General features: G+C 34.8%; 10 protein-coding genes, 1 non-coding gene and 3 pseudogenes across 15 annotated transcripts; 3 read left to right on the plus strand and 11 right to left on the minus strand.

Annotated features, from left to right (window-relative positions):
- The first annotated feature begins 1260 nt into the window (after positions 1–1260).
- Positions 1261–3900, plus strand: LOC120214778. The gene is made up of 5 exons (XM_039212587.1): positions 1261–1375; positions 1838–1976; positions 2521–2807; positions 2927–3702; positions 3751–3900. Exons 2-4 carry the CDS (start codon positions 1847–1849, stop codon positions 3671–3673), a joined length of 1164 nt encoding a protein of 387 aa, XP_039068518.1. The 5' UTR covers positions 1261–1375; positions 1838–1846; the 3' UTR covers positions 3674–3702; positions 3751–3900.
- Positions 3901–5964: 2064 nt separating this feature from the next.
- LOC120214780 (probable aquaporin PIP2-8) lies at positions 5965–7031 on the minus strand. Its single transcript, XM_039212588.1, has 3 exons — positions 6695–7031; positions 6173–6609; positions 5965–6099 (listed from the first exon to the last, which is right to left on the minus strand). The coding sequence occupies exons 1-3, from the start codon at positions 6972–6974 to the stop codon at positions 5980–5982; spliced, it is 837 nt and encodes a 278-aa protein (XP_039068519.1). The 5' UTR covers positions 6975–7031; the 3' UTR covers positions 5965–5979.
- A 2182-nt stretch (positions 7032–9213) lies between these two features.
- On the minus strand, positions 9214–10099 carry LOC120214784 (probable BOI-related E3 ubiquitin-protein ligase 3). The gene is made up of 2 exons (XM_039212592.1): positions 9854–10099; positions 9214–9764 (listed from the first exon to the last, which is right to left on the minus strand). Exons 1-2 carry the CDS (start codon positions 10082–10084, stop codon positions 9240–9242), a joined length of 756 nt encoding a protein of 251 aa, XP_039068523.1. The 5' UTR covers positions 10085–10099; the 3' UTR covers positions 9214–9239.
- A 6467-nt stretch (positions 10100–16566) lies between these two features.
- LOC120214781 (basic leucine zipper 23-like) lies at positions 16567–19340 on the minus strand. Of its 3 annotated transcripts, XR_005524902.1 has the most exons (4): positions 19062–19340; positions 18134–18922; positions 17316–17438; positions 16567–16662 (listed from the first exon to the last, which is right to left on the minus strand). XR_005524902.1 is itself a non-coding variant. In XM_039212590.1 (3 exons), the coding sequence occupies exons 2-3, from the start codon at positions 18906–18908 to the stop codon at positions 17413–17415; spliced, it is 801 nt and encodes a 266-aa protein (XP_039068521.1). In that variant the 5' UTR covers positions 18909–18985; positions 19160–19340; the 3' UTR covers positions 16916–17412. The 3 variants fall into 3 exon arrangements, 2 of the variants coding, with proteins under 2 accessions (XP_039068521.1, XP_039068520.1); XM_039212590.1 differs by lacking the exon at positions 16567–16662 and having other exon boundaries at positions 16916–17438; positions 18134–18985; positions 19160–19340; XM_039212589.1 differs by lacking the exon at positions 16567–16662 and having other exon boundaries at positions 16916–17438; positions 18134–18985.
- Positions 19341–19943: 603 nt separating this feature from the next.
- LOC120214752 lies at positions 19944–22449 on the plus strand (annotated as a pseudogene).
- A 2214-nt stretch (positions 22450–24663) lies between these two features.
- LOC120214785 lies at positions 24664–25742 on the plus strand (annotated as a pseudogene).
- A 124-nt stretch (positions 25743–25866) lies between these two features.
- Positions 25867–27938, minus strand: LOC120214783 (proteasome subunit alpha type-7-like). The gene is made up of 3 exons (XM_039212591.1): positions 27541–27938; positions 26992–27406; positions 25867–26121 (listed from the first exon to the last, which is right to left on the minus strand). The coding sequence occupies exons 1-3, from the start codon at positions 27711–27713 to the stop codon at positions 25954–25956; spliced, it is 756 nt and encodes a 251-aa protein (XP_039068522.1). The 5' UTR covers positions 27714–27938; the 3' UTR covers positions 25867–25953.
- Positions 27939–30065: 2127 nt separating this feature from the next.
- Positions 30066–30139, minus strand: TRNAT-AGU. Its single transcript has one exon. It is a non-coding gene; the product is annotated as a tRNA-Thr (tRNA).
- Positions 30140–31458: 1319 nt separating this feature from the next.
- Positions 31459–33636, minus strand: LOC120214787 (actin-depolymerizing factor 5-like). Its single transcript, XM_039212594.1, has 3 exons — positions 33544–33636; positions 33175–33434; positions 31459–31814 (listed from the first exon to the last, which is right to left on the minus strand). Exons 1-3 carry the CDS (start codon positions 33562–33564, stop codon positions 31664–31666), a joined length of 432 nt encoding a protein of 143 aa, XP_039068525.1. The 5' UTR covers positions 33565–33636; the 3' UTR covers positions 31459–31663.
- Positions 33637–36237: 2601 nt separating this feature from the next.
- On the minus strand, positions 36238–37937 carry LOC120214770 (26S proteasome non-ATPase regulatory subunit 4 homolog). 2 transcript variants are annotated; one of them, XM_039212582.1, is made up of 4 exons: positions 37822–37937; positions 37576–37708; positions 36421–36524; positions 36238–36326 (listed from the first exon to the last, which is right to left on the minus strand). In XM_039212582.1, exons 2-4 carry the CDS (start codon positions 37706–37708, stop codon positions 36309–36311), a joined length of 255 nt encoding a protein of 84 aa, XP_039068513.1. In that variant the 5' UTR covers positions 37822–37937; the 3' UTR covers positions 36238–36308. The 2 variants fall into 2 exon arrangements, with proteins under 2 accessions (XP_039068513.1, XP_039068512.1); XM_039212581.1 differs by lacking the exon at positions 37822–37937 and having other exon boundaries at positions 37576–37811.
- Positions 37938–38771: 834 nt separating this feature from the next.
- LOC120214750 (exosome complex component RRP41 homolog) lies at positions 38772–40955 on the minus strand. Its single transcript, XM_039212572.1, has 11 exons — positions 40772–40955; positions 40651–40697; positions 40485–40545; positions 40313–40351; positions 40163–40230; positions 39788–39866; positions 39664–39700; positions 39320–39436; positions 39163–39248; positions 38985–39074; positions 38772–38864 (listed from the first exon to the last, which is right to left on the minus strand). Exons 1-11 carry the CDS (start codon positions 40832–40834, stop codon positions 38817–38819), a joined length of 735 nt encoding a protein of 244 aa, XP_039068503.1. The 5' UTR covers positions 40835–40955; the 3' UTR covers positions 38772–38816.
- Positions 40956–46852: 5897 nt separating this feature from the next.
- On the minus strand, positions 46853–49843 carry LOC120214788 (probable magnesium transporter NIPA6). The gene is made up of 9 exons (XM_039212595.1): positions 49663–49843; positions 49196–49252; positions 48992–49082; positions 48726–48886; positions 48526–48632; positions 48268–48432; positions 47815–47907; positions 47592–47715; positions 46853–47268 (listed from the first exon to the last, which is right to left on the minus strand). The coding sequence occupies exons 1-9, from the start codon at positions 49787–49789 to the stop codon at positions 47171–47173; spliced, it is 1023 nt and encodes a 340-aa protein (XP_039068526.1). The 5' UTR covers positions 49790–49843; the 3' UTR covers positions 46853–47170.
- A 1324-nt stretch (positions 49844–51167) lies between these two features.
- Positions 51168–55238, minus strand: LOC120214747 (annotated as a pseudogene).
- A 1080-nt stretch (positions 55239–56318) lies between these two features.
- LOC120214789 (protein XAP5 CIRCADIAN TIMEKEEPER-like) lies at positions 56319–59718 on the minus strand. 2 transcript variants are annotated; one of them, XM_039212597.1, is made up of 12 exons: positions 59441–59717; positions 59249–59314; positions 59026–59090; positions 58816–58928; positions 57751–57829; positions 57555–57631; positions 57402–57463; positions 57158–57289; positions 56996–57049; positions 56768–56833; positions 56603–56677; positions 56319–56425 (listed from the first exon to the last, which is right to left on the minus strand). In XM_039212597.1, exons 1-12 carry the CDS (start codon positions 59609–59611, stop codon positions 56375–56377), a joined length of 1011 nt encoding a protein of 336 aa, XP_039068528.1. In that variant the 5' UTR covers positions 59612–59717; the 3' UTR covers positions 56319–56374. The 2 variants fall into 2 exon arrangements, with proteins under 2 accessions (XP_039068528.1, XP_039068527.1); XM_039212596.1 differs by lacking the exon at positions 56319–56425 and having other exon boundaries at positions 56492–56677; positions 59441–59718.
- Positions 59719–69327: the final 9609 nt, after the last annotated feature.

Consider the following 69327-nt stretch of genomic DNA (forward strand, 5'->3'; position numbering starts at 1 on the left):
TCAAGTAATTGTTTAAAGATATTATATTTTTTAATTATATTACATTGATATGGACCAAACCTACCAGATTCGACGGGATTTACTTTCATTCTACTTTGTTAAGAAAAATAGCTTATTGGTAAAGAAATCCTTTAAACTTCTTTTTTTAAAAATAATTAAATTCTTTCGATATTTTATATTAAAACAACCATAACCAACAACCAGTTGGTCTAGTGGGATGAGGTACTAGGTCCTTTAAGCAAGGTCGGATTTCGAATCCTGGCGTTTGCGAACGGAGCAAACTGGGTTGGGAGGGTCGTCCTCGCCTCTACAGTACCCGATCTAGATTAGTCGTTCAATAGATCAGATACCAGTAATTAATTAAAAAAACCAACCCTTTAACTGTTAAATATCATTTAAAATATCATTTTTATCAACGTTGATTAGCAGTCGCTAATGAATAATATTAGCAGTTTTTGTACATTTAAGAATTCACGTGAATGATTTTACTAATATTATATTATTTTATCTTATATATTAAATCATCAAATAATTCAAAAAAATTATGAACAAAATTAGTTAATCTCTTTAATTAAGAATTTTACCCAAATGAATCTTTATCACCAATAAACTATCACATTAATAAAATAAATGATCAATGTGGATAAAATATTCTCTAGTTAAATTTTTATCATCCATCAAAGAATACCAAATCAATTAAAAACTATTAAATTACTCATATTTCATAATTAATATTCTATAGATACCAATTTTTTACGTAGTTTTTTATTTATAAATATTATGACAAAATATAACTTAAAATAATGAATGCAATAAAAGCAGCAATATTCCCTCCGGATTCCACGCCGTGTTTTGTCTTACGTATCAAGCAACAACGCCACCCTTTCTGACTATTCTCTAATTAAACAATTAAATATTTACTTATGAGGATATATTAATATATAAAGAATCAAAATAATAACATTAATACTCAAATAACGAATAAAAACTGTCTGGTTGAACTACAAAATTTTGGCTGCCATGCCAACACACCTAACAAATATTAAAAATTAAAGAATAAAATAGCACTTTAGTGTTTAATTATGCTCTCAATCCTTATAGTTTTCAGATTTGCAATATAGTTTAATTATGCTGTCATTTTCGTGCTTGTTTTGTGAAATTACAGAACCTGAAAGTTCTGAATGTGTAGGTGACGGTCAAACTACTACAAAAGAATTTTTTTTTCTTTTTTTAATTCGGTTTTCAGACATATCCCATTACTCAAGTCAAACTTTCAGACAGAAGTTTGAACAATAAAATTTTGTCCACGGGAGAAACAATTTCCTTTGGATTCTCTTTCTGTTTCTGTGTTTATCTCAAGCTAGCTTCCTTTCTGGTATTCTTCCCCCCTTCCTTTCTTTCTCAAATTGTTCTTCGCTTATTTACTACTGCATATACTCGTATCTGCCGTGGGTTTCTGCATGTGCTTATCCTTTTTTGTTTACAAAAGATTATATTTTGGAATTAATATGAACATCCTCTGTTTGGAAGGATGGAAAGTGTAGGAAAACATGAAAGAAAGTTGATATCTAACAACTTTAGTTTTCTGGGTTTTATTCTTCTAGTTTTTGGTTCTTTGTGCTCCCCTTGACATGAATTCTTGGGTCAGAATTTTCATGTTTTTTCTATTGAGACGTAACAGATCTATTTTCTCTCTTTGTAATTGATAGATTATTAATATAATTTGAAGAAATCATAATGATTGATTCTGATAATAGCAAGCGAGTATCTTTGTGCTTCACTATTTCAATTGCATGTGAATTTTGTGTTTTAACTTTAATTTATGTGTTCTACAAAGGTAAAGGCCATGGATGGGAATGGAAGAGTTCACCCAGAGTGTCCTAATGCTGCAAATCCATACCATGAATGTGGTGTCCTCTGCTTAGAGAAGGTTGCTGAAGGGAAAGGAACAAAGGCAAAGGAGAAAAAGACATTAAGTAATCAAATCCCTTCCTTAGTTGCTTTATTTCCGGCATTTAATGGTCATTGTTTGTTCAATTCTATGGCTAAATCTCTGTCGATTTCACATCCTTAAGCTTAGTGTGCTATCGTTTCATTCACTGCAATTGATTCAAGGTTGATGACTAGAATCTAGTCAATGGTTTAAGTAAACTAGTAGAAGTTTATTTGTGAAACTTGTTGGTCTGAAAACCGATGCATCATCTGTCTAAAGGAGGATTTGGTCTAGCTGTCATGTTGGTTGAGTACTCGTTAACGCATCTCAAGAACCAAAGTTCGAATTTCATTACTATTAGCCCTCTCTGAGGGCTTGGAGCATGCCTTGGACTGGGTTAGCTTCCCCTGACCTAAACTTTTATTTATTGAAAAAGGTCAATGATTTATGGTATGTTCGTATAAGAAAGATGTCTCCTGGAGAACGAGCATGTTCAGTAACATCGATGGAGTCTCCTCGAAATTGATGTTTCTTTTAAGGTGCAGACAATGTTTTCATGTTCCTGACTGCAGTTATTATTATTCTAGGTTCAAAATTTCTTGACGTCTCGAGAAGCTTTGGTAGGAAAAAGAAGTCCGAATCTCTGCCAAAGTCCCATCAAGCACTTGAAAGCCCCCATGCAGCAGGTGCAGTTTACCCCGGTGATCTTAGGTCTCCTCGGTCTCATTTTTCTAGGAAGAAGATGGAAGCGGAGAAGGGTGAGTCATTTTCTTCTTCTGAGCAACACTCCGAAGAGATATATTCCCAAGATCAATCATTTGAGAAGGCACCAATTCAATACTCTCAACCTTTGCAGATGTCCGGAAAACTCATGGTAGGTCATTTACTGTCTCACGGGAAAACTCGCACTATCACACACTTGCGTACGCAAGCATTGGTTATTCTCGGTTTCGTATCAGTGTAATCCTCTCTTATGCCGTTTTTCTCTTACAGTCCCCTGCTGATGCACCAACCAAAGTTAAACGAGAGAAGGTACAAGATTCCCCCAAGATAAGTTCAGATACAAATACGAAGGATGCAAGAGATGCCCTTAGCTCAGCCTTTAGTTTCTTAGGGATTGGCCAAGCTCAAGAAGAGAGCGACGAGGAGGAAGAGGTTGAATCTGTTATATCCGATTCCTGTGTATCGGTTGGAAAATACCATGTGAAAGCAAGCATCTCCATAATTCTGCAGTCGATTTTCAACAAGTACGGAGACATAGCAGCTAATTGTCATTTGGAATCAGCTTCGATGCGTGCTTATTATTTGGAATGCTTGTGTGCTGTAGTTCAAGAGCTAGATTCCACTCCGTTCAATCAACTGACCAAAGCAAAAATAAAAGAGATGTTTGCTGTTCTCAAGGACGTAGAATCTGCAGGCATCGATGTCAATTGGCTGCGTGGTCTACTCAATGAAATCTCGGAAGGCATGGAGCTCGTTAGTAAACGCCCAACTTTCGAAGTCAAAAAGGCCAAGCACAGCCAATCTTTAGAATCGGTAAAGAAAGAACTCGAACTGAAAATGGACGACCTGGCTCAAAAAGAAAAAGAGGCAGCCATTGCACGGGAACAAGTCACGGAAACCAAGGCTCGTTTAGATGAGATCGAGCATCAGTGTTCCGAATTGGACAAAACCATTTTGAACATAGCGTCCATCATGGATAAATTCGAGGGAAAATCTCTGGCAGATGAGCTCTTGTGATGGTGTTTGATAAGCAAGACTTGATATGTTTAATACCTTTTGGTTGATTGTTGAATATAGTGTCATGCAAGTAGCTGTGTGTAGAGCAAATTTGGTAATAGGCTGTGTGTGTGATAATAGGGGCTTTTCTTCAATAATTGAACTGCCAAGAAGTGTTGAGCCGCGCGTTTGTTTATTTACATCTTAGGTGTATTTATCTACATTATTAGCCCTGCACTCTTCCTACATATGGAAGTTAGTCCCTTATTTTAATTCCACTATTTTTTTGAATTTAAAAATTCAATTCAATTGTTAGTATCGTTTAATTCTTTTTTTGTTAAATTTAGGTTTATTATCTCGTCATTCTTTGTTACATGATTATGCATCAATTGATATGATATTTTCACTTTAAAATTTAGGATCAATTTAAAAATCTTGATTTGAATTCGAGGACGTCTTCTGTAATTTATACTCTCAAACAAAGTTTAAACTGCAAGACTTTGCATCCCTCGTGATCCAACCCTTGGGGGGGCGGTGGACCATCCCACGACGGTAGAACGCTCTAAGGCCATTGGTGCAGTCATCAGGCTGCGTTTAAGCCCAAATTTGGATAAATATATATTTTCGTACTTGAATTTGGTTTTAAGTTGTAATTTGATATTTATTTTTTATTCAATTAAATACTGAATTTGATTTTCAGGTTGAATTTGGATTTGAATTTTTTAAATTGGTATTTAAGGTGCAACAGATTTATTTCAACTAAATGAATTAATTGCATCATATGTTTTTTAATTATATTTCTCATTGTAAATTGGTCTTTAAATTTTTGAACGTTCAAATTTTATCCTTAAACTATGATTCACATTTTAAATTGATTTTAGACTTTTGGACATTCTAATATCATTTTCTAACTATGACACTCATTCCCAAATTATCAGTATATGTTAATCATGTCCCTTCTTAGTAAAATAATTATACACAATTTTAACTGCCATATAAACACTAATGTGTATTATGTAGTAATATGACGTGTCATAAACTATAACTAATGTTACATTTAAATAAAACAATAATTTAACTTTAAAAAGTAAAAGGAATTGTAAACAAATTGAGAGAACAAAATTATAAATAAAAAAACTTTTTGATTTTATTTTAAATAATAATTTCAGGAAATATGATACAACATTGATTATTACATAATACACGTTTGTATTTATATTTAACAATTTTTAACAGTTTATTGACATGGAATGTGATTAGCATATACAAATAGTATGAGATAAAATTTAAATTCAAAAGTTTAAAGACCAATTTCGCATGAGAGCCGTAATTTGAGGATAAATTTGAAATTTTCAAAATTCTGAGGACTGATATAATACGAAATCATAATTTGAGGACGTGTGATACATAATTTGAACTAATTTGAATCACAAAATTAAATTTAAATATCAAATTGAACTTAAAATGTATGTTTACACTTTATAATTTAAAACAAATGGACACCTACCTTTCGTTTAAAGACGACACTACGAACCCCTGCAAAATTGCTGGTTCTGAGGAAAACTAATTCTGTACATTCAAAGTCGTCTGTGTTTCGGCTTTTATCCTTCGTGGGGTAGGCCGATGTTGATAGGCTAAAAAGGGCAGAGACCCCTAATGGGTCTCCCCTTAGTCTTGTGGCTCTTACCCCACACCATGTGAAACCATGACATCTGACCCCCATAGGATAATGCCATGAACCCGTTGTAGGGTCCTCGAATTGCTTTGTTTTTTCTTTTCGGTTTTGGTTTAGTGCCCTCTGGATGAACCACTGGCCTAAAGTAAAGAGGGAACCATTGATAAGGGAGCCTTTCCAGAAAGGTTGGTTAAAAAAGAGTACAAACGAAGGGCAGTCCCAGTTTTCGATTTTGAAGCCCAGCTTTCCATATTGGGAGTGGGGCTTCTTTGATTGGATTGGTCCTTTTCTTCCCACCCTTAGAAGTGGGTACAATTATGTATTTAGTCCCTATACTATGTATACATTATTAACTTTTTACTATTAAATTATGTTAAATTAATTTTTAATTTTGATTAATCGAATCGAATTTCCAAATTCATTGTAGGCATTCACAATTACCTCATCAAGACAAAGGTTAAAAAAAGTTGTAAGCACAACACATTAAGAAAACCAACTCAAGAACAATGACACACACAAGACAAAATGCTAACAACAACAACATATTTGACATGAGAAAGAAAGGGATGATCATAAACATCCTCTGCGCTAACACTCAAAAGAAAGAAGGAAACAATGAAGGCAAAAGCCATCTTGGTTTTCCCTTTTTTCTTTAGTTGGTGGGATTGCTTCGAAAGGATCCCAAAGCCTTGATTGCAGCAGCTCGAAGAATGTACTGATGGTAAGCAACCGCTACCACAGCTCCAACAAATGGGCCGACCCAGAAAATCCACTGTCCATTCACCAGAAGATGAGTTCATATCATAAACTTAATTGGTAAAAAATGTTTTTAATAAAAAGCTTACATGGTCATCCCAGGCTTTATCGTTGTTATAAATAACAGCAGCACCGAAGCTCCTAGCCGGGTTTATGCCGGTGCCGGTGATGGGGATGGTAGCCAAGTGAACCATGAAAACTGCAAACCCAATAGGAAGCGGAGCCAACAACGGTACATGGGAGTCACGGGCGTTTCTCTTAGGATCAGTGGCGGAGAACACAGTGTAAACAAGCACGAAAGTGCCGATAATCTCGGCTCCCAAAGCGGTTCCCTTGTTGTAACCCGAAGCCACCGAGTTAGCTCCACCGCCGAGCGAGTTGTACTCGTGTTTCATGAAAGCTTTAACGAGTCCAACACCACAGATTGCTCCCAAGCATTGAGATACCATGTATGCAACAGCTCTCATTAAAGACACCTTCCGGGCCAGAAACAACCCGAAAGTCACTGCCGGGTTTATGTGACCACCTGGTAACCAAAACAAGCCAGAATATTAAAAACTGTGTTCTTGTTCTTTTTTCCTTTCGATTTAAAAAAAAGTTTTTTGATTTACCTGAGATACCGGCGGTGCAGTAAACGAGGATGAATATCATGCCACCGAAGGCCCATGCAATGCCCAATAGACCGACTCCGTTGCATGCATCATGTTGTTTCTTGTGACCGATTACGGTGGCTACTGTGATATAGAGGAAGAGGAGAGTGGCTATGAACTCGGCTATTAGGGCTCTGTAGAAAGACCAGAGCCTTAGCTCTTCCGTGTCGATAAGCGGTGCCGGTGGAGGGTCCACGTAGTCCTTTCGGCCCTGTCCTTCTTCACTCACTTCCTTTGACATTTTTTTTTTCTTTTTCTTGAGAAAACAGAGACAAAAATCCTCCCCTTGTGTCGTTTCTGTGTGTACCTGAATACACACTCTCAGCTCAGAGCCTTTTAAAATGGTCTGAGGGTAGGGGAAATGGTGCCTTTATAGGTTTAATGGTACTTTAAATCCTCGCACTATAATTTATATTCTAAATTAATCTCTAAACTTAAATCATTCTAAGCTATTCCTTTAAATATCGGTATTGTATAATCAAATTCTTCCATCAATTTTTTCGTTAATTTAAACGATAAATACAACATAAGATATATTTAAAATATGTAGATTGAATTTGAAATATATGATTCTATTATATGAATATTTTAGATTTGATTTATTAAAAAAATAATTCTTTTAAATTATATTAAAATTAATCTTTTTAATATGTCGAATTCAAATAATTTATATAATAAGTTAACATTTATATCTTATTCATATCTTTCAAATATGTTTATTTTTTTAATATTTTAGATTATTAAAAAATAATATTTATTTATAATATTTTTAATTATTAACAACATATACATATCGTTGTGGCTGGTGGGTGAGCTCAGAAGAGTAAGCTATGGCTTTTTCATGGAAGAGAAAGAAAGAAGGGTTTACAGCAAGACCATGTGAGAGCTAATCATCTCTGGGTAGGGCTCAATTCAGAGGCATTAGCCTGGCATCCAACAAAGCCACTCCTACTAGATGATAAAATAATTTAGCCACGGTGTTAATAATTTGAGATTTTCAATTCTATCGATACATTTATTGTCGAATAGTTTGAGGATAAAATTATGAACGGGTGTCATTCACCGTGCACAACCCTATCATGTCATGCATTGTGTTGTTATGGATTATATCACATTCAACAAAATTTGCAGTTTATTTGGATTGAAAGTCAATGTGGAATGGAACAAAGTGTTGTTTATACACCTTGCAGTTGTTGTTGGAGGTCCGTGGGGTTGTGGCCATGATGCTTTGGCTCCGCTATCAATGGGGAAGTTATCGAGACTTGGGGTACAAGTGCGGTGGGCTTAACATTCCTTCTTATCGGAGCTATGGGTACAAGAGAAGCTCCCGAAGTTCCAGCTCTTTGTGTTTTAGGAAACTGTGAGCGTGATCTTAGTGTTTACGGAACACTCGAAAACCAAGCAATAGGGAAGAAAAATATCGATTTAGCTACTTTCGGCGCAGGATTCTTTCACGGATGACAGCCAGACGCCCTAATGATGGTTTTGCCAGCACTTACGTTGCCGTCTCGCTTGGCCAGTATTGCGTTCCTCCTTATGTTCTTGCTCGGAACCGTAGTGGCCTATACAATGTTTGTAGGCATAAGCAGCCAAGCATTCAAGGATAGGGTGCCCAGAACCAGTCACAAACTGACTTGGGCTTCCTCCTCTACACCAATTCCTCTTGGCACTGCCATCATCAATACCCAATTTTTTATTTTTGAATACAGTCTCTAATGAACATTAATTTCATATAGGAGTTATTTCCAGAAAAATGACAGTAGATAAAAGAAAATTTATTATGTTCATACTAAAATATAAAAGAGTTGGAAACAACAACAACAAAACCCTATTCCCATATGCAATGGGGGTAAGGGAAGGTAGGGTAGTAGGCTGCCCCCAACGCATGATTAAGAGCAACTTCCGTGGAAGATCTCCGGCAGTCAAAAAATTAAAATAAAGATAAAATGTAATGCATGTATAAGTTAATAAAGAAATACAGAGTTGAATAGTTTTTATATGCAGTCTTCATATGCGCGATTTTACTGTGAAGTACTCCCTGCAAGTAAAACCCTACGTAAAAATCTCTGCATATAGACAGAAACGTAAGATCCGACTAAACTTAAAAAGAGAAACATGAAGATAATGATACATTGGCAGATGATAGATTCAACTGATATTATTATTATTAAAATAATTTAAAAATTATATATTCAATCATACTTGAATAAAATATTTATGGCTGCTTAACTTGTTTGATGCAAGTTGATAGAACACAGTTTGCAGCGCATATCAATATATTATAAATTCTTTAAGAGTCGATGATATGTACATTGGCAGGTGATAGAAATTTCCTTGTTATTTCCATAAATTAATATAAACTTAATAATTTAATTAAGATCAAATCAAGCTAATTATAATCTGATACTTCATACAGATCATAAACAAATTTTGGCTTGACTTTGATTCAAATTAAATTTAATTCAAATTCTTTAATTAGTCCCTATACTATGCATAAATCATAAAATTAAGAAATCAAAGCTTCTATACTAGCTTTCTTTGCAGTACTACAAAGAGGGCAACAATCAAGAAAAGCTGCACAATCTCTGCATGAACAAAGATGTCTGCAAGGAAGGAACAAAACACACAAGCTTCGAGAATTGCAACATTTACACACCATGAATGTGTTCTTCGTTTCGACAAATCCTCTGTTGTTCTCTTCCTCTGTTTCTCCACAACAAGACTCTGCATCATCGACTCCATTGTCGAAACAACACCCGGCTTGGTTTTGTTGTTGTTGTTGTAATTGTTCGAGCGTGTTGTTCAAAGAAACAACCATTGCTTCGTTCTCTTGCGCCACTCTTCGCCATGCTTGATTCTCCATCTCCAGTTTCTTCAAAAGATTTTGCAGTTCCATTGTTTTGTTTGCTGCTTTCGCGAGCTCTACGTCTTTTTGGCCGAGTAAAAGAGTTGCCTTTGACTCTAGCTTTTCCGCCATGAATGAAACTTTTTGCTTTCTTTGCTCTTGCAGTAACAATCTCAATCTCTCATCCTGGAAAAAAGAAATCAAAACTTCAATCATAAATATGATAAAATAGGACAATAGCTTCGTGCTATTAAAACATACGCTCAAATTCTAACCTGGGATTTGATGAACTGATCAATCGATTCATCATTGTTTTCAAAACAGAAACTTTGATTTCCCGGCTGCTGAATTTGAAACTGCTGTAAATGTTGCAGCTGCTGCTGCTGTAATTGTTGATGGCCGAAACAGAATAGATTAAACCCGCCATTACCATTACCAGCAGAATCAATGGAACCACACAATGGAAACCCAACATTATCAGAATATAACTCAGCTTGTATGGCCATTTTCTTCAACCTTCAATCAACAAAGAAAAACCCTATTGTTCCCCCAGAAATCTCTTTCCTTTCGACACAGAGAGAGAAAACAAGACGAAAGTGGAGGGTGATGGGTTATATTTATAAGGGTGAGATGAGAGTTATGAACATGTAAACATTATATAATATTAATTCCTGGCTTAATTTTCTGTCTAATTAAACAACTACGTACACATGCAGATTTTGTGACTAAACTATCGGGTCAGAGATTTCAGAGGGCATCTGTTTTGCTTGCCTTTGAATCAAAATTATACATAGAAAGGAATTTCTAAACTGGATCTCGTTTATCTAATTGGGTGAATTAAAAATAAACTATAACACTTGAATCGGTCAAATATTTTTATTTTTATTTATTTATTTATAGAATTTTGTAACAGTTTAATCTAATAATTATGAACATTTATTTTGAATTTTCTTAATTCAGTGTCATGGGGATTTCGTTTTCTATGTCATTCACATTGCACCATCATTAAGCACTCTTAATATACATAGTTTAATCTAATTAAGAAAATCAGTTGTGCTCAGTCATAGTTGTACATTTTATTAGTTTGGTCACAATCGATGGTAGTTTAGTCCGTTCGATTGATGACATAAAATTAAATATAAAATAATTCGTTTTGAATTAATAAAAATTGTCAAATAGGTTAAAAGAATATTATGTATTTTAAAATCATTTATATGCGTCAATTATTTTTATATCATTATTAGTATTTGATTTATTAGTTGTTTAATTTGATTAAATAATACATAATCCTATCGCATAGACACTCTACCCATTCAATTTGTTTCATCTATAGTCTCAAGATTTGAATCTCTATCTTATTTAAAATATTAAATCAAACGAGTAGAATGTCTAATTTTGAAAGTCCAAAGAGTTAAAGGAAGATGGCAGAGTTCAACATCTTGTAAATGGTGAAATTGTCAAACAAGGCAAGTGAAGGTAACTTTCACGTACAAGACAAATAGTCTGGAAGAATTATTTGTAAAAAAAGGAATTCAAATATCAAAGGCGTGTGAGTTGAACATTGTTCCAAACCCATAACTCTCTAGTACTCCACATGGACAAACTTAGCAGATTTAACACCGTCAACTAATCGATCAAAAGATTAAATCGTAGATATGGTGGTGGGGAAAGTTATGGCGACGTGAGAGAAAAAGGGCAGATATGGTGGTGGGGATTGGCACTAGGAACTTGTGAAATGGGGTAAAGTTGAGTCATAGATTAAAATGACATAAATCCAGTGGTTCCCATGTGCTAGCCACCAACCGTGAGAGACCCCATGAACCCAATTCCTATTCGAATCAATCCCCTCGCCTTGCTCATCCGTATGCTTTGGTGCATTACCATGTGAAGACCAAAAGGCAATTCAATCTGGTATTTGGTGCCAAGTGCAGCTTCCCAACTACACTTGTTGGCTTTAGGCAAAGTGATATTGACCCAATTCCCACAGTGCCCCAATTCAGAACTTGTGTTGGAGTGGTGCATGTCGAGAGCCTATGGCTGAAGCTATCAGCGTAAGCTTTTCAATTTGATAACGCCTTTTTCTTAGTTTCTTGTGTAGGAAGCACGGTTTTGCTTTGTTTTCTTTTTTTCAACTGAAATAACTTGGAAAGAGGGGAATACAAATCATGAAAACCCATGTTTTGTTCCGACCAAACTCTTTCTCAAACCTAAACATATCATAACTTATAGGGTCAACTATATAAGATATCATTGAATTTTAGGTGATGTTTCGTTTGTATCACGAAAATTTTAATTTCTTCAATTATAACATTCAGTTTAAATTTTAACTTCAATTATACGACTCGATCGGTAAAATTTAAACTGTGTGATGAAATGGACAAAACAAAATCATTTTTGTCGGCTATTGATGTCTAAAATGACATCCTTTTAGACACTAAACTTCATGGATATATTGATTTTGTCATTTAATTTTCAAATAGTTCAATTTTTGCCACTGCATTGTTCACACCACCGAGAGCCAATCACCATCCTTCACTAGTCGTCTTTCATAGCAATATCAATATCAAAACGTTCACACATCACTCCTGTTTCTTCTCTTAGGATTGATTTGTCACGAAACCCACTCAAAAATCAATCATACGAGAAGAAAGATAAGTGAAATGCGAACGTATTGATACCAAACTTGCCCCAAAAGACGACCGATGACTGGCAATGATTGTTTGCTGGCAGTGGTCGAAAAAGTGCAGTGACAAGAAGTGAACCGTTTAATAGTTCAGTGACGGGATCGACACATCCTAAAAGTTCAATGCCTAAAACGACATTGTTTTGAACACTAATAGTAGTCATCAAAACAATGTCGTTTTGTTCATATCATTATAGTGACAGAAAGATCTGTCAACGTCATCGTGCCGTTAAAATTTAATGGGTCAGTGACATAATTAAAGTCAAAATCAAAGTTCATTACTACAATTAAGAAAATTGAAAGTTTAATAACATAAATGGTATGCCGCTTAAAGTTAAGTAATATTTGGTGTAGCTTACCCTAATTTATATACAATTTATATACTAGTTACAAAGTTTGACGTATTTTTATTGCTAAAATTGCATTTAGCATTCATTGCTTGGAAACGCATGAATAGCGCCAAAACATTTTCAATAGGGCAGGTGGGCTTGTTTTTTCTACGTGCCTTAATTAGGCATGCATTGACAGAATCCCCCTGGATTAAGGGATTTTATTCACTTCCACATTAATTAAAACATTAATTAATTTTATTAATGATTACAAGTTTTAATTTCTTTGTTTAATTCAAATTCCATTTTATGTTCTCAACCTAATTCTTCAAATCCATTCTAACTGCTGACCAAACTCAAATCTCAACTAATAACTAAAATCCAATTCAAGATAACTCAACTAAGATTATATAATATATATTAAAGCTAATTATGTCAAATATCTCTAAATTATATTTAAATTTTAAAACATTTAAAATTTAATTATTTAAATATTAATATGAAATTACTTTATCATTAACTCATGCATGAAAGGGGTAAAGTTTGAAGGGAATTGTTTTGTTGGACCACGGAGGCTGTACCTGCACCGTAGCCGAGGGGGTGTAAGGTCCCATCCTCGTGTGACCCACCGTCACCCTTTGCATTTATTAAAGTCGTATCTTGTGAACCAGCTTTCCCATATTGCTCACAATTTCAGACTTCAATGGCATATTCAAAATCATGACCGCACCCATTGTTCAATTGTCACAAGCAATCACGATTTAGGCATGAAACCAAATGAAGGTCTACTCATGGTGGGACATAAATCTAGAATAGAGGCACAAATAAAATTTTACTTGTAGAATAAATTTATAAAAATTTAAGAGATAAAAATAGATTTTGAATAATAAATATAAATAAGATATTTAAAATAAATAAAAGTTTTAAATTTTCAAAGGAGAATCATTTTACGGATTTAAATCGCCGAATTACTGTATGCATCTCGGGATTATAAGCACACATGCAAGCAGTGTTAAATGTGACAAATATTATGAAATGAAAATTAGCAATATGAACGGCAGGGATGCTAAACTTGCGCCATGCATGCATTGCGAAAGTCGTGGTCAGTATGAAACATGCAGAGGTCTAATTTCTAGCGTAATTGAAAACCAGTACACGAAAGCAATAATTAACTTGTTGAAAACGAATTGGAAAAAAACCCTTGAATGAAGCATGATCACAAACCACTATTCTTATATCCTTTCACACTTATTTTCCATTTTTGTGAGTTTTCACCTCAAAGATAAAAGCTAATTCCACCCAGATATACGATAATGTCTCTTTTCTTAGGGTTCTGAGTCATGCATTCTGCAACTCATGAATACAATAAATAACACTACTCGTAACAATTAAAAACTAGGGTTCCCACTTCCCATTGCTCGATCTCTTGAAACATCGATCATCATCATCATCACGTTACAGAACTAAGAAACAAGGGAAAGAGTTGCAATATGTCAGGTTTCTCTCTACCGACACACGCAACTCATGTCTACTGTAGACTGTAGTGTTTTCTTTAATGGTTGTGTCTCGGTTTGGGCAGTCTGTCATCCTTTTCAACGCTCTTCACGAAAGCCATACATATACATGTATATATATATATATGTCTGTGCTTTGCTTCGCTTCGCATTGAGTTTCTCGTGCTGCTTTGACTGACTGTGCATATATATATATATATATATATATATATACACTTTCAGTCTGTCGGTTTATGACGCTTAATTCTAGGATATAAATAGCTGATATTTACACATGTTATCTTCATGGAGAAACTGTAGTTTTAGTCCATGACGTTAAAATTTGAGTTTGAATCTTTGTATTTTGATTTGATATAATTTAATCTTATTGTATTTGTAATAGTCAATCTAAATCTCACCAACGATCTCATGGATGACATGTACGTACCACTTTCACCCCTTATTCGTTGGTGTAGAAAAATTGAACCAAAGCCTCGTCATCTTTTGTTTGGATCTCCCCATCAATGGGTTCGTAACGTTTCTTTAAAGCAAGCAAGATCTGCTTTTTATTTTTCTAAGTCTGACTTCCACCATTATAACTTAGCCACCAACAAAGAATTGACCCTGACCCTTCTTTTATTTATTTTCTTTTCCTAGTCATGAGGGGTGCCATGTTTTTCTCCTTTCTGACGTTTGACTAGGCTGAGTTTGAACGAATACATATATATATTCATATTTGTTCGTTTATATTTTAAGGTGCTCATGTTCGGTTCACGCTCGTTTAAATTTTAAATATCGTTCTCATTCATTTGTTTTTAATAATGTTCGTATTCGTTTGTTTAACGTTTGTGAACATGCTCGTTTAATTGTTTGATAACATGTTTGTTTAGCGTTCGTGAACATGTTCATTTGACGTTCGTAAGCATATTCATTTAGCGTTCGTGTTCGTTTATATAACAACACAAGCATTAAATAAAAATAGTCAATATATAGTGAAAATTTTCATTGTACACGATGAAATCAAATTATCAAAGCTGTCAATAATTTCTAGTCAAATAGCAGCAAAACTTTAATATCCCAAATCTCCATTAGTCGTATAATAGTCTAGAGAAATCCTTTGAATCTAACCAACAAAATAAAATTAGAGACTAACAACAGAATCTCCATTACTCATAATAGTCTTCAAAGCAGCCAACAACAAGCCAAATCAAGGTTCATTTGGATCTATCTGCAAAATAAAACTCTTAAAATACTATCAACCAAGTCCCAGATCATAGATCCAGTAATCATGAAACTAAAACTAAATATTAATCCACAGAAAATTCCAACACAAAAATCAAGAGATGAAAGTAAAATAAAAACATGGATTTGTATTTGTAAAGCAAGTAAATGAAAACGACTGACATGTATAGAACTACCGTTATGATTGGGACGAGGCGAGGAGCACAAACACATCGATGGTGTAGAGCACGGTGTTAACAAGGTTTATGGTTGAAAAAGTTTATGAAAAAGGGGGAGGGGAAGAGAGACCGCGGCTGAAATTAGAAAAAGAGTGAAACTGTGAAAGCCTTTCCCTAGAAGGGAAAGGGTTTTTTCTGTTGTAATAGGGGGAAATTGTGAAATTACGCCACTGGTGCTTAAACTAATCAGGATTCATATTTTAAACTTCAAATTTTATTATATATTCAATTTAGTATATATATTCACCAATATTTAAAATGTAAAAAGATAAACGAGCTTATTCATGAACATAAACGAACCGAACATAATCATATTCATGTTCGTTTATTTACCTTAATAAACGAACATAAACGAGCTTTAATCGAACGATTTACCAACAGTTCACCGAACGTTAAATTCATTTACACCCTTACGAAAAGAGAGTTGATCGGTTTTGTTGAAAATTACTAATCCAGAGTAGACTCTAAATGACAAAACAGAAAGGGATAATGTTTTTACCAACAAGTGCCCAGCAACCGATACTCTTTCCTTGGACTTCGAGGAATAATGTTTTTACTAGTTTATCACCAAAGAAAATTGAGTCAAGTAGGCTTAAACCGGGACTCTCGTCACCCGCAATTGAAGCGTCTAAACGACTTGAGACACCGATGTTATTGCAGATTCTTAAACTATATACGTATCAAAGGCCAGTTTAACTATATCTGCTGTAAAGCTAGTATACGATGGCTGCTTGGGAACCAGCCTGACGCCGGTATTAACGCTACGCGACTCAAAGAACAAGAGTACCGAGTAAATCTACAGCATGAAGATGAACTGACTTCCTCAATAAAAAATAGTAATAAAGATCAGGGTCTTACCTGATAGCAATGAACAAGGATTTAGAACGAGATTCAGGATCTAATGGTTATTGACTCCACAAAACCAAGTTAACCAACTACAATTTGATATTTGTTAATCACATTTTCCTTTCCATTCTGTTTTAAATGTAGTCCATATGCGTACCTCGAGTATGCATCTTGCAGCCTTCCTAAACAGGATGCTTATGGCAAAAGCAAGCTTTCGATGCCATACAAAACCAGAATAGGAATGGCTGAAAGCGATGCAAGCCAACCTGCAGCCTCCCATGCGAATCACATGCTACATCTACAGTGACTGGAAGCTGAAAACACCCACTAGGGGATCACAGGACTGAAACATCAAAGATATTCCATCTTCCCTCGTTCTGTAATTCAGCAATAAAAGAACCCACTAGGGGGCAAAAACAAAAAACGCCACTCCACACAACAGAAAGCACCAATAAATTTAAGGAAATCAGCAAAGAATAGCGTCATTGACAGTAGTTACCAATGAATCTTCAAGCAAGGTGAGTAAGAAGATGAGATAAGGCCTTTTATTCAGCTGAATTTAGCTTGCTAAGAAATCAGATTGTCGGTCAATGCTTGAAAATGATACGAGGTATAAAAATCCATAGTTCGAGCTTTACAAGTCTGTCTGCTTCAAACCATAAACTAAGAAGACCATCAACCAACCTCTAACAGCCCATAAGTAGGTTTAAAAAACCAAAAAAATGAGCAGACAATGAAAAAGATAATAAAAAAGCAATGCAACCTGAGGGAAGAAGGTGATGCATCCCATGGAAACAGCTTTTTGGAAGACAAATATTTATCTTCCATGGACATAAAACTAAGACCACAGCACACCTCTAGTGACCCATTAGTAGGGTTAAAATGACAGCAGAAAATGATAAAAGGAAAACTAAAAAAAGCAATGCATCCTGAGGGAAGAAGGTGCTGCATCCCAAGAAAACTGCTCGTTGGAAGACAAATATAGTACTCCACAGACTTGATAATTCTCATCTCAACAGTTTTTCAACCCGCTGTAGCTGGGCGAACTCCTACCAAGGAAACAAATATCAGTATCATAGCCAAAATATACTCAAAAACAGAGTGCTACACATTGCATGTAACAAGAATCAGTTTGGAAACAGTCAATACAGCTCATAATATTTGGAATTTTGCAAGAACAAATTCTAACATCTTTTAAGGCTCGTGCACCACAAGGATCTGGGCGTTTCATACATTCAACAACAAATATGCTACTTTTCTTTAAAACATATAACAGTCACCATCATTTTCAGCTTCGAACAACTCCTGCAGCTATAAAACAACCCCTAAATATTCAAATAATGTTCCATAAGTTATTTTGGTCCTCATATCTCAAGCAAATATTCTTTCATTCCTTTATTAATCATTCTAAAATCTAATAATTGATGTCATTATCAACCAGAATTACCATATGGTTGACATGCTTAGAACAACAAACGAACTATATATTTACAGCAAATAATAACTTCAACATAGCAAGAAAAATACTCCTTATAGCAGCCATGAACCCCGGACCAGATACAAGAATAACAACTTGAGCAAAAAAATACCTAGAAGATTAAAATTTTGGATTGGAAGTTCCAAGCCACAACTATATAAGCAAATAACTACAACCAATATAATAGTTACAGAAGATAAAATAAATTAAGAGAAACTAACTTTCCAGTATTCATCATAAATTATATTAAGAAATTTTAAATTTTACCTTTCCTCCTTTTATTGCCAGAAGAATTGCCTTTGGACCGTGCACTTCCAACCCCATCTGTAGAAAGCTCCTCTGGTCCGGAGTTATGGTTAGCAAAACACTGATAGTTGTCAATGTCACACCCATTAAATCCTTGTCCATTCAGCGCTGCATCTTCTCCTGCTCTACCTTCAACTCCAGGATGAGGGCAATACATCTGATCGTTGCATTGTACATTGCAAGGATGTATCACATAAGCACCAGGAACGTTGATCGGGTTAACAGTAGTGGCTGACGTTTGATACGGAAACGATCCAATCTCCCCTTCAATTCTTCCTCGGATATCCACAAGCAAACACTTGAGCCTTGCAACCTCAGCCTCCAACGCAGCCTGACCTTGCAATCTCTTCAACAGCTGCTGGTTCACTGCCCTCAATCTCATAACCTCATCCTCCAACGAGGCGGCTCGTACCTTAACCTTTTCCCTATACTTCCTGACAGCTTCACGATTACCCAGAGGACGTTTCTTCGATTTCTCTTTAGACCCAGCAGTGTCATCACTAGTAGTCTTGTCTTCAGTTGAGGCAGGCACAATTTTGGTATGAACATGGAAACAAGTATGCGTATGGGAATTATCAGGACCAGATGGGTTGCACGTATGTGTGTGGGTACAAGCATGAGAATCATTGAGTAATTCATCGAAAAAACTATCCATTGAACAACTGCTTGGAATATCACCCATATTATTCCCGGAAAATACTTCCTGGTTCGAAAAATCAAGCTCCCCGTCGTTCATTACAGGCAGAAACCCTTGGGGAATCAAAGGTAAATACTTGAACGCAGATAAGGATAGATAAATGTTCGATTTTGAACCTGAACCAGATAATAATTTGTGTCCAATTACCAAATTGCAACAACAACAATAAAAATAAAGGGAAAAAAGTCTTACTCAGATTGAACAACCTAGGATGGCCCGAACAGTTCGATAAAATTTAAGGTTCAACGAGAAACCAAAGCAAATAATGGAAGAAAGAGCAGTAGTATTACCACAGATTCGACCATTCGAAACCCCAAAATATAAATGGCGGCTTAAAAGAAGGGCGGAAAGACTTGATAACGAATTAGAAGAAAAGTGAGAATTGGGTACCAAGAAAGTGAAATCTTTTACAGGAGAACAAAAATATGAACTTTTTCTCTTTAAATTTCGCAGAAAAGGTAATAAAATGGTGAATTTAATACCTGAAATGGACGGATCAAAAACAGAGTATTATATGAAACGTACTCAGTGATTAAATAAAATAAAAATATTTTTTTTAAAATTATAAATTTAAATAATTATATTTATAAGATATATATACTATCGTTAAGAAAATATTTATTAATCAAATTCTACTATTAATCCTTGCACGTGTAAAAGTTATGCGTTTAGTTTTTAATTAATATTTTGATTTTTTCTTATGAATGTAATTTAATCCATATTTAGTATAATGGTTAAATATATTGTACAAGGGATAATTTAGTCATATACAAAGCCAAAGATCTTCATAGTTAATCATCCGAAACAGAGAAGAAATGCCTTGAAATTCGCAGCAGATTAGTACCGAAAGGTTAAAAAATAGGGATCTGGCATAATAGAAATCCCAAGTTTCAAGCAACACCTGAGACTCTACTTGTGTCATCTATGATGTGTGTTTCACGTAGATTGTTAAAGGAGCTTCGCAACCGTAGAGCTCCCCCTTTTATACGGTTCAAATGACTAGTGTCTGCTAGATATACATTTCCGGTCCGACAAAAATCATTTTGGACTGGTAGCATAACGAACAACGACCAAGGCAATGTCGATATCAAAGCGCATCCTTTTCGTAACCTTCTTGTCAACCTTGTTGATTACTTCCACTTTTGCACAAGGCAATAATAAGAACGATGGCGGAGAGGAGGAGGAGGAGGAAGAAGATGATGATGGCAGCGCAACCGAAGAGGTAAAGGTTGTGAATGCGGAAACGGGCGTCACGTACGACGGACGGTCTTTGATCATTAACGGAAAAAGAGAGCTTGTCTTTTCGGGTTCCATTCATTACCCTCGCTGCCCCCCAGAGGTATGTTGTGCTATTATGTTTTTCATTTGACTGATGCTACTATGTTGTGCTGACCTATTTGGGGTGTAGAATTGGGAGGATCTCATTGTCAAGTCTAAACGTGGCGGTCTCAACTCGATTGAGACATACGTTTTCTGGAACGGTCATGAGCCAGAGAAGGGGAAGTACAATTTCGAAGGAGATTATAACTTGGTGAAGTTCATTAAGTTGATCGCCAAGCATAAAATGTTCGCCATCGTGAGACTTGGTCCGTTTGTCCAGGCTGAATGGAACCATGGGTAAAGGTTCAAAGACTTTCTTACATCCTTATTCAATCCACATAGCGTCAAACATTCCTAACACAGTAGCTGTTACCATGGTGACCTTTCAGAGGACTGCCTTACTGGCTAAGGGAGGTTCCCGGCATAATATTCCGTTCTGATAACGAACCGTTCAAGGTAATCTAACATAAGCAGAGATCAAACCGTGAGTCGAAAGTTTCCATAACAAACTCTTTTATGTTGTGCAGCATTACATGAAGAAGTTTGTTACAATGATCGTCGATAAATTGAAAGCGGAGAAGTTTGCTTCTCAAGGATGACCTATCATTGTAGCTCAGGTTTGATTGATAATACTATAATTCTCCCCTAAAACCTTTATACATCATTGATTCTGTTTTCGATTCATCACAGTTAAACATTCTCCATTTACTTGGTCAACTCCGGAACCCCTTTTTATATCATCTGATCTGATATCTCCATTTACATTCTCGTTAGACACAGTTAAACATCATTTGATTGTTTAACACAGATCACAGCACAACATAACTCAAGAAATATGGAAAGATCAAACGTTGCTAACAAGATTGAGTGGAAGATGTTCAAGGAAGCTCTTCCGAGCCAATTCCAAAATAAGGCCTACCGGCTGGTGGAGTTCTATCATTTGACCAAAGATACAACTGACTACGCTTGGTACTCGACCACGGTCGTTTGAGTGCACGTGACATGCCATATAAAAAGGAAGTCCGACCGATACTTCGGATCGCGAGTGAAGGCCATGGTGTTTATGTCTTCGTGAATGGAGAATACGTAGGTTTGGGACACGGTAGCAAAGTTGAGAAGAACTTTGTGTATCAGAAAGATGCAAATTTTAAGACTGGGAAAAATACCATTCATCTCGTGTTACACTGTGGGACTTCAGGTGAGTCTTTATTGCAACTTAAATGAAACTTAAAACAAGCATACCGATGATAATTTTTCTTCTTTTTGAATTATAGGATAGCGGTGCCTACTTGGAGCGCAGGTACGCCGGGCCCCGTTCGATCACCATTCTTGGGTTGAACACTGGTACAGTCGATATATCGAACATTGGTTGGGAGAACCTGGTGGGTATTGATGGAGAAAAGAAGCAAATATACACCGAGAAAGGCTCACAATCAGTACAGTGGGTAACTCCTACCGGCGATAAAACTCCTATAACATGGTACAAGGTAAAATATAAATAAACAAATCCTGGGAATTGAATTTCAACGTTAAAAACAATGTTCTAACCTGTTGTTTTTGTAGGGATATTTTGATGCACCTGAAGGAAACAACCCTGTAGCCATTAGAATGAATAATATGAGCAAAGGCATGGTGTGGATCAATGGAAGAAGCATTGGTCGATACTGGATGTCCTACTTGTCTGCTCTTAAAGTGCCAACTCAATCCTAGTACGTCTAGACTGCGATACATATACTGTTAGTCACATTAGGTCCCTATCCCCGGCTAAATCTGTTATTTATGCGTCGTGTTTTCAGTTACCATATCCCAAGGTCATACATAAAACCAACAAAGAACATGATTGTCATATTCGAGGAAGAGGGAGGCAATCCCAACGACATCGAGATCGTACTGGTCGACAGAGACACGGTCTGCAGTCTTGTAAGCGACAAAAAATACGCCATCACCGAGGTTATTCAAGAGCGTAAAAGGTATCCTACGGACAAAGTCGAATGACTTGAAGCCGAAGGCAAGACTAACATGCCCAAACTCGAAGAAGATCGTCGCGGTCCAATTCGCCAGCTTCGGAGATCCCTATGGGACATGTGGGAACTTCTTTTTGGGGAATTGCACGTCCCCCGTATCCAAACAAGTTGTGGAGAAGTTCTGCTTGGGAAAACCGGATTGCAAGATTCCAGTGGACAAGGGGCATTTCGGCAACCAAAACGATGCTTGTTCCAATATGAAGAAGAAACTGGCTGTCCAAGTCCAGTGTAGTTAGTTTGAATTCAGCTTGAGAACCATTTCTGGGCATTGGACAGCCGAAAGCTAGTTTCTGAACCATTAACATTTTGTAATAGGATCATATTTCACCTTCCAAACCTGGGAATTTATTTATTTTATATTAATTCAAAATTTTGTTTTGTATATATTTATCTCTCTCTCTTAACACAAACGCACTCGTGAATCTGTATATTCAATTTTCTTGTACACAAAAATAATTATATACTAATTTTCTTGTACACATGCTTCGTATCGACCGTAAAAAGGATGACGATGTTAAAGGTCTTGACACGTAGTTGATCATTTATCCGTTCATACACAACATTTTCTTGCTACCACTTCATCCATTATTGAACCACAATCCTATTATGAAGCTATTTCTAACCCGGTTTGGATTAAAACCATGCAAGAAGAAATTCAAGCATTAGTCAATGGTATTTGGTCTGTAGTGCCTTTGCCTCAAGGAGTGATTCCCATTGGTTGTAAATGGGTTTTCCGTGTCAAATATAAAGCTGATGGTACAGTTGAGCGTTTCAAATCACGTCTTGTGGCTAAAGGTTACAATCAAAAGGAGGGTGTTGATTTTGTTGAAACGTTTTCTCCTATAGCAAAATTAGTCACTGTTAGGACTGTACTTGCTCTTGTTGCCATGAATGACTGGCCTCTTTTTCAAATGGACGTGCATAACGCTTTTCTGCAAGGTGATCTCTTTGAGGAAATATACATGAAGCTGCCTAAGGGTTTTAGCAGCCAGGGGGAGAATATGGTATGTCGGCTGCAAAAATCTCTCTATGGTTTGAAGCAAGCTTCACGACAGTGGAATTTGAAGCTGACTGAAGCATTGGTAATGGCAGGATATCAGCAGAGTAAGTTTGATTACTCGATGTTCACAAAAAAAGAGGGTGAAAGATTGGTGGTAATACTCATTTATGTAGATGATCTTCTGTTAACTGGCAATGATTTAGTCTTGATCAATGAGTTTAAAGACATGTTAAATTGCAGTTTTAAGATGAAAGATTTGAGAGAATTGAAATACTTCTTAGGACTTGAGGTCTTAAGGTCAGAAGAAGGGATTGTGTTGAATCAGAGGAAATATGCTTTAGAATTGCTAAAGGAGATTGGTCTTGAAGGAGTCAAGCCAGCCTTAACCCTTTTAGAGCAAAATTTAAAGCTTACCTCCACAGAATATGATAACATTTGCAGCAAAAGGAAGATGAAGTACTGGTTGAAGAAAACTCAACTTTTCAAAGGTTAATTGGAAGATTAATATACTCAATACATACTCGGCCGAATATTACATTTGTTGTTCATCATCTTAGTCAGTTTATGCAACAACCGAAGAAAACACATTTAGAGGCAGCATTGAGAATTGTCAGGTATTTGAAGAAGGAACCAGGACATGGGATATTGTTGAAGAAAAATGTAATAGTCAGCTGTCAGCATACTGTGATTCAGACTGGGCTTCATGCCCTATGTCACGAAAATCAGTTACTGGATTTTACATAAAGTTAGGTGATTCTTTGATATCCTGAAAATCAAAGAAACAAAATATAGTGGCAAGATCATCGGCAGAAGCTGAATATCGAAGTATGACAATGGTTGCAGCTGAAATAGTGTGGTTAAATGGCATTTTGAAGGAACTGCAATATGATATTTTGAGGCCAGCAAAGCTGTATAGTGATAGCAAAGCAGCATTACAAATTTAAGCAAATCCAGTATTTCATGAACGGACAAAACACATTGACATAGATTGCCATTTTGTTAGAGAAAAGATAGAAGGACTAATCAAAGCTGAGTATGTAACATCTGCAGAACAACTTACTGATATTTTAACTAAAACACTTGGGATACAACAGCACAACTATTTGGTGGGCAAGTTGGGGATGAAAAATGTTTTAATCCCTCAAGGAGTGCACAATAATATATCAACCAATAATTGATTTCAACGAGTCAACTATAATTTCGATTCACAATTATATTTCATTACTTTGTATTAAATAGATGTCTAGGGGTTCAAATAAAAGTACAATATTTTAAAGATTTATTCATAAATAAATAAATAAATATATATATATATATATATTCGAATTTAAGAACGGCCTCTTCGATCCATCCCTGCATATATAAGAACAGCAGCATAGCAACAAGAGAGTTTCCGCTGCTTTAATGTGTATTTTTCGCTTTCTTTTTCTGTGGTGTATAGTACTGGGAATCAAATGGGAAGGTCTCCTTGCTGTGAGAAAGCTCACACCAACAAAGGTGCATGGACCAAGGAAGAAGACGATCGTCTCATAGCTTACATCCGAGCCCACGGCGAAGGTTGCTTGCGCTCCCTCCCTAAAGCCGCCGGCCTCCTCCGCTGCGGAAAAAATGCAGACTTCGGTGGATCAACTACTTAAGACCTGACCTTAAACGTGGCAACTTCACTGAAGAAGAAGAAGGACTCATTATCAAGCTCCATAGTCTTCTTGGTAAAAAGTAACCTCTTTTTTCCATTTAATTGCCTCGACTTTCACTGGATACAGTAATGTAAATATTGGATTAATTACATTAAACGTCCCCAAACTGTTGTTTAAATAGAATGCTCAAACCATCGATTAAACCAATAAAAAGATTAGATAAACACGATATTGATATTATGAAGACTCAAAATAGAATGCTTCAAAGTTTGAAAACTTCTTTAAAATCTAGAACTTAGTTTAAGGACATATGATGTAATTAACATATAAATATTTAAAAATACTGCTTGATTTTTTACCCTTTTTATTTTTATTTACATAGGTGGTCTCTTATAGCTGCAAGATTACCGGGAAGAACAGACAATGAGATAAAGAATTACTGGAACAAGCATGTAAGAAGGAAGCTACTGGGTCGAGGGATCGACCCCTCGACTCACAGGCCGCTCAATGAGACTGCAGCAGCCCACGATATTCACACAATCTCATTCACCGGTGCTAAAGATGCTGAGAAAGATAAACCTAATGAATTATTCCTCAACAAAGACGAGAATATGAAGAAAATCTCAGTGGAAGAAAGGTGCCCAGTCTTGAATTTGGACCTCAAAATTAGTCCCCCGACAGAGCCATCGATGCAAACTGGAGGGAAGACTACTCTTTGTTTTGTTTACAATCGGGGAGTGAATAACAGCAAAGACTGCACTTGCTGCAACTTTGCTGCAACTTTGCTGCTACCGCTCATGGTAGCTCTAGAAGCAATGGCAACAGTAAATGTTATGAGTTCTTAGGGTTGAAATCTGGGTTTTTGGATTTTAGAAGTTTGGAAATGAAATAAAGAGAAAATTTGTTGTTGCTTTTTTCCCTTTAAATTATAATATATGAAAATGTGCAAACATGAGTTGAACAATTACATCATATAACAAAATATAACTAAAAGGAAGAAAACATAAGTCTAGAAAGTAGCTGAAACTCAACATCTCCAACCAATCGACATAACCGAAACCATTTCAAGCAGAAGCCGGGGCATGGAGATACAAGACATCAAGCTAGGTTTCTTTAGGGGCGGCCGGGGCCTTCTTTGCAGCCTCTGCAGCTGCTTTCTCTGCTTCAATCTCGGCAACAATTGCATCAATTTCAGCTTCTTCCAGTTGCCGCAGTCCATGCACTTTGGTCATCACGGCTACTTCTATGTTCTTTCCACCACTCTCGACAACCTAATTGTTAGAGAAAGAAAAAAGGAAATCAAAGGTATGTGGAGAAATCGAACATAAGTAACCAACTAAACAGACAGAACTACATTTGACACCGAACTGCATCGTCGGGATGAGTCCTGATAGCAGTCTAGGCTCTAGATTGCAGCTCAACTTTAAAATATTTTGTTTTTAACTATCTTTCTTATAAATGTCTCCACATCAAGTTACAGTAACAGTAGTCTCATAAGTTCTAGCAAGAAACAAGTCGAGATAGTTTCAAATAGTTAAAAGTTGATGTACAACTAGTGAGATGGAGGTTGGTGGTGTTTGACAGCGGTTCACCCCTTCGAGTTTGGGTAGAGAACTGTTAGGGAATGACGGTGACTGGAAAGGGGGGATCTCCTCTCTAGAATTCTCCCTCTTCCTTCTCGAGGAGAGAAAGTTTATCGCATGCCCCTATTTCCGATTACCATCATCCCCCAGCAAAACTCCGCATCTCCGCCCAAATCAAATGGGGTGAGCCGCCCTCAACCGATGTCTCCAAGACCTTTCCCAGCGGCTCTCTGACCAAACGCGAAGGGATGAACCACAATTAAAAACCACCAACCTCCATCCCACTAATTGTACATCAACAGTAACGACCAATTCAATATCCCTCTATAAACCATAATAAACACACGAAACACTACACAAACACACAACACTGATGCCCTGCAAGCATCCTTGCATATAAAGAGCATTCCCTGTCAATATATACAACCAAAAAAACTGGAGCAAATAGAACACACAATCCATTCGAGACAAACAAATCCAACATAGATTGCATCTCTATCGTTAATGTAAAACTACTAAACCAAAGCCATCCATGTACAAGTGAAAAGGAAAACTTACTTCGAGCAAAGCGCGAATAGCTAACTTCACCGTTTCTTGTCCAGAAGTTTCTTTATAATTTTTCTCCAGATACTCCCTCATCGAATTAGAGTTTCTCCCAGTTGCATTAGCTTTCCAAGCCGAAAATGTTCCAGATGGATCAGTGTGGTACAGAGAAGGAACATCGGTATAGGGATCAAAACCGATGATCAAAGTAGAAAGGCCGAATGGCCTAACACCACCGCTCTGTGTATACTTCTGTTGCAGACCAGCAATGTATCGTGTTATATATTCAACAGTTACAGGATCCTCAACTGTAAGCCTATGGCTCTGGCATTCGATTCGAGCCCTATTAATCAAGACTCGTGCATCGGCTTTTAAACCCGCGCAAGCCAGAGCAACATGATCATCCAAAGACACAATCTTTCTAACACTCCTGTTAGTACAAACAATAAATAAATCATGGTAAGCATATAATTTGAAAAACTCATTAATACAAAAGTGGCGATTCGATAGATTAACCTATAAAAACCCTAATTTGACAAGATGGTGTGAAAGAGGAACTCGTACCTGGAGTCTTGGAGCTTGGCGGCAGATTTTTTCTCGACGCCGAGGACGACGATATCGGTGCCGCGGACACCGACGGCTGCGTTACCTTTACGTACGGCTTCGAGTGCGTACTCCACTTGGAATAAATGACCATCAGGGGAGAATACTGTAATTGCCCGATCATATCTCGCCATTTTTTGTTAGGATATTTTCTAAATAACAAAAAATTAGGTCTTTTCCCTTTAATTTTCCTTCTAAATTTCTTTGTTACCCTTTAAAGAACAAAAGACAGAGATTTTGTTTTAAGGATGGGATTATTGTTCTGGTCTGGTTATTGATTTGCGATCTGATGATATTGGAAAAGTTGAAGACAGGAGTGTTTTTAACTGTAAGAACTTGGGGGACAAGCCAAGATCCAAGAAGACGGTGTGTGCTATGAAAATACTTAAAACGACGGCGTTTCATTTACCTTCATTTTTCTCGTTTTAGTTTGGTCAACCTCTGTAAAAGGTCCCTATACTTTTCTTTTGGGATGGATTTAGTTCTCCATTATAATTAGGTAAAGCATACTAGAGATCACTGAACTATGTAAAAATGATTTTCTTAGTCATATATCTTAAATGATCATTAAACTTCCTAAAAAGTTACAAAATGGTCCCTACAAAATTAAAATAATAAATTTTGATACGTTTAAGGATCATTTTGTAATACTTCAATAAAATTGAATAACTTTTTGTAATATTTTGATAAATTTGAATAACCATCTTATAATTATTGTGAAAGTTCAATAATTATTTTACAATATTTAAAAATTACCGATAAAAAAATATCTTTTACATAATTCAGTGGTCTATAATTTACTTTACCTATTAGAATTTGATAATTTATAATCCTCTATCTTTTAGAGAATATATTTATATATATTATTCTTAATTAATAATAATTGTTTTTGAATAAAGAGGAAATATAATAAAATAATAAGAAAATTTTATAAAAATTAGAGTACACTACTCACATCAATCAACCATTTTTCTTAAAAGGATTAAAAACTCAACCAATGTATATATAACCAAACACAATTGTCAAAGGATAAAATATTATCAACATTGATATAAAAATACATATAATAATGAGAGCATGTTGATAAATTGACTTTATTATAATTCAACTGTGACATAACGTTGGTGATTGCAAACGTCTATCGATATAATATAATAGCTCAATATTTCAAAACAAGTATAGATTAACAAAAATAAATATCAATTGTAGAGATGGCATAAAATAGAGGGGATATAAAAGATTAAATTATAATAAAAAGATTTAATCAGCAAAAAACACATAACATATGGACCTTTTGTGGAATTTTTGCGTTCTTAGATTTCCATTTCTTGATTAATTTTGACCGAAAGAACTTGGGGGACAAGACAAAAGGCCAACAAGACAGTTTGGTAAAAGTCTTGTGGAGATGCCTTGGATTCAGGTGCCTCCACACACCTTTTCTAAGTGAAAAAGTCGGCGGCTATTGCACCATAAGCTTAGAGTTGGCAGCAACTCAATCGTCTCTCCTCATCCACACGAATCTAACGCTCTCATTAATGGCGACAACGTGTATAGATATATATATATATAATGTTGTAAACCACGTTGTTTTGCTTCTTCATGCAAACACATATACGTTTCTTAGCGAAAATTTTAGCAGTAATGAGGGTATCGGATTCAGTTGCAGCCAAGTGGAGTCATGGGTTGCTAGTATCTTGTTGGAGTTCACTAAACTTTTGTGTGTACAAGGGAGATTCCCTACCATTACTCTTCTTGTTTACTCCGCTTCTCTTGCTGTGCATTGTGTTTATCAGCTGCATTGGGCTGCTGGTTTTCAATCTATTCTTCATTCAAAACCAGGTCCAGTTAGCTCTAAAGCCTGCAAAGGAGGCATATGTTGGCACAATGTCAACTGAATTTACCCCACCTCACGCTCCTAATGAACTTCTTGCTTGTTGGACCACTTGGTTTGGTTGAAAACAATACAACAAATGATGAAGAGTAATTGAGATTTTCAGGCAATGGCTTCTTCTTCCTTGGACAAGCCGCTGGCGCTCGTCTAACGCCATACGCTGACTTCGGGTTATAACCGATAGCACATAAAATGTGTAATCGGGTTTAAGAATTTAGGGTTTGAACCATAGTGTCCTCTCCTCGGAAACGAAGCCACAACCTGCGCTGGCTTGCAACCAACGACGGTACCCTTAACATCAATGGTGGCCGTCGGATTAGCTTACGACAAAATATATGATTTTAAGGCATCCGCTGCAGTTGATCCAAGACCACAACCCGGCGAAAGATCAGCACCGGCTTTCTTCACCACCATCGGGTTCTCGGAGATGTACCAGTAATAATGACTGGGGAATTGAGAATATAACCGGAAAATGAAGGTTTTAAGCGTTTGATCAATGGAAAACGATTTTGGAAACGAAATGAAAGGAAGGAACAGCGAAGAAAACTGGAGAGACGTCCATTGACGTGAAGAAACAGGGTATAAAACAATTTTATGCTCTCGTTGAGAGTCGAACTCAAGACCTCCCGCTTACTAAACGGGTGCTCTAACCAACTGAGCTACGAGAGCTTACTGTTCGGTATGCAGCCGTTTCGTATTGGGATCTGTTTCTCAATATTAGAGCAATTTTGAACTAATAGTTAATTGATTTTTAATACATATAATTCAACTTAATTTAAAAAAAGGTTTGATAAAAGTGCCCCAATACGTTTCAGCTTGATAAATTTTGGCGATAAAAAAAAATAGGAAGGATTTATTTAAGTTTAAAGTCGATATTTGATGCATATAAAGATCTTAAATAATACAAGTTATTTATCATCACATCAATAGTCAGTTCTTAATCATATTATGTTGAAGGTAATTTTCTATAATTTAATTTGTTAAAACTTGAATAATTCCTTTATAGTTATTTAAACATCAAATCATTATTCATAATACAATTGTGTAAGTTTTGTTTGCTAATATAGTAGATTATACATGTTAATCTACATACATGTCTAGCATCTAAATTGTATGTTAGTTGTTTGCTTATATTCAATGTTGGATCAGACTTTAAGATATTGAGGAATATAAGATGAGTATGAATATGTTTGGATTTTTATAAGATCAACGTACGTGAGCTTGAATGGTATCGAAATTTAATGAGAAAGAATTAAGAGGTCACAATCCAGGCAAATATAAAACGAAAGATAAAGATTCTAATATCATAGAATTCACAAACTTTATCAATTATGAGGACCGGAATATAATTTTATCTATGAATTAATTTAAAATGTTATCGTTTAAAAATAAATTTATCATTTTAGAAGGGTCGAGGGCTTGTAATCTGACGTTGTTCATATTCTTAAAAATTATAAAATATCATTAAATTTATTGAATTATTATAAAATGGTCGATATGATATTATAATAAGTATAAAAGTTCAATAAATTTAATGTTGATTTTGTGATCTTTCGATAAAAAAATGTTGATTATTTTGTAATAGTTTGATATATTTTTATAACGTTTGAATATTTAATAACTAAAACCATTATTTACACATGTAAAAAATCTAGAAAATTGGTAACTACCATGTGGGTATGTATATCTGTTGGATAACGTAATTGAAATTCATCATCCGACAAGGACTAATCACCAATCCAAGCCATTATGCTTTGGGTGTCATGAGCTGGCAAATTAACGACTCTTTTAATTTATTTATATATATTCATAATATTAAATTTTAAATCAAAATTTTATTAAAAGATCAAACACTCCGATTTAACTAAATTTAATATATAATCAAAATTTAATTCCACCTCACTTAAAAGGACTCGATCCAAAACAATATACCATTCAATAGGTTTAAAAATAATTTATAAATTGTAAAAAAAAATCTAAAATAATAATTAAAGAAAAGAAAAGGTTGGATGTGATACCTACTTTATCCTCAAATTAGTACACATGGACCATGAAAGTGTTATTAGAATTTTGGAGATGAGATTACACAAGTGTTAAAGATGTATCATAAAAAGGGAAGAGAAGAGCACATGTTGGAGTGATTAAAATGAAAAGGTAAGCAAGTAAGATGATTATACAGCTATAACGAGTGTCCTAATAAGCTTTATGCTTGATCACATCCATCCCCATCTCGGTGGGATCCGTGGCTTGTACTTCATAGTGGATGCCATCAAGCTCTCTCCTCAGCCCATCTTTTGATGTTGCGTACAGCATTTTTGCCCTTATTCTTGATGCTGTTGGGGACCTGAATGGACAAATAAAACCATTTTCACCATCTTTATTTTTAAATGGCTTTTGGACCATCAATTCAGTGGGTGGGCATGCAAATTTCTCATTGGTTTTATAGAAGAAATTGAAATGAAAAAGGTGGGGTGTTGACTTGGTGAAAGCTCATCAATCACCATTCAAAATCATATTTAATCAATCCATCCAAATAGACCATTAAGGATGGGTAATGACCTGAATATGATGAGTTTTAATCCGATCGGATTAGATTTTTTTTAAAAAAATTCAGGTTTGAGTTAGGTCGGATTCAGGTTTAGGGTAAAAAATACATACCCGACCCAGGAAAAAAAATATAATTTTACCTTATATATTTAAAAATAATTACAATAATACCCATCTATATATTATTTTTTTCAATTAAGTCGCTATTTTTATTGAATAAAAATAATATTTTTTATTATTTAGGGTCGGGTCGATTTTAGATTTTCTCTCAAAAAATCAGATCGGGTGGATGATATATATTTTTTGGGAATGATATAAGATTTTCGGGTCAAGTAGGGTTGGCCAAAACCTGACCCATCCCTATCCCTATCCCCATAGACCATGTACAAACTGCCAAAATTGAAAATTTGGTTTACAAGGGTCACAAGTTTTTAAACTTTTGAAAAGAAAAAAATATATATAATCAACCTAATTTTTCATCCAATTAAATTTTTATACTATAGAATTTTATCAATTTATCTATTTGATTAACGTTGATAGTTAAATTCAATATTTTTTTGAATCAGTTGATGTTTTTTAACTTTTTAAAATTTTGACAATTTTAAATAATTAAAATTTATAAAAATGTATATTTATAAACTAATTGTCTAAAAGTTTAAACTATTTTTATTTTTATTAATAATAAATTTTAAATAATAAAAAAAATAAAATTAAAATAATTTGATTAAAATGATTAATAAGAGATAATTTGAATGGGACAGAGAATATTTTGTAATAATTATTCCCATTTACAATAAAAGAATTACTCTCTATTTAAAGATCTGATTCAATTTGATTATGAATTAATCAAGATTTATAAAACTTTTAAAAATTTATTTAAAAATAAAATATTTTCCTAAAGCATAGAGATGCTCTAATTCCCATTTTATCCCATTATTGATACCTGCCCCCAAATAATACTATTCAAAATCTCAACTATTTGATTCTTAAACTCAGGACAGGAAAATAATAAGCCAATTATTCTCTTTTGTATGCACCATCTCCATTTTACCCTTGTATAAATAATGAAATACTCATTTTAGAGAGGGTAAAATAGTCAACTCGTGTTCTACTAAAGAGAATAGCCAGTGACGAAGTGTATAAGAAAGGCAACGAACCATGCGATGAAGAAGATCTTGCTTTTCCGGCAATTATCAACGGTGACGAAATCGAAATCAAACACGGCATATCGGCAATCGTCGGTGGGCAATGATGCTGCGAAATCATCGTAGCTTTCACCGGGGCCGCCGACCTTATCCACGGTCACCAGCCGTGATTTTTCATCGATCTTGAACACTATGTATCGATGCACTTTCTTCCATTTCATCTCCATGAATGAGTTCTTGCACTCATCGGCCACCCACATCCCGGTCGTGGCCTAAAACACCGAACACCCAAATCAAGTCGAATCGAGATCGAGTCGATTACGTATAATTAAAATCAAAAGGAAACTAAGACAAAGGACAAAAGAACTAAATGAGATGTACCATCTTGAATGCCATAGCCATTGTTGAAGAGTCGTTTGAGTGAGCTCAACACTTCGCCTTTTTTTCCTCTCTTTTTTTGTCGCTGAAAATTGAAAAGCGTTGTTGATGAGAATCGAAAGCTGCAATGGGCCTTTCTATAAAGAAATACGTTTTGGAAATGCCACTAAAGTTCAGTACTATTTACAACTCAGTCTAATACCATAGCTATCTTATGTGGAGTAAATAGTCTTGTTTTGGAAAATTAAATTCTCATTTAAGGTTTATTGAGATTTTCTTAATATAATCATTAATATTTAATTTATTCATCGATCAATTGGATTGGGTGATTATAAAATTGATCCTCTCAATCTAACTTTATTTTATTCATAATATTAAGAGATTTAACATATTATCTAATTTATAGATATATTGTGCTTAAATTGATGAATCAATCAATGCCACCAGACCTGTCATGTAAATAGTTCACCATTATTTGAATCATTAAAAACAAAGTAAAATAACATATTAAACACCACCCATATTTGCTCTATACTGAAATCACCTACCATCATTATGCTTGTAAACAAACCAAACGAATACGAACGGGGTATGTTCATGCTCGTTCATTTAGGTTTAACTGAACAAATGAATGAACACGAACAAAAACGAACAAAATTTTTTTATTCGTGTTCATTCGTTAAGAAATGTAATTTGTTCGTGTTCGTTCATGTTCGTACATTTAAATGATAAACGAACATAGATGAACGAACATAAACGAACGGATGTAAAAGAACATAAACGAACAAAATAAAAGACGTAAAACGAACACAGTAAATAAACATAAACAAACGTAAATGAACATAAATGAAAATATATTTTTTCCTTTCCTAACAATTTAAGGATTATATTTTTATTTAATTGTTTTAAGATTTTTTATTTGTATTTAAAATTAATTGAATTTTAAAATATTTATGGGTATCAGATTAAAATTTATTGTGTTTTAATATTTTAAACGAGCCTAGTGAGATTGAGCTAAACATAAATGAATGCACATAAACGAGCATAAATGAACATATTACCGAGCATTCATGAACGCAAATGAACGAACGGACCATCTGTTCGTGTTCGTTCATTTAATTAAACGAACACAAAATCTTGTTCATGTTCGTTCGTTTAGTAAATAAACTAACATAAACGAACTTCTCACCGAACAATTCACGAACCGTTTGCTGAACATTCGGTTCGTTTACAGACCTAACCATCATTTATATATAATGGCTTAATATTACAATCCAATACATAATCAACTGTTAACACACAATTATTTTATAAGTCTGATAAATTTAAATTTCAAATTTTAATATTTACATTTCCAGAAACAGATTAACAATTCAAGGTATGAATGCAGGAAATGGAAGAAGAGATGCAAAAGTAGCTTATGTTTAAAACGAAAATGCAGATAACTTTTTTTCTTAATTTCTCGATGAATGTAAAGTGGGAAAAAGTTTTAGCTAAAGCATAGAACAAAGTAGGAAAAAACTACAGTGGTCCCATCTGGGATACTGTGCCTCTCTCTCTCTCTTGTCTCTGTATTCTTTACGTAAAAGCTAGTGTCCAAGAAATTTTCGATATTTATTGGATCGAACCATAGATATTTAACTTTAGAGTTATTGGATTTTTGAACATGGGGATTTTGGGATAAAAATTAGAAGAAAACACAGGCAATTAGATTAAGGGCTAAGGACTTTTAAATATGTTTTATGACTATAAGATATCAAAATATCGGGGGGGGGACCCCTAAAGCAAGTAGACAAAGGCTAAAATGGTCAAACAAACAACTAGTAAGAAAAGGAGTTTGGTTTACTATAAAAAAAAATGCCTTGCTTGGATTGCATGCATGCACCTCTCCAACCACCGGCAATCCATGCAGGCTCTTTGCCCGGCCGTCACCCAACTTTGTTTATTTTATTTCCTTCATAAACAGATTTCAAGGCAAAACATTAATCCCGATATTTCACATCTCTATGATGGCTCGACTTCTTCCATAAATTTGTCTGAAGGATATGTAGCTGACTGAGGTAGGGGAACAGCCTAACAATCATTCTTCGTAACTTGAAATTGTTAATTTTTGAGACACTAAATTGTAATTTATCCATTTTATCCCAAAGGGGACAATGTCTTGCCTGCCTCCTTTTTGGTCCGTCCTACATGTATTTCAACTCGACATGTCTTTGACATTTTGCCAACTTTAACATACTGCATGTTAGTAAGCCGAAAAGTAAAAGGATTAAAACTCAAACTTTGCTAAATTACAGGGACTGGTGGCATATTTTTAACCTTTCTCTATTTGTTAAGAGGTTAAAGAAACTGGCACCAGGTTGGATGTACCGCACTGGTACCATAACAAAAGCTAAAACCTAACTATTTAGATGAGGATGGGAAGAAAGACATACCCATGTCTAACACTTATACTCGTGCCTGAACTGAATTTAGGCTCAAATTAGTTTGATCGAGTTTTCGGGTTCGGGTTTCAAAATTCGGATCATAATTAACAGGTCTAGTCTTTGCAGTAAAACACCAACCAATAATTCCTTATTTGCTTTTTCCCTTTGAATCAGATGTAGAATTGGACATGAATGTTAAGATATTAAACCTATATTCCATCTTTCGAGGACTTCAAGGCTACAAAAAGGAAACATAACTCCTTACCGAGATAAAAACAGCCGACTCGAAGGTAGATTAGGATCAAACCTCAGACTGGGCTGGCAATGAAAATAGCAAATCTTTCACATTTGGGTCAACTCCTAGAAGCCGTAAGAGTCATAGCACATCAGTATACTGGCAACCAAAGAAAAAACCAATTGTGAATTTTGAAAAGGCTAATTCGACTGGACTTACTGATGAAATGATGGATGGCATAAAAGACTGATCTCCCAACACCTTGCTGACATCTGACTCTTCTGATTGATCTATTGAACCGTTCAGCATGAACATCTGAAGTGCTGCATGCAAGAAACAGACCATTTGCTATTTAGTTTAGAATTCGATCACATCAATGCATGCATTTGGCTGGCATTTATATCACTACAAGTAGGACTTTGGAGTAGGCATATAAACGAACCGAACGGAGCCATGTTCATGTTAGTTCGTTTAACTTTAGCCGAACGAACACAAACAATTAAACAAACGAAATTTCTTGTTTGCGTTCGTTCGTTAAGAAATGTATCTTGTTCGTGCAGGTGATCATTCATGTTCGTTCATTAAATTAATAAAGTAACACAAACGGACGAATGTAAATGGACATAAATGAACGAGCATAAAATTAATTGGGTTTGTATTTGAAAAAAGTTTTTTTCTTTCCAAATAATTTTAGGCTTTATATTTTCTTTAATTGATTTGGGTATTTTTTATTTGGGTTTTAAAATATTAACGAGTTTAAGGTTAAAATTTATTATGTCTTAATCTTATAAACGGATTTGGAGATTGGGTTGAATATAAACGAACGAACATAAGCGAACAAATTATCAAACATTCTCGAACATAAATGAACGAATGAGCCATTTGTTCGTATTCGTTCATTTAATTAAACAAACATAAAATCTTGTTCATATTCGTTCGTTTAATAAATAAACAAACATAGATGAACTTCCTGCCGAATGGTTCACTGAACGTTCGGTTCATTTACATGCCTACTTTGGAGTCGAGCATATCTTAAACCAGATAAAGATCCAATGCAGATTAACATAAGGCTTATATAACTACTACCCTTGCATTAAATCTAAAAGAATGTGAAAAACTTGTGCACTAAACCTAGCATGTTTAGTTCTTTGGTGATACTTGATTGGTAGGACTTAGCAAGATAATAAAATTTGAGACCGACGTGGCTGCCACAGTTGTGCAGACCATCCATATGACACAGAAACTATAAAAGCATTTTGTAAATCTTCAGAAAGAAAAGAATATGTGACCAGTTTCTCCTTTGAAAATCAGCTAAGTAGCTTGATAAGCATACCTCTAGATATGTTAAGACAACAAACAAATAACAGGACATACCCATGGCCAATTCCTGATCATTAGTAGCCTCAGACATCTCAGCATCACCAACAGAAGAATCAGATCCAGGGATATTCATTGACAATGCAAGGGCCTGCTTTAGCAAAGCATCATCCTCATCCTTCCACAACATCTATTAGACAAAGCCAATTTGAAACTTTAAGTTGCGTTAAAAGATTTAAAAATGGAGCTTTGTGAACGTGAAATATCTGGGTTTAAGGTTCAGAAAATGGATAAGGACGCAACAATGGCGGAACAGAGGACAATGAAGTGGTTAACTTCGAGTGAGAGTGAGTTGAATCTCCATTTTCCTACACGATTACAGGGAATTCAACCTTCCATTTTCCTATAGAAAGTCATGAAATAAGTCGTTAATCCCTGAAATCATCTTGTAATAAAATAAGTCAAAAAGGTCTATAAAGTGATATTTTCAAATAATATTTAAGAAAACAAGTAGATTTTGCATGGATCATTGTTATTCATACGGGTTCTCTGGACGAATGGGGTCGATTAGGCCGACACCCATGTGATTATACAATTTGAACACTTATGCTTGAATTGATCGAATGGACGTTGATGGCCAGAGAACTTTGACAAAATAAGTTGGTGACTGTTACATGGTTGAAAATTCAACACAAAAAAATTATCCAACCGTGTACCCTAATACCAAGAGTCTTGGACTATCTGAGGCAGCGTTTAGGGTGTAGATATGATTCCACTTTATGCCTTTTCAGACAGGTCCCTTTACTTTTGTCTCCTCTCCTTATCCCCCTTTTGTTTAAAGCCAATGGGTAAGCGTTTGAAGATATAATCTGAGAAAAATACAATTGCTACCCTAATTTCCCTTTTTCTTTTTCCTACTAGTTTATATGTTTGTTTGCTTCACTTTCTCATTGCCTGTCCTATTTGCAAGTATGTTATTTGCTAACTCCATCATCTAACCAACTTGTGGCTGTAGTTTAGCGTTGTGGCCGTAGAGCCCTGGGCTCGAATCCCAGCAGCCACACAATTTTGTTTTTTTTTTCCTTTTTTGTACAAGAAAGAACCACTCCATCACATGGCGGCCAAACAAATAACTGAAGAAAAAGGGGTCAACGGCTTTGACACAACAATGTCTTAAAAAGTTTAAAACAGCTCTGAAAATCATGTTTAATCTCAATGCCAATACAGCCTTGAAACACAACAGACACTTAACCAGCCATCTCTCGCTTACGTATTTTTCTTACACTGCTAATATAGATTTATAGACCTCGTCGATACTCCAGTTGCTTGGTATTCTCGAGTAATACCTGCCAAGCAAAGGAATCGACGTTTAATCTTATGTTTCTAGGCGTGGTTACCATACAAGTCATGTACAAGAAAATTTTAATAGAAATGGAGGAATCAACAGATAAAAAGAATGTCCTTACTTCTTTAATGTAGTTTGCTACAGCCTTGCAGCCTTCAACCGCAAGTCCCATGACATTTTCGAAGATATCCACTGGTAACTTAGCCTCCATCTATATTTTGGCTTAGTCAATAGTCTCATGTAAACCAAACCCGAATAAAAAAAGTGAATGAGGAAACTGAGACATAGCAAGCAAAAACCTGAAGTAGAGTCACTTTGTCCAACTTAGGCAAGATCCCTACGGTTACATCGGGGCCTCCAGCACTGTCTTCAATATAGTTCAAATCTGCATATACAACAAATATTAATTCAACTATTCGAATGGAAAAAAAGTAGAGGAAGAAGAAGTCAATTGACCTAGCAGGGGAGTGCTATTTAGATACCCAGCACTGCAAGAAGTGACAATATCACGCATTGGGATCCCAGCATCTGCGAGAGCTAAAGTTGCAGCATTGATACACGCGGATCTAGTTCCTGAAGATACATTTAATATGCTTATGCTTCTTTTTCCTTTTATACTGAGAGAACCAGGTAATAGAATAAACAAATAAGGGAAAAGCACAGAACTATGTGGTCGATTTATGCAATGGTGCCATTAAAACACAAGTTGGTTGGAGTGGAGAACAAAGTTGCAGTTGCATAATATGAAAATGTAAACTAAGCCAATGATCAACAAGAAGTTTGGATGCGTTTCATTTTACCTCCATCGGCTTGAAGAACTTGAACAAATATATCGATCCGGTAAAAGAAATATGAGTAATTAAGAACAATTCAGAACTGAAAAGCAATGCTAGTTGTGGTACATAATTAGGGTATAATTCAAACCTGAGAACGAGGCATTAGATGAGTCAAAATGCACGCCTCCATGGTCTGGCGGATGACAAGTGATATCTCCGTTGACCGCCTAAGTGTAGAAAGAAAGATCCGTGTCATCAAGTAATATAATTTATTCTCCACAAACCTAGTTTCAATCAATTATATCATGCATAAATACTCTGTAATTTTAACATCTCCGTATGAAAGATATCACTCTTGATACTACTAGAACGCCTTTAAAAACACGAAAACGGACATAATTTATGTGTCTTGATCTACTGTTCCACAAACAAATCAGATTCTATATTCCTTCTATCGGATTGAACACACTGTAGTCTTACTTTATCATCATTATAAGAAAAAGGAAATCGAAAAATAGTTCACCTGTCACCCTTTGGTTTCCTCATTCGGTCTCCGGTACTAAAATTAGCCATACTGTATTCACAGCGCACCTGATACCCCTCACATATATAAACCAGAGATTGTTTAAAGTCACAACAACAACAATTAGACATACAACTTGAAGAACATTACCAGTGCCTGGTCATTAAGTTGTTGGCTCCTATTTTGCACCTGGAAAACAGAGTTACATTCATCATCGACAACAAACCAACAACTAAACTAAAACAGATAATCAAATTCAGAAAAAAACAAAAGAAATCTCAATGTGAAGATTCCCATGGAAACCATTAAATCAAAAGGTTACCTCTCTAGGACCATACACTGCTGCAATGACTTTGGTGTTGCCCATCTCAAAAACAGCAGAACTGTGAATATTAAAATAAGAAAAAAAGAGAGGAAAAAAACAGCTGGGAATCATAGATATTGGAAATATGGAGCTAAGGAAAACAAGTTATGATTTCGGCGCCTACCCATTAGCTTTGGCTACGGTACCGATCTCTGCACGAAGTTGTCTCATCTGAGAAAGAGAAAACCAATGAAAAAAAGGGTAAAAAATTAGAAGAAAAATGAAGAGAGGAAAGGAAAGATTACTTCCATGGGACGGCGACCGTCCAATCGGAGACCTTCGGGGCTCACGTATTCTGTCTTCGACATTAGAGACTTCCTACAACAACCCAAGTGCTGATGTTTCAGGGAAAACGGACTAAAACCTTCAGAGTTTTTACTTGTCGGTGTGTTAGTGGCTCACTGGAACTAGCTTTGCGGGTTTGGCCTACGTCTATCCTTGATTCCAGTTAGACGAATAAACCAGGTGAGTTCGAGTTGGAAATATGAACGTTAATTTATGAGATTAATATAATATTTTATATTTATATACCCAAATAAAAAGAATCAATTAAGATTATCTTTTCAATAGAGAAAATCCCATGAAAGAACTGCAAAAGCATTGAAGAGGGAGGAGAGAAAGAGGTAAAAGCATGATGATTCTTCTTTCGTCTTTTTTTATTCATTTGTAAAATTGAAAAGATATCCTATTTATCATTATTTATGGGCCATTAAACAAAAAATGGTAATTCAAATGTCACTATCATGTGTTAATTAGATGTGAAATTGGTATAAAATCTTTTAAATCCTATATAAATGGAAGACAATATCTAATATAGAATTCAACTGTTCTTTTTCCTAAAAATATTAACTTTATATTTGCACATATGCAAATGTCATAACGGTACAAAATACAAAAAAAAATATAAAAAAATATTTCGAAAATACGCGCCTACTTTTCTTTCTTCTATCAAGTCTTCAATTAATGTTATAACGGTATAAAATCTTCCCTCGGAGTAGTATAAATTCGTCCCCATACAATTAGAATACCTCCAAAACATGAAAAGAAATCTTCCCTTATTTTCATATCTTTCCATTTACCTCTCAATTCCGTATCTATGGCTGTCAATACCCCTTCACCCATCGTTCTACTCGCTTTCTATCTTTCTCTCTTCTTTTCAGTTGTTTTCTTTTTAACTAATTTGATGCATTTAGAGTTTCTTTAAGGTTTCTTTCCTTTCTCTTCAATTCTGATTTCTCTATGGATTCGTTTCTGATTTAGTTATTCTTGAAATTTTCTTGATTACTCTTTTTTTCAACAAGAAGATAAGGGAAATGTTTGTGCCACTCTATGATATGACCGGCAACGACCAGCTCATAGAAGGTACTCTTTTCTAGTAAAATAATTATTTTGATAGGTTTACTTCTTTGAATACCTTAATTTATTTTGATACGTAGCAAAATGTTGTGTTTTGTAGTATCTGAATGACTTTCACAGTTTCTGTTGACCCAAACATTAATTTATTTTTTCTTTTTGTATTGTGTTGGACATCGTATCTGATTACATGTTACATCTTTTCCCATTTAAATGACTTCATTTTGATTTTGGATGATGTTATTTCAGGATGCTACGAAGGGTGTGTTGTTCATTGATTTCCCTCCAGTTCTTCAACTTCAGCTTAAACGATCTGAATATGATTTTATGCGAGACATAATGATCAAGGTTAGTAGTTATAACATCTTAGCTTTATGTGGTTCTATTTAATCTATAAGTCATTTGCAGTCCAAGAGCCTCCATTATTAGTGCTGAATGCACATTTCAAATACATTTAAATCATTTTCTTTTTATAGGTATAGAAGCCATTAGTTCATCTTCTTGTTTAACCCTAGGATACCCAAATGAATGTTATGAATGATAATCGTTATCTTGAGTTCTACAATCGTTTGGCATGTTCTGTTAAGAGTTCTAAAACCAGTGTAGTCAATATTATTCTGTTTTTATTATAAATCGAAATGGTATCAGTATCATGCCATTTTTACTTTTCTACTGGCCTTACTATTCATACCTGCCCTTCGGTTGGTATAGAAAACAATAATAAATGAATAGTTTCCTTTTTTTTTTAAATATGGATCAAGATAATCACTACCTTACTAAGGGCATACTGTTTTGAACTGAAACTTTCCACTAATTTTGTAGATTAATGACCGTTATGAGTTCTCTTTGCAACTTGATCTTGACCAAGATGATGGAAATACCTATCACCAGAAGCTGGTAGGAGTGGAATCTTTACACGCTTCACAGGTGCCTATAACAATAAGCATTCATCTTGTCTTCTCTGTTCTTTCCCTTCAATGTTCTGATAATCGCTAGGTAGACAAATTTCCGACGCACAATTTTATAGGCTACAAATATTACTCTTATCTTTTTTTTATTCTTAAGATTATGTCTGATACTCTGATCTTTAAGTTTGTTTACAATGTCCTCGTTCACAGTGGTGGTGTGCATGGTGGACATTATTATATGCATATCTGATTCTTTCTGATCAGTGGTATGGATCATCTTCTGAAGCATCTTAGGGCGTATTTGTATGCTTGTTCATTGAGAACTTTCAGATATAGCAGAAATTTCACATTTTGAAAATTTATAAATGGCCAAAATGTACAAATGGGCAGAGCCTATGTGTAGCCAATTTTGATGATGTTTTGAGGTATTTCTTGGTGGACCAACAATGGACAGATTTGATGGTAGTAGTCAAGTATTGTAGTATAAATCGCATTGAACTTTTACCAACTGCTTCAGTCAAATTTATGCATAATGTTCTACTAAGCAAAAAAATAAAATAAAAATTGTCAGATATGTTTTTAATAAGTTTTTGGAAAAATGAATAAAATGTTAAATTCTTAGGTTGCTGCATGATTATTAATTAGCCAATGCTGATTGTTTTGAAGGTACTGTCTTCACAGCTTACATATGCCTGGTTTGCCTAGGAGCTCAGAGTCGTGAAAATATTACTTCCTTTATAAGGTTAATGTATTCAATTTGTGTGTTTTTCAGGCATAAATTTGATGATGAAAAAGTAACCAACGAATATAGGCATTAGAGGAGCAATATGGTAGGGAAGAGGTACCTTTTGTTGAACAGTTTTTTTTTAAAAAAAAAAAGAATTTTCCGCATTCAGCCTTTCAGCTTTAAATTATATGTATCCTTGAGGTTTCAATTTTAATGGAATTTCCTTATGATTGGACAGTTACCCCATACAAATCCATGATTCAATAATACTCCTCCTAGATTTACCAAACATTCAAATGCATACATGTTGGTGTATATACGACAAAGTGACAAGAACAAGATAATATGTAATGTGGATGAGAAGGATATTGCAGAACATCTTAGGGTAATGTGCTCCCAACTACTTCTAGGGTTGAGCGTTAGTTTTATGATTCCAATGGTCCCAAAGGGTATTGAGTATATCAACGAACTGAATAGAAGGTTTTCAAGTTTGGTTTGAAGAAAACAATGTTCTTCAATATGATTGTCTCTTGGGTTGCTTTATCAAGAGCAATGACAAATGAGCTTCTTACCAAGCTCATATCAAGCGAGTTTGAGTACTCTATGTTGTCTTAAGAATTATTTGAGTTCCCTTCCTGAAAATCTAATATGAAATGTTCGATGAGATTGAGGAAAGAACAAGAAGAAAAAGAACAAAAAAAGAAAGAGAAGGAAGAGGCATACCTTTACACTATCATAAAGGTGGTTGCTTGAGACATTAATTTAGATAATGATTTTAGCTTGTGGAGTGTACTACTTATAGCTATATGACTGTTCTAGGTTGCCTGAGATGATGATCTTGCGGAGCAGATTGGCAAGGATATATATTTTTATCTTGTGGACCATGATAAAATCAAGAGCTTTCATATTCAGAAGCAGACGACTTTCAATGTGTTTAAGATACGACAAAAGAGAAAACTATTTTGTTTTCCTTTGTGTTAATTGATGCTTGTGGTTATATTTAAAAAAATGGTTGTCCCTTGTTCCCATATGTAATGGGGTAAGGGGAGGAAAGATAATAGGTTGCCCTCAACACTAGGTTGAGAGCAGTTTCCGTAGGAGACCTCCGAATTATGAAATGCTTGTGGTTATATTTGCCTTTTGGAAAATTGGTTTCTTCATCAAATTGGTACTCTCATTTTCCTGTTTTCCTCTTAGTTACTACATTTTTAATGATGTTTCATTTCAATCTTCTTTTTCGTTTTATGTATGATACATTGTGGTTCTGTTTGGATGTCAATGTTATGATTTTGTTCCTGATTTACCATGTTTCAATGTGCAGGAAAAGGTTGCTAGAGAATTTTGTGTTCCAGTGCAATTCCAACAATTCTGGTTGTAGGCCAAGCGTCAAAACCATGCCTACCCTCCGAACCGAACAGACAGGCCTAATTTGGTTCTAAAAACTTTCTAGTGCGAAAAGTTCTGTCGTTTTAGTAGGAAGAAATAGAAGTTAGAGATAGACGTTGAGGAGTTTCCATTTTGTAGTTTTTGATTCAATTCACTTCCATGTTTTAGATTAAATGTTTGTCACTCCATAGACGATGAGTTTCTCGCTTCCAGCCTTTTTGCTAGTACGAGTCCTTGTCTGACACTCCATAGCTCAACGAGGTCACTGCTAGTTATTTTGATTTTCATTGTGAAGCCACCTATTCAATCCCCATTCTCATTGCGGATCAACCCTTCAACTGTCCCAAGCCCGAATTTGTTTTGCATGCTCCGTCGGAGTTCAACAACCACGTTTCTTCCAGTGGTTTTCTCCACCTGACCTATTGAGGTTCTTTTAGAATCTGGTTGTGGGAAGCTATCTTTGTCGATTTTATGTCTTTTGCTAGTATGTTTCCGTATTGGATTGTCTGCCTTGGATCGATTCTCTTGTCAGTGATCGTTTCTACTTTTCCACAACCCCCAAATAGTGGTTGAGAACACAATACACCATTCGATTCCTTCATTGTTGGTTCTTCTCAACCGGCAGATCCTTTTCAGCCACTCTTCAAAGTCTCTCGCTTCAAATTGGTTATCCTGTATGCGTGCGTCTAACTCCTCCCAAACCAGTTTTGCATAGCTGCACTTTCTTAGAACGTGATCTAGGGATTCCAAACCTTCCATACATTCCTTGCAACTTGCATCTCGAGTCATGTTCTTTACTCGAACCTCGTTTGTATTTAGCTTGTTTGACATGCAAACCATATAAAGACTTTGCAATTGCCCCTCGTCTATCCAAACCCAAACTTAAACCCAGAAGTACAGTTAGGGATGGGCATGGTATCCGAATTCGACGGGTTGGTTTTTTTTTAAAAATCGGGTTTGGGTCGAGTTAGTTTTTTAAAGATGATGTTCGGGTTGGATCGGATCGGATTCGGGTGAAAATACCCGACTGGACCCAAAAAAATATACAATTTTACAAAATATATAATTTTAACAATCCGCTTTATAAATAGGCAAGAAGACAAGGATTCAAAGGCAGTTAAACTACAAGAGAAGAAGAGATAATTTTATATCGGCTCCAACTGTTTCTTTTTAGAGGCGGCAACAAATCCTGCTACCGACAGGTTTTGATCTGACCGAGTTCCTAGGGATTTTCTCTGATTAGTTCAACCAAATGAGCAATGTCATCTGATTCTGAGTAGTTGAGGAAAGTTGTCTGATTTTTTAAAATGAAATAATCACCAATCAATCTAATTTCAGCCACCTAATTCTTTGTTAATCATACTCGGCCTCCATGCTTTTATATTAAGTCAATAGCCCCAGCAAAACATCCAATACTTCAAATTTCAATAGTATGGTTGGCAATGCATACAATTGAGGACGGCAATGCATTCAATTGAGGACGGCAATGCATACAATTGAGGACTTTGAGAATAAACTTAACCGCCACCATTTCAAGTTTTTTACTGCACATTTAATATTTTTTACCCTCCAATTATATATATATACACATAAAATAGTAATTTTATACAACGAGTTGAATTGAATGGGAGAAGTAATTCTCAACTACACGAATACTCTTCATTCTTCATTTTCGTTAATTTAATGAATTTTAATCCTTGTATTTGAATTTTGAAATTTTAATTTACCAAACAATATATGAATAATATTACTAATAATCTAAAAAAATTGATTTGGATAAAAGAAACTAAATTTATAATTTATACAGTAAATTTTGGCTTAAATGATTTAGATCAGGATCAAAATTTAAAAATTATATAACTACCCAATTATAATGTATTTCTGTTTATGTTACCCATCTTTTTGACATTTTCATCACTAACATGATAATAGTAATATAATCAAATTATAACAAATTAAAGTTCATGGATTAAATTCAAAGTTGGATATAATTACAAGGACTAAAACTAGAATTGACCCAATTTTACTGTCATTGAAAACCAGTTGATTCCAATTCATAGCGTATTAACTGATACCGCTTGGGGTCTCATTGGCAAGTCGTCAGGGAAAAGAAAGGTATCTCCGAGACTACCTTCCCCAACAGCACAAACTATATCCTCAGAAAGCAACTTTCTTTGCTTCACTTCGCTTTCGACATGTATATATAGACCACCAAGGTTTAATGTTGATCTGAGTGGGGGAGATGAGAACAGTCATCTTAGAACGAAACTTCATGGCTCATAATACTCGTCCACACGGTGGTGAGTGATTAAAGGTTCAACCTCAGGATTCTTTATTGAATCGCCACTAATAAACCAAGTAACGGTTCCTGCGACGTAAATATATGCTTTGATATAAGCTCAACTGAAAGAGCTAGCATGCCTAAGCCCTAATACAATGTGAAGCATTTCCAAACAGGTTGATAGGGAAAGTTGAAGCAATTCCTAGTTTGCAGTCTTGTTTTACACTCTTACTATTAAATAAAGACTACTGTAGTAGTTATAATATCGTATAAAGTTTCAAAATGTGGTTGCAGGTGCATATATTGAACAGCCGAGGCAGTCCAATGATAAGAAAGATGTATTGCCTGCTAAAATTATGCATGGCCTTAGAAATCCTATATCCAAGGGAAAGGATTAGCACTGCACATACCTACTGGAGGAGGTGGTTCCTGTTCTCTTGTCACATGAAGTATGATTGTTCCCGACAATGACAATACGGTGATGAATCCACATATCTCAGAAGCAATGCTGCCCGCGTTTTGGCCTGACCAGTCCTGTAAAAAGAAAAGGATAACAGCATTCACTCGTGCTTGTCAAGCGTAATCAGGCAACAGCCCTGTAGTCTTGTAGTTCTGATGAATCAAATAACTTACCTTGAACATGATTACACTAGCAATAATGGTCAAAGTTGTGAACATCACATAATATACAGGAGAAACAAGTGCAGCATTGAATGTATCCAAGGCCTACAACATAAATACATACACATCAGTCAAGCATGAGCGAACCAGCCTTTCTATATGATAGAAGTATATGATATATCTTCAAAAATATCGTGCCTTAGCATTACAAAGAAAAAGAGAACGCTCATAGTTATACAGCAAGGATACTCTCAATGTTTGACATATCAACCGTACATTAAATTCACTGGGTAAATTGAATGGAATAAATGCAGAATTAGAACAACTTTAGAATTTTATTTGCACAATTCTTAAAATTGCAAACTACACTATTCTAGCTGCATAAGTAGAGCATACGTTTTCAAGTCATTCAGTCAAATGAAATTGAGAAAGAAGATTACAGAATCAATAGACAATAATACTGACCTTATTGAGGTAAATTAATTGTGTAACGACACAGATTGCAGCAACTGTAACAAAAAACCAAGTTTGAGGATACGCAATTTGACTTATCCCATTCAATGTAAGCTTTATAGCAATTCCAATGGCTTTGATGCTAACAACCTGTGACACCAAACAAGAAAGAAATGCCTTTACATTGTGCTTACAGCATAGTGACTACCATGGTGCTATTCAGATTTACCAAGAAAAGTTCATAATGAGATCTACATACCGTAAGAGAACCCATATTCCCAAATAAACCAGTATATTTGTGTGCCCATAACGAGGCTCAAAATGCAAAACCAAAGCTAAAACTGTTGAAAGTGAAGCTGCTACATAAACCAGAAAAGCTGACAACATAAACATGTGAAAAGGAACAATAATCAACGACTCACAATGAGTTTAACAACAAAGAATAAAACATATAAAGAGAAGGGCCAAACCTGGTTGTGTTGCTAGAGTCCAAATGTCCGGTACAGAACTTGGGGTTTCCTCTTGGGGTGCATGAATTACAATCACCACTGAACCGACAATGCAGGACACACAACCTACAATCCCCATTTTCTGAATCCGTTCCTTCAACAGAAAGTGTGCCAGGCAAGCACTGTTGAAATCCATAAAGCTTGTAAGCTATCGAGATTCGAGAACATAAAAATAGATGGAGATTCAATAATATCTAAAGAAGTTACAGCCAACAAAAGAATCTTACCTAACAATTATACTTAGAGCACCAAGTGGGGTAACTAGAACTGCAGGAGCATAGATATATGCTACAAAATTTGCAATCTCTCCGATGATCACTATTCATATGGAAATCAGAACGAAACTCGATAATCAATTCACCAAGGAATTTGAATTCATCATGCTTATATGTTTGGAGATATGAAAGATTGTAGAGAGTAAATCGACTTACTCGTTATCATCCCTGCCCACCATAGTGGCTCTAGTAAGTAGGTAAAACCTCCAACGCCTATGTTATAATACCATAGGAAATAGATGGTGAATTTTGTTATCCAAACAGAGAAGAATTCTGCTACTGAATCATACAATACAATACGACAAAGAAACAAAACTATCAGCTGAATCTATGGAATATCCACTACATCTGATATTTACAAATTCTTTTATGGAAGCAACTACGTCGATCTCAGATCTTATTGTGCATTTTTGTATTGCAAAATCTCAATAGTCATATGTATGATCGACATATCCCAACTTCTTTCTTGAATTTCCTTCTAAATCGAACGTTTTACATCTGAAAATGAATTTCAATAAACAAATAGCTCCACTCGAATAAAACGAAAACAAACCCAGCAGTAGTCACGCGTCAAATCATGGATTAAAGTTATTCATTAAAGAAAAAGCAAAGAGAAAACAGACCAGCGCGAATACCAGAAATACCACCACGCTTGAGTCCTTTCTTCTTCAAGATAAAACTCGAGCCGATGAAAGCGCTTGACGCCACTGCTAATATCACTCCCTTCGAATTTTCAGATAATCCGCACATTGCTCTTCGATCACATCAATAATCAATCAACGCTTAAATAATAATAGTAATTATTCCTAAAAAAACAGATGAATCGAATTCCCGCCAAAATGAATTAAAGATTAATGAATTAATAATAAAATGAGGAAAGAGAGAAAGAAGCTTAAACCCTCTTTCCCTCCGTAGAAGAATAATTCAATTGAACAAAATTTCTTTTTATTCTCTTTGATCCGTCGTGTTGTTGGAAACTTCCCCTTTATCAATTTTTGTACGGTACACTTAACAGTAGATTAACGGATCCCCTGCTTCGCGCGTTATTTTACTAACTTACGCTCATCCTTGCCTTCATCGTTGATAAGAACTGGATCAACTGAATCTAAGGAAGTTTCCTTTAATCTTTTCAATCAATCTCAAGGGAGTTTCCCCGTTTACAGGAGTTAAAGAAGAACGGTTTAATTGTTCTCTCAGTCCTCATACTCTTCACATGTTTAAAATTTCATATCTCTGTTTTTTTATTTACTAATTAAAATCTAATTGGTAATTTGACGACCTTTCAGTTTTTGTGGCACTTTTTAGAATAAAAGAACACTTTACTCATATGGTCAATTTAAATTAGTGTGAAAGTTATGTGAATAAACAATTAGTGTACAAAATAAGAATAAACTAATAACACGAGTTTGTTTTTGAGTTCTAATTATTTCTCTTTTTCAAATTAATAAATTGATTTAGTTTTATTAAATAAATAATATCTTAAAATTATCTACAAAATAAGAATAAACTAATAAATTAAAATTTTCTCTTAAAATTATCCAAGTGTATTAATTAATCAATTTAGAATAAAAAACGATCATACTAAGAAATAATTAAAAACTCAATCAAACAACTCGAATAAATGATAAATGCAAACATACACCATTGTCAACCGTGAAAGATAAAAATCTTACAACAATAGTGACTCGTTGATCAACTGACTCTCAATGATAAATAAATAAGCACCCTCTGAATCTGAAGACACAAATCTACCATTGAAGAGAAAAAAAACGTATTACAAGTGTTTACCACAAACACATTGTAAAAGCAGATAAAACCCTCCACAGTTTGAGGTTATTGTTATTTCATGTTCAATGATTCGATTTTAATTTAACGTATAAATTATTTTGAGTTAAATTATTAAATTTAATTTTAAACATGCAAAGAGTATAGGGACTGAAAGCATAATTACACCCGAAAAGGTTAAATTATAATTACTATGGTCATAATTCCTCGGGTTATTTGTGCATCATACACGCTTTGTTTGCTTCAAAAAGGCTCAATTTTAGAATCTCATTAAAATTAAATATGAAATTGAAAAAAAGAAAACAAATCTTTCGCATGCTACAACAGCAAGCGAGCAATGCCTTTTCCCTGGCCTAATTCTCAAACTATTTGTGCCCTCACTTTAAAACTCTCCAAATGCCTAGAAATGAGTTTACAATTAGCCTGACTCCACTCCACAAGCCCTACCCATCTACTTCTTCGATTTGGATGCTGATCGAGTGTAAGCAGTTCCCTGAAAGCCAAAACACGATATCATCAGGCATTCTTTTTTAGAACTAATGGATGATCATAGAATGAACAGAGGGTTCAAAGGAGTGATTACGAAAGCAAATCTATCACCGTAAGGAAATTATGGTAAGTGATAACGATGCGTAAGTGCTAACCTGAAGCCATTCGTCCAGTGAGGCATCTCTACTCCCGGTTCCGACTTCAACTTTTGGGGACCTCTTAGTTTTCTAGCAAAATAATAAAAACAAACATGTCATTCATGCTAAAAGAATAGTGATTTTTCTCCATGGATACATGGATGTCCTGTGCTCCGTCTATGAGGAAGTGGATCATATAATAACTAGTCTCAAATAGGGATGGCAAACGGGTCTAGTTTCGTGGATTCCGCACCGCATCCGCTCCAATTGGAGCGGGGATGGATATAATTTTAGCGGGTAGTGGGCAGGTGTGGATTTATAAAGTGGTACCCATCGTGGGTGGTGGGCGGGTAATGGGTTTGAGACATTACCCGCCCCGCATCTGCCCGCCCCGCATCCTCCTGCCCCACATCCGCCCGCCCAGCTAAATATCTATTAAATTTTGGACCATTATGAATTTAGGTGTAATTTTAGAGACTAATTTATAAATTTTAATATTGTATAAATATATAACATATAATTTAACCAAATATTAAGGATATTTAGTCTTTAATATGGTCTTTAATTAGGGAAATATTTGGCTTTTTGATTAAACCCATAATCTCACTAACCACGTCACTTTCCATGTTCTTTAGCCCATGCTGCCCATCCAAACACAAATTAGTCGTACTATATGCATTAACATCAAAAGCAGAAGTTTACATGTTCTTTAGCCCCCTCAAAACCCATATTAGGCGCACTATGAGCATTAACATCGAAAGCAACTCAACAATCCAGCTCTGCGACTACATGCTCCCTACAATTTGTCTCCATAACATTCGTAGAGCCACTCCTCTGACAAATTGAAGCATGCGTTGCTACCCCATCACGAACTGTCTGGGAACCAACTCCAACATCCCATTAGTTTTCTGTCAGGCGGGTCTAGATGGGTATGTCGCTAGTGGGGTGTAGGGATGGATTTGAAAATGTACCCGCGTGAGCGGGTGTGGATTTGAAAATTTGTACCATCATGGGTAGTGGGCGGGTGGTGGATTGAAAAATATTAGGTGGGTATGGGGATGGGGGAGGGGGTATCCGCACCTGACCCGCCCGTTTGCCATCCCTAGTCTCAAACATGTGTTAATTGCATCTTATTCGTAGTTACTGGAATAAATAAATATATCAGTAGTAAGGTGGCACAAGTAGAATACCTTGGAGAAATGCTGAAATTGACCTTGAAGCCGTAAACCGAGTAGAACGAGAAGTGCAACCCCAAGGGTAACAAGAAAAACGGACTCCACACTCAGGAAACCACCAGCCTCAACAGCTTCAATGGTACCATTATAGAATGTAGTTTGGTATGGGTGTTGGTCAATCTCATAGACAATTATACCCACAAGATCAAAAGTTCCAGGCTGCATCAAAGTTCTAAACGTGTAAGCTTAACAGCAATAGCAATCCTTCTCCAACGAATAAAGAAAAGAATGGAGGTTAAACCAGTGGGACCTCCAATCACTAGTTCAACCAGTATGCATTTAAGTTGACAGGACAGTCTTTTATATATCAAACATTTGACACAAAACCAGCTTACAGAATTTTTACAATTACCGAGTGTCAAATTCTATATAACACATCGAACCGAACAAACCATTGGTTCCTAATTGAATCATCATAAAGATCCTATACACACTTGTAGCCTTCTAGGGAATAAAACTCTCAGAGTAACCATTACCTGTAAGTACTTGCTAACCGCAAATGTGCAAGGGAAAGTAGCTTGCTTTGAAGGGGGTACAGTTGCATTGTTAAAGGCCTACATTAAAACAGAGTTTCAGTTATTGAATCTACAAGCAAATGTAACAGGCAGTTTCCATCCAACAATGTAGGCTGTGAAACACCAAGATAATTGAAGATCTTTTTCAGATAATGCAACAAACATTTGATAACAAAGTATGAAAGGGAAATAAATTCATAAAAAAAAAGCACAAAGTCAAAACCAGTGGCACAACATATTAATTGTACAATGAGCAATTTGAGTGTGAATGTCTAAACTGTGATTACAAGCTCAGCCTCCAACTAAACAGTAACAGCATTGTAAGATCTACAATAACAGTTAATGAAATAGGAAAATCCACACTAGTGCTAAACTCTCTGCCATTGTTATCTTAAACTGAGGTAAAGCATCTCTAAATAATTGCCAAACTCTCTTCTATTGTTTCTTAAACAGAGGTAAAGCATCTCAACGCAAGCTCAACATCCATCCATCCATCATAATATAATCAGCTACAATGTAGATGTTACAAGAGAACATGCATGATTTGATGCCTTTAACATTGTAGACATGGGGTAAGCAAGCACAATCATGAAAATGATCTAGAAGAACGAACTCAATGAGCATACCATTTTATTTAGGTAATAATAGAAATTTATCGAAATGGAAACTGATCTAGAAAACTTTAACCAGCAAAATCTTAAAAAAATTTATGATTACCAGTGTTGTTATATTTTGAACAAGCATACGATGGTCAAAAGGGAGATGAACACTGCCTGTGACGGCAATAACATTCACAGGTAACTCACCTGCAATTTAAAGAGGTACACTAAGCAAAGAGAGAAGACAGCCCCACATGGCTAATTGAAAAAAGGTAAGCATTTAAGCATAGACAATGAAAGACAAAAAAAAACGAGTTACCACTTCAACATATAACATCACATTTCGTTATAAAACAAGCCAGTAAAACTGTGAAGATAAAATAATTAGTAATTACCATCATTTTCCGTCCCAACAAGCATTTCAGTGTCTTCTCCGGCCTGAACCACTGCCCAAGGAAAGAAAAAGGTTAGCCCATTCATAAGAATGCACATCTCTCAAAATCATACAACAACAAAATCCCACAAGCAGCATGTAAAAGTCATTACATTTGGCGCTATTCTTTGGGGGGGAAACTGACGGTTTCAACTCCCGGAGATGAAACAAAATTCCCATAACCAAAATCTTGAACATCCTCGCCAACAACCCCGAGCTCACATCCTTCGGCAGCTTCTGTAACATCTGCCTCTGCTTCAGATTGACACCTAACAACTATTACACAAAAGAAAAATTACATCACAACATAATATAAAGCAATACAGGAAATTCATTTATTTATTAATTTACGGGGGAAAAAGGAAATCAACAAAAAAAAATACTGACTTCATGAATGCTACAGAAATATCAGAGTACTTTACAAGCTCTATTTCCGTTGCCTTTTGTTAGACAAAAAAGTTGAAATGCTAAACTGAACTTTTACGAGCCAGTAAAATACCAGTAAGAAAAATTCTAGAGGAATGATGCATCAACTTTTTCAGAAACCACGAAAAAGATAAATTAATGGAAATATCTCGACCATACAAATTACAATGCAACCGTGAGTCTGAACAAAAATGGTAAACCGAGAGTAGCAAATCATCTCTCGTATGGATGTAAAGCGGAAAGTAAAATAAATATACCAAAAGAAGACAATCGAGTAGCATCCCGATGGAACAGATCAATACAATCGCAGTAAAACATGCAAGCAGAAAATAATTGAATTGATAAGCATATATAGCTTAATTAATGTTAAAAACTAAAGCGAAGAGATCTAAATCTAGAAGATGATTTATAAACCTTGGAGGATAGGGGAGGCAAGGAGTCGAGCAAAGAAGAAAACCCCGAAGATTTTGATCGCCATTTTCGCCAGAGTAGAGTGAAATGGAAATAGTGAAACGATCGGCTTGTGAGTACCAGCTCCTACAAATATCGGACTCGAATAACAAAGTCGAACCCGGGACCAAACCAGGCCAAACATTAGATCTTCTGTCAATGTCGTGCTTAAATAATGCTAGGTAAACGACGCCTTTTCATCGCTGAATTTTAATAATATTTCTGTTTGGTTATTTAATTTAATCAATTATTTTAAAGAAAATTAAAGTTTTCTTCACTTTTTTGAAAAGAAATCCGTAAATCTTCCTTAAAAACTAAAAGACAAATACGAGTTGTCAAAAATATTAAAAATATATGATAGAACTCTTAATATCGAAGAAAATAAAAAAGAATTGGTAATCAATCACCATGTTATTTTTTAGGGTAAAGTATACTAATGGTCACTAAACTTTTCTAAATCTTTCATTTAGGTCTCCCAACTTTTAAAACTTGCAATACAATCCCCCAACATTTATTCTATTTGCAATATGATTCCCCAACATTTAGTTTGTTTGCAATATGATATTTTTATTTATTAAAATATTTTAAAATATTTTATTTCATGATATTTTTTATTAATCAAATAAATATAAAATAATATCTATTTAAATATAAGGGTAAAATATAATAATGGTCACTAAACTTTTCTAAAGCTTTCATTTAGGTCCCCCAACTTGTAAAACTTACAATACAATCTCCTAACATTTAGTCTATTTGTAATATGATCCCCCAACATTTAATCTATTTGTATATGATCCACGAAATAACTGTTAAAGACCATATTGCAAACGAACTAAATGTTAAGAGACTTTATTGCAAGTTTTAAAAGTTAAAGGACCTAAATGAAAGTTTTAAAAAAAATCAATGACCATTACTATACTTTACCCTATTTTTTATTTAACTTCCGCCGAGTGACATAACAAGCAGTTAAAAAAATTAGTAACCACATTAAAATAATTTAGAATTGAGTGATCAAAACAGAAATACAAACAAATTTGAGTACTGAAATTATTTACGCCAATTATTTGGCCATATTTTCTTTAAAATAATTCTGTTCCTCTAAGAAAATTATTTTTTTTTTGTGGTGAAATTTCACATTTGAGATGAAGCAGCCATGGAAATAATTTAACAAAACACATCTGTTTATAGACAATCTCTAGATCAATTAAATTGTTTAACGCATATGTAGAGGCAATCTCCTCTTATTCTGCGAGGCTTGACAGTTGATCAATCTCCATGGATGGTGTATCGCTCCCATTTCTTTGTCGGATCGTATATCTGCCATTCACAAAGATGAATAAGAACCAACTAAACTTAATCTTCACTCTTTCACAAATAAAAGTAATTTGGCTAAATAGTTTATGTTCTTTGTTGCATTATAAGCAAGCCAAGGGCAAGGAGGATACGCGGAAGCAAGCACATAGAGAGATATACAGAGATATAATGAGTACGTACCTCCCATCTTGAAGCAGGGAAGATGTGCTTGTTCTTCTCATACCAGTGCCTTTCGACTACTTTACCAGCATGAGACTGTTGAATAAAAAAAGAACAATCAATGCAATATATCATATTATCAACTTTAAAGCTCTTGAAGCAAATAATTAGAGGGAGGAAAAATACCTCATCCTTCTCAATTGTAGCATCAGCTATTGTTCGCACATCTTCATGCACGTCAAAATGAAAAAGCTGTTCGAGAACAACAACAAACAACATTCATAAGAAAAGGGTCATGATAAATCCCACCAATATTAAGATTTTTATATTGATTAGCAGAAGACTGAACCACTTGTGACAGGCAATTTATTGCAACTAATATAGGAGAGGAAATCATAGAGCAGCAACTGTTACCGGTCCACTTTTTCCCCTCGCCTTATTAACTATCAGATCGTAGAAGCTATGTTGCTGAAGATTCACAAGCATGGAAAGAAATGAAATCAAGTTAGCTAACATTCATTAAACATGGTAAAGATTGCAGTTGCTATTAAGAGCCTGGTTTCATGCTCAACTCACATGAGGAATGATTAGATCTTCTTTCACATAAAGCAGATTTTCCACCGAAGTTGTTCGAATCTCCCTAAATTCCGGAGCAAGCTGCAGTTGAACTGCTCGAAGGAATTCTCCTATGGTATCACCCTTGCGGACCTGAACAATGAAAACAGAAACCACTAAAATAAATGAATCAATGCAAAAAGTAAATTAATGCATAAGATAAAGCATTTGGATGGGCAAATTTTATTTAGGTAGTTTCACTTGCCTGGATCACTCGTCTATGGCCTGCTCCATCCCAGTAGCTGTAAGTAATTTGAAGGGGTTCATCTGAGAGACAAAAACACTCTCTCAAGAAATTATTTTTCATGCATCAATATCAAAAAGATTATCAAAAAGAAAATGCCATAAGTAAATGTACTCTTAATTTGCTCCTGTTCAATAATCCACTGTTTCCGTAACCTTTCACGCTCAGCTTGCTCCTCTGCCTCCCTCTCACTGAAAGATTATCCTCGTCCCTAAGCTCAAATGTTAGGTCCATTTCTGCTACAAACATAACTATACATGTACATGCACATGGAAATATGGCAAACCATTAGACACATAGAGAATGTCACCTGTCAGGGAGAAAGCTAGTTTCCACTGTGGGATCTTTGCCAAATTTTCCACGATTAAACCTCTTTGATTCTGAACTTTCAACATAAAGCACCATGGAAGCTGCTATTATTAGTCAACATAGTAAATAATCTATAATGAAGCTTAAGTCTCTAGAAACCGAATCAATATCAAAAACAATATATCAAACAAAAAATGTGACGATATCATCTCAGGTAAAACCATATATAACAAAGAGCAAGATTTTAAAAATCACCTGTATTCACAGAAGTGATAAAATATCAAGTAAAACAATATTGAAAAGTCTATACATAAATAAATCTAGAGGAAACCCTGCATGCTAGTAAAAGAATTTATTATCTATGGTTGCTAGAAATTCAATTACCAACAGATAGAAAACCATAATGCCACCTAGACAACATTCTTAGAAAGAATAACACCAACAAGTCAATAGCACATCAATGAAACCAAGCGGACAGCTCCACAACAGCAATCAAAGGACTCAATAGGTGTTAAATGTTTACAAAGGCAATTGGAAACAAAGCTTTGTGCTCCTATGCTAATCCTCCAAGTCCAATAGACCCAACTATCCATATAGACTAAATCTTCTATGATCGGATCCAGTATATAGCCTAGAAAAAGTAAATAGTTGCTATCCTGGAATATGAAAGAAACTAATCACCAGTTTAGGAAGGGAGAAAAACCATGAAGACAACAAGCAAAATCCGCTGTTTTCACTTCCAATTAGTAACCATCCGAGGTAAAATAACAACAGTCATTATACTGTTGGGATTATCCATGTACTACTCCCTTACAACTTTGCCAAAGAAATGTTGAAGACAAAACAAATCTAAATCTCCTTATACTATAAACAAGTTTAAACAGCAGAGCACGAGATGACAAATTTCAATGTCAGCAGTTGTGTATCTTATCTTTGAAGCATCTTTTGTTAATTGCATCCCCAAGCTACAATAGTTGTATATTGACACATACAAATCAGATAGCAATTTCCATAATCAATTCATTATAACATTTTTACGAGTTGAACAAAACAGATAAATTCTCACTGTTTTCTTCATCTTCCTCTTCACTTCCATTTTCCAAATCATCCGCAAAAGATAGGCGAGAATTCCCCTTAACTTTCCTCTTTTTACGCTTTTGCAATTGAAGTTCTTCCTCCCTACAAGATTACAATGATAAGTTGATAACGTATTACCTAAATAGTAATAAATAATAAATTCCACCAAAAAACATAAAAGACTATAAATGCAACTTACTCTTGTTGAAGTTTCTGGAGTTTCTCCTTCTCTTCCTCTTCGATTTTGTTTCGGATATTAACTCTCTATCAAAGATATCAATAACAGTTCCAGTAAGACACCTTATATATATATATATATATGAACAATCAAGAGACTAAGGTCTTGCTTGACAAAATATATAGAATAATACCAAAAAAAAGTATCATATTTTTTCAGCATGTCAACGACCACCCTAAATTACCTTCTCCACATACTGCTCTCTGGTAACCAAACCAACAGTTTCCTTCTTAAATGCAGTCTCGAGAATCTGAAAAGGAAAATATATAATGCACGATTAATAAAACGGAATTAATATATTTCGAATGGAAAAATAAAAGGGGGGAAATAAAAACCCTAGGGTTTCAAGATTAGGGGGAAAGGAAGAGTTGTGAACCTCGGAAGTACTTGAACCGAATTGGAGGAGACCTGGTTGACCTTTATCGGAGGCGGACTTGGTTTTAAGCTCTTGGATTTTGCGGCGTTCGGCTTCCCTCTGCTTCTCCAGACGTCGGATCCTCAAAGAATCTTGGGCCGTGCCCACGTACCCGTCTCCCATGCCCGACATCTTCCTATGAGTGCAAAAGAAGACGGAAGAAAAAGGTGATACGACGAAAGGTTGTGAAAAATGAATGCTATCAGAGATGGAAGCAAAGCAAACCGAATCACGATAATCGTTACGAAAAATATGAAAATACGAAGTAAACAATACAACATATGAAATAAAACACATTGAACGTCTCAGGGCAATGTTAGGGGGAGGCAGAGGGTTTAATATCGAATAATTGATAATTATATTTAAATATATATTATTTTAAAATACTTTAATAAATAAAACAAATAATTTAACTTATAATCTAAAAGACTTTTAATTGAAAACATATATTTTATCGAGAAATTAATTACTTAATGATACTAGTTTTAGTAGAAATAAAATAAAATTATGGTTATAATCTTATAAGCTTATATTTTATACTTTAAATTTTTTATATTTTTTCAATGAATCGAGTGAAATCAAAATTAATCATTTTAATAATATACATCAAAATAAATAAAAATGTAAATTTATATTTATAAAATTTAATACAACAATTTAGTGGGTGAGATGGTAAAATATTTATGATTAAAAAAATTATACATTCAAATGCCAAATAAAGAATTTTAATTGTTTTATTTAAATGTTTATATTCACATCTGAATTTTTCATCTAGATAATAATTAAAACAAAATATAATAAAGATTGTATATCTCTTTATTTTACTGAAATGATTTTAAATTTTATATCAAATTTAGGGTTACTTTCTTTTTCTCTAACCTAAGTTTTATCTCAATATTTTTGTGTTATATTTTTCTTTTTCTTTAATTTTTTTAACTGATAGCGACACCAATTTTAATATTGATTTATGATCATCGGTGATCATAATTGTGGTTATAATTTTATAAGTTTATATTTTATATTTTATATGTTGAGTTAATCGATTGACGGAATCGACCAAGAGGTGGGTGAATTGGCAATAAAAATTTTGGTGGAAGCTTTTGCAGAAAATTGAAAGAAATTGCACAGCGATTTAGAGTGGTTCGACTTTCTCAACCAAAGTCTACGTCCACTACCTTAGCTATCCACACTAAGAATTTTCTACAAAGTATTTCAAATGCCAAATAAAGAATTTTAATTGTTTTATTTAAATGTTTATATTCACAGCTGAATTTTTCATCTAGATAATAATTAAAACAAAATATAATAAAGATTGTATATCTCTTTATTTTACTGAAATGATTTTAAATTTTATATCAAATTTAGGGTTACTTTCTTTTTCTCTAACCTAAGTTTTATCTCAATATTTTTGTGTTATATTTTCTTTTTCTTTAATTTTTTTAACTGATAGCGACACCAATTTTAATATTGATTTATGATCATCGGTGATCATAATTGTGGTTATAATTTTATAAGTTTATATTTTATATTTTATATTTTATATGTTGAGTTAATCGATTGACGGAATCGGCCAAAAGGTGGGTGAATTGGCAATAAAATTTTTGGTGGAAGCTTTTGCAGAAAATTGAAAGAAATTGCACAGCGATTTAGAGTGGTTCGCCTTTCTCAACCAAAGTCTACGTCCACTACCTTAGCTATCCACACTAAGGATTTTCCACAAATTCACTAATTTGTCTTTCTTTTGAGGACAAAGAGTAACCTTACAAACCCTCAAGAATTATACCTCAAATTCTTGAGAACACTCTCTCCCAAAGAGAACAATACAAATTTGCAAACTTACAAGGAAATCCCACAACGTAGATTGTTTGCACAATTCTAGAACAAAGAAAAGAACACTCAAGAATGAATACAATTGAGCACAATAAGTGTTATTGAAAGCAAAATGAATATTGAATGAAAAATAGGCTTGAAATGCTCAAACTTGAGGTTTGATGCTTTCTCTTTGATTCTCTCTTGATTCTAGTTGCTTGATGTTTCTTGTTCTTGATCAATGGCTTCTAAGCTTGCTTAAATACACCTTGAATCATTTCTAAACGTTGGGGATCATTAATGAAGATAATATAGCCGTTTTAGTGTGAAATCAATTAATAAAACAGTTTGGAGCGTGGAGGGAATCGGTACCCCTCATAGGGAATCAGTTCCCTAAGTGTAAAATTCAAATATTTCGACTGTTGAACAGTGGGGGGAATCGGTACCCCCTAGGGGGAATCGGTTCCCTCCGAGCATACTGGAATTCTCGGAGCCAAACCATTCAGGGGGAATCGGTACCCCCTTGGGGGGAATCGGTTCCCTCTGAGCAATCTGGAATTTTTGACTTTGAAACGGTTCGAAATACTTTGAAAAATTATTTTGAAATTGTTTTAAGATTAAAAACTTAATTTTACACTTGAGTAAGGATTAAAAATGACTTTTGAAAGATTTAGAGTAATGTTTTGATATTCGAATAATTATATCGAATATACTTAGAAAATCTTTTTGGAAAATCTTAAAATTCATTTAACTTAATTTGTTATATCGAAATATCAAAATGTTTTCAACAATCTCCCCCTTTATGATATAACAAAACATTTTAGTAATTTTAAGATTTTGAAATCAAGTTTTGAAATTACTCCCCCTTACTTTAACACTTCTCCCATTTCTCCGATTTAAAACATTTAACACTTCTCCCCCTTTTTGTTAAATCAAAAAGACATTTTAAAAGAATTTAAACAAGGTTTTCAAATCACTTAGCCAATTTGATTATATATAGTTTAAGTTGCTAAGATCACAATCAAGAGAAACGTTAGCCATTAGTTTCATAATCAATATTCATAATTAATGTGATATGGCAAAATTGGTCATATATCTAACATGGTGTAAATGATGCAATAATGAATAAATTTAACCACACCAAATATATAAGTTCAAACATCCAAACAAATCCAAAGTCTAACAATCCACAAAATCAAACATTCCAAAATATTCAAAATGTTGAAACAATAATCTTTTAGTTCAAAGTTCTAAAACTAAACACAGAATCAAACATCCGGATCGAGAGGAGGAAAACGAGCTCGCATAGTGGCCATCTCATGTGAGAGTGCATCAATACGTTCATTCATCGAAGCGTTGTTTGTGCGCATCTCTCGAAGAATTTCTAATTGTTGAGCTCCCATTGTGGATAAATGAGACTCTATAGAAGTAAAGCGCGAATCTATGGTAGCATATCGGAAATCGAATGTCTCCATAAAAGATTGAAAATATGGAAGCATTTGATGCGTTTGTTGTGCTTGCTCCTCGGGCTGCTCATCGGGCTGTTCAGGCTCATCTTCGGCTTCATCGATATCTCGCATTAATTGTTCAAGCTCGGGATCATCGTCAGCTTCTGGTGGAGCTCGTGAAGAACTATCTCCCGGAGTATTTTCAGAAGATCGAACCCATTCACTGGTTTCCTTATCCTTTATCCATCCCGCTCTCGTTAAGGAAAGAAGATTAATTTGTTTCTTTAGAGGAAATGAGGCATCTAGACCAACTCTAAGCCCGACTTTAGAAAATAGATTACTCAAAATGTAACCGTAAACTAGAGATGAACAAAGTTTCTTGTTAGGAACAAGATTTACGGTTTCAACAATTTCAGCAAAAATTATATGAGGTAGGTTTATTTTAATATTGTTTTCGAAACAATGTAACCACCAAAGATCCAAGGCTCTAAGAGTATAATAATGACCTCCGGATGGTTGAAACCACCAAGAAATCATTAGATGAAGAAAACGTTTATGAAGGTCTAAGACACTCGCACTATCCCTTCTTTTATAACGATAACCTAAAATTTGTTTTTCATTTGAAATACCATCGTTATCTAATCCTAATGCCTTGGCTATGTAAGCTGAGTTAATATGTAAGAATTGTCCTAGGAGGTAGGAACGAACTTATATGGTCTCAGTTTGAGCTCGGTTTTTGACACAAACGGCATTAGAATAAAAGATGTGAATAATTTGATGGTAAACTATAAGTTCAAGGTCACAAAGTTTATCAAATTTTCACTATTGTAAAAGATGAAGATATTTAAAATTAATATCTAACATAGCTTGACGAGAAGGGATACGTTCTTCTCTAATTTTGTAAGAGTCGAAATATTGATAATACCAAAAACCATGATTTCTAGGACCAGGATGATTGAAGCATGAATTTTGGATAGTTATATTGGGATCAACTATATTAGGATTAGGAATTGGAATTTCAGGAATAGGAGGAGGATTTGGAGGTGGATTTGGTTGACAGTGTGCGCGACTAGATGATGACCTAGCACATTTAGGATTGGACATGGTTTAGGAAATCGGAATAGAATGGATAACCTGCAATTTAGAAAACACATGTATGCAATTCAATCAATCCCAAAACTCAATTGAGTCCTCAATATTTCAAGGTTCTCTAAATCAATCCTAATTGGCAAAGTTTTTGGAAACTATTGAAAAATAAGATTTTGAAAAACAATATATGTATAGTTTTCATAACAACAACATAATTCAATTAAAACACAATAATTTGAAAAATATTTTTTTATTTCGAAAATTTCAAAATTTTTGGAAAATTATTGTGTTTTTGATGAAATTAGTTGTAATATCTAGTTTCTAATCACTAAACAATCAATGCCCGATCATTATTTCTATCTAGAACTCATTAAAACTAGTCATATGTTCAAAATCAATGAAATGGAGAGTTTAGAAAAATTTACCTTGAAAGATGAGATTGAGTGGATTTTGATGTTGTTTGCATGATTTTAATGATGATAGCAGGTTTAGAAGATGATATTTGAAGAGAATTCCGATTAAAAACGTTGTTTTGAGGCAAAGTGGAGATATGGAGAGAGTAGAGAGGAGAAATGGTGGCAATGAGAGGAGAGTTTGAGCAAAATATGAGGTTCTGCCCGATAAAACCAGAACCCCAGGGGGGGTATCGATTCCCCTGTGGGGGGAATCGGTTCCCCTTCAAAGGGGGGTTCCCTCATGGGGGTATCGATTCCCTCTGCACCAAAATGCTAAAATCCGATTTTAAACACACAAAATGTTAAATTAATTTTCTCTAGTGGTATTAGCAACTCATATATTGAAAATTAATCATGTTTAAACAATCAAATTAATCTTTAAACGATATTTGAACATAAAATTAATTTTTCATCAAGAATCATAAACTCCCCCTAACTAATAACAATGAATGCAATAAAAAATTAGCATTTTTTATTTAGTCTTAAAAGTGCTAAAATTATTTTAAACACTAAGTGAAGATAGGTTGGTCAAACCTAATTCTCTCCTAAGTGTCCAAAATCTTTCCTTGTCTAAAGGTTTTGTAAAGATATCCGCTAATTGGTGCAAAGTATCAACAAATTCTAGAACTACATCTTCCTTAGTGACATGGTCTCTAATGAAGTGATGTATTATTTCAATGTGCTTAGTTCTAGAGTGTTGGATGGGATTTTTGGTGAGACAAATAGCACTAGTATTGTCACACTTGATAGGAATGGTACCAACTTTAATTCCATAATCAAAAAGTTGTTGTTTCATCCATAAAACTTGTGCACAACAACTACCAGCTGAAATGTATTCGGCTTCAGTGGTAGATAATACAACACAATTTTGTTTCTTTGAAAACCAAGAAATCAACATATTTCCAATGAATTGGCAAGTACCAGATGTGCTTTTCCTATCTAATTTGCATCCTCCATAATCCGCATCAGAAAAAGCATACAAGCTAAAGCTAGAGTCTCTAGGATACCAAAGTCCTAAACTAAGAGTGTCTTTAAGGTATCTAAAGATTCTCTTAACAGCTAGTAAATGTGATTCCTTATGACATGATTGAAATCTAGCACATAAGCAAACACTAAACATAATGTTCAGTCTACTTGCAGTTAGATAAAGCAAAGAGCCAATCATTGACCTATATAATTTAACATCTACATATTTACCTCCTTCATCTAAGTCAAGCTTTGTTGAAGAGCTCATTGGAGTGTCGTGAGGTTTGCCATTTTCCAGTCCAAACTTTTTGAGCATATCTTTGACGTACTTAGCTTGATTGATGAAGATGCCATCTTTTCTTTGCTTGATTTGGCCCATCATGATCATCTTAAACTCACTTTGCATTAGCTTAGAAAATTCTTGGCAAAGAACATCATTAGTAGAACCAAATATTATATCATCAACATAAATTTGAACTACTAATAAATTTTTACCTTTATGCTTTAAAAACAATGTAGTGTCAACCTTCCCTTTTGAAAAACCTTTTTCAATTAAAAAATTTGACAATCTTTCATACCAAGCTCTAGGAGCTTGTTTTAAACCATAAAGCGCTTTTGTCAATTTAAGAACATGATCCAGAAATTTTGAATCTTCAAAACCTGGAGGTTATTCCACATACACTTCTTCCTTTATAAAACCATTTAAAAATGCACTTTTAACATCCATTTGATATAATTTAAATTCATGAAAACATGCAAATGCTAATAACATTCTAATTGCTTCCATCCTAGCCACGGGACCGTATGTTTCATCATAGTCTATGCCCTATTCTTGAGTATACCCTTGAGCAACAAGTCTAGCCTTGTTTCTCACTATATTACCACTCTCATCAAGCTTATTCCTAAATACCCATATAGTACCTACAGTAGATTTATTACTAGGTCTTTCAACTAATGTTCATACTTTACTTCTCTCAAATTGATTTAATTTTTCTTGCATAACCATAATCCAATGCTCATCATTTAATGCTTCTTTAATATTCTTAGGCTCTATGCATGAAATAAATGCAACATAATTACAAATATTTCCACCCAAATGCATATTGTTTTCTACCCAAGCTAGTAGTCCTAGTTGGCCCAAAAAGATCTATATGGATCAATTGTAATATTCTACTAGTTGATACGTCATTAATGGATTTAAAAGAAAATCGCTTTTGTTTTCCTTTAGCACAAGCATCACAGATTTTATCATTATCAAATTTAAGCTTAGGCAACCCTCGAACTAAATCACTTTGAGTTAGCCGTTGCAAAACGCTCATACTAGCATGTCCTAGTCTCCTATGCCATAACCAACTATCATGTTCATCCTTAGCAACTAGGCACAAATTAGTCATATCAATAGAATCTAAATGCACCATGTATATGTTTCCTATTCTATGACCAACAAGCATAATCTGATTAGATACAATGTCAATGACTTTACAACCATTAATATCAAACACGATATTGAATCCCTTATCACAAAATTGACTAATACTCAATAGATTATGCTTTAATCCATTCACATATAAAACATTCTTAATTTGTATGGAAGAGGTATTACCAATAGTATCAATACCTTCAATGTGACCTTTTGAATCATCACCAAAAGTCACTTCTCCTCCATTTTTGGCGTTAAGCTCAATGAATCGGTTTTTGTCTCTGGTCATGTGCCTTGAGCATCCACTATCAAGGTACCATGAATTTGGATTTGTTTCCCGTGCCTTGTAGCAATGCTCCTTTTCCTACAAACATAGATTAATTTCTAATTTTTGGTACCCAAATTCTTTTGGGTCCATATTCATTAGTTTCCAAAATCATAGTCCCCTTAGGTATCCATTTGTGTAGGATATCCTTATCTTTAGTAGTAATGATCTCTTTAGGAACCCATATACTTCTAACGATTTTTTCATTAGAGGTTCTTTGGGGGACCTCTATGATTGTAGTTTTTAAAACTTTTTCTAACAAAGTTGGATTTTGAATTTTTTCCATTTTCAAAATGTTTTGTTCCAACTTTATCAAAAGAAGTTTTAAGATCATCAATTTTCTTTTGATGATCATTATTGACCTTTGAAAGTAAATTTTGCAAATCCAAAATTTTCTTTTCAAACTCTTCTAGTTTGAGTTGCAAATCTTTGATTTTACTTTCAAGATCGTTGTTGGTTTTGGATATGAGTTTATTTTCATTTTTTAATTTTGAAACATCATTTTTATATTTTAAAAATAATTTCTCATAATCCGAAGCCAACCCATTATATTCCTCTAATAACTCATCATAGGATAAATCATCAAAATCAGATGAGTTAGAGGTTACCTTAGAATCTTCCCCGAATGCCATCAAACACAAGTTTGCTACTTCTTGTTCCTCTTCATCGGAACCTTCTTCATCGCTCTATGTAGCCACATGAGCCTTGTGTTTATTCTTTGATTGACCCTTTCTCTTCAATTGTGGGCAATCATATTTGACATGCCCCGGCTTTTTGCATTCATAGCAAATGATCAGGTCCTTCTCTTTTGGTTCATTTTTAGGCCTTCATTTCGTTTGAAGTTTCTTCCTCGGTAAGGTCTCATCATTTTTCTGAACTGTTTGGCAAACAATACCATTTCCTCGTCATCGTCATCGTCATCTTCATCCGAATCACTCCAATTTTTTGTGGATTTGAGAGCAACTCCAATGTTTTTCTTCTTCTCCTTCTCCTTTGGTGTCTCTTCAATCTTATCAAGGTCCACCTCATCTTAAAGCATCATTTCATGAGTGAGGAGTGAACCGATTAGCTCTTCAAGAGTTAAGGATGTTAGATCCTTAGACTCGATGATTGTCGTCTTCTTTGATTGCCACGATATTGGGAGGGAGTAGACTAACTTCCTCACAAGCTTTTCATTTGAAATAATCTGTCCATATGATTTGAGACCATTGACAATCGTTGAGAATCTATCCGTCATAGCTTCGATATCTTCATTTGGTTTCATCCTGAAATTTTCATAGCTATGCGTTAGAATACTAATTTTAGATTTATTTACCTCATCGGTACCTTCGTGAGTAACTTGAAGTTTGTCCCATATTTCTTTGGCGGTTGTACAAGATGAAACTCTTCCGTATTCATCTGGTCCAAGAGCACAAAATATGATATGGATGGCTTTGGAGTTGAGCTTAAACATTTTTGTCTCTCATTCACTCCATAATCTTGGATGAGTGAGAGGCTTGAAGTATCCTTCTTCTACGACATTCCATGCTCCCATGTCACTTGCTTGAATGAAGTACATCATCCTATTTTTCCAATAGGCATAATTAGCCCCACTGAATAAAGGAGGCTTGTTGACGGGCATCGAATCGAGACTGGAGTCGAAGTTTGAAGTAGAGGTCATTGATGACTTTGATTATCGATGTAACTCTTCCTGAATCGACTTAAGAGGCGATTAAACCTTCAAATGAGTTAGGCTCTGATGCCAATTGTTGAGTTAATCGATTGACGGAATCGGCCAAGAGGGGGTGAATTGGCAATAAAAATTTTGGTGGAAGCTTTTGCAGAAAATTGAAAGAAATTGCACAGCGATTTAGAGTGATTCAACTTTCTCAACCAAAGTCTACTTCCACTACCTTAGCTATCCACACTAAGGATTTTCCACAAATTCACTAATTTGTCTTTCTTTTGAGGACAAAGAGTAACCTTACAAACCCTCAAGAATTATACCCCAAATTCTTGAGAACACTTTCTCCCAAAGAGAACAATACAAATTTGCAAACTTACAAGGAAATTCTCACAAGGTAGATTGTTTGTACAATTCTAGAACAAAGAAAAGAACACTCAAGAATGAATATAATTGAGCACAATAAGTGTTCTTGAAAGCAAAATGAATATTGAATGAAAAATAGGCTTGAAATGCTCAAACTTGAGGTTTGATGCTTTCTCTTTGATTCTCTCTTGATTCTAGTTGCTTGATGTTTTTTGTTCTTGATCAATGGCTTCTAAGCTTGCTTAAATACATATTGAATCACTTCTGAATGTTGGGGATCATTAATGAAGATAATATAGCTGTTTTA

This window comes from Hibiscus syriacus, unplaced genomic scaffold (genome assembly GCF_006381635.1).
Source record: "Hibiscus syriacus cultivar Baekdansim isolate YM2019G1 unplaced genomic scaffold, ASM638163v2 tig00110108_pilon, whole genome shotgun sequence".
NCBI lineage: Eukaryota > Viridiplantae > Streptophyta > Magnoliopsida > Malvales > Malvaceae > Hibiscus > Hibiscus syriacus.

Coding starts and splice junctions, on each gene's coding strand:
- LOC120214787 (XM_039212594.1), bottom strand. CDS start 33,564: ATGGCTATGGCATTCAAGATG. Junction 33,435..33,543: donor TGGCTATGGCATTCAAGATG/GTACATCTCATT, acceptor TCGGTGTTTTAG/GCCACGACCGGGATGTGGGT. Junction 31,815..33,174: donor AAGATCTTCTTCATCGCATG/GTTCGTTGCCTT, acceptor TTGTCCATTCAG/GTCCCCAACAGCATCAAGAA.
- LOC120214778 (XM_039212587.1), top strand. CDS start 1,847: ATGGATGGGAATGGAAGAGTTCACCCAGAGTGTCCTAATGCTGCAAAT. Junction 1,977..2,520: donor AAAGGAGAAAAAGACATTAA/GTAATCAAATCC, acceptor TTATTATTCTAG/GTTCAAAATTTCTTGACGTC. Junction 2,808..2,926: donor AGATGTCCGGAAAACTCATG/GTAGGTCATTTA, acceptor TTTCTCTTACAG/TCCCCTGCTGATGCACCAAC.
- LOC120214788 (XM_039212595.1), bottom strand. CDS start 49,789: ATGTGCGGATTATCTGAAAATTCGAAGGGAGTGATATTAGCAGTGGCG. Junction 48,887..48,991: donor GCTCTAAGTATAATTGTTAG/GTAAGATTCTTT, acceptor GGATTTCAACAG/TGCTTGCCTGGCACACTTTC. Junction 47,716..47,814: donor CTAGTGTAATCATGTTCAAG/GTAAGTTATTTG, acceptor TTCTTTTTACAG/GACTGGTCAGGCCAAAACGC.
- LOC120214750 (XM_039212572.1), bottom strand. CDS start 40,834: ATGTCGAAGACAGAATACGTGAGCCCCGAAGGTCTCCGATTGGACGGT. Junction 40,231..40,312: donor AACTTAATGACCAGGCACTG/GTAATGTTCTTC, acceptor GAGGGGTATCAG/GTGCGCTGTGAATACAGTAT. Junction 39,701..39,787: donor ATCTAATGCCTCGTTCTCAG/GTTTGAATTATA, acceptor TTCTTTTACCGG/ATCGATATATTTGTTCAAGT.
- LOC120214770 (XM_039212582.1), bottom strand. CDS start 37,708: ATGTTGTGGAAGGATGAGGATGATGCTTTGCTAAAGCAGGCCCTTGCA. Junction 36,525..37,575: donor TGATCAGGAATTGGCCATGG/GTATGTCCTGTT, acceptor TCTTGCATGCAG/CACTTCAGATGTTCATGCTG.
- LOC120214780 (XM_039212588.1), bottom strand. CDS start 6,974: ATGTCAAAGGAAGTGAGTGAAGAAGGACAGGGCCGAAAGGACTACGTG. Junction 6,610..6,694: donor CTGCACCGCCGGTATCTCAG/GTAAATCAAAAA, acceptor TTTGGTTACCAG/GTGGTCACATAAACCCGGCA. Junction 6,100..6,172: donor ATAAAGCCTGGGATGACCAT/GTAAGCTTTTTA, acceptor GTGAATGGACAG/TGGATTTTCTGGGTCGGCCC.
- LOC120214784 (XM_039212592.1), bottom strand. CDS start 10,084: ATGGCCATACAAGCTGAGTTATATTCTGATAATGTTGGGTTTCCATTG. Junction 9,765..9,853: donor ATCAGTTCATCAAATCCCAG/GTTAGAATTTGA, acceptor TCTTTTTTCCAG/GATGAGAGATTGAGATTGTT.
- LOC120214789 (XM_039212596.1), bottom strand. CDS start 59,611: ATGTCGGGCATGGGAGACGGGTACGTGGGCACGGCCCAAGATTCTTTG. Junction 59,091..59,248: donor GAGAGCAGTATGTGGAGAAG/GTAATTTAGGGT, acceptor TATCTTTGATAG/AGAGTTAATATCCGAAACAA. Junction 57,632..57,750: donor ACTAGCTTTCTCCCTGACAG/GTGACATTCTCT, acceptor ATAATCTTTCAG/TGAGAGGGAGGCAGAGGAGC.
- LOC120214783 (XM_039212591.1), bottom strand. CDS start 27,713: ATGGCGAGATATGATCGGGCAATTACAGTATTCTCCCCTGATGGTCAT. Junction 27,407..27,540: donor GCCAAGCTCCAAGACTCCAG/GTACGAGTTCCT, acceptor TTGTACTAACAG/GAGTGTTAGAAAGATTGTGT. Junction 26,122..26,991: donor CTATTCGCGCTTTGCTCGAA/GTAAGTTTTCCT, acceptor TCTAACAATTAG/GTTGTCGAGAGTGGTGGAAA.
- LOC120214781 (XM_039212590.1), bottom strand. CDS start 18,908: ATGAACGACGGGGAGCTTGATTTTTCGAACCAGGAAGTATTTTCCGGG. Junction 17,439..18,133: donor TGGCAATAAAAGGAGGAAAG/GTAAAATTTAAA, acceptor TTTCCTTGGTAG/GAGTTCGCCCAGCTACAGCG.